The 72,089-nt window shown below is 44.5% G+C and overlaps 1 protein-coding gene across 1 annotated transcript; it reads left to right on the top strand.

Annotated features, from left to right (window-relative positions):
- Positions 1-36,076: 36,076 nt before the first annotated feature.
- Positions 36,077-53,645, top strand: LOC142257654 (high affinity immunoglobulin gamma Fc receptor I-like). Its single transcript, XM_075329790.1, has 7 exons — positions 36,077-36,157; positions 37,900-38,053; positions 45,500-45,757; positions 49,861-50,118; positions 50,890-51,039; positions 52,672-52,803; positions 53,629-53,645. Exons 1-7 carry the CDS (start codon positions 36,077-36,079, stop codon positions 53,643-53,645), a joined length of 1,050 nt encoding a protein of 349 aa, XP_075185905.1.
- The last annotated feature ends 18,444 nt before the right edge of the window (positions 53,646-72,089 follow it).

Here is a 72,089-nt window from a genome sequence, read left to right as displayed (position 1 = left end):
AACAGTTAATCCTGGCACACCATGAGGTAACCGGTCAGCTGCAGTATTGGAACCAACTGTGAGTAAAAACATCTTCACTGCAAGCCCTGTGTCATCTGCTTCTTCCTGCACCTCATCAACATCCACCATAGACTATTCTAACGGTTGCCCCCGGGTACCCGCTCCACCTTTGGGGAGCAAGAAACACCTCAGCTGCCACAACACCAGCACCGGAGGTCTTGTCCAGCAGCCACGGCTCCAAAGCCGCAATCCACAGGTGGCGTCACGAATTTTATATAAACGTTATTACCATCGTCCCCAATACCGCCACGTTAATTGCCTCTGCCAAGGTCATGGAGTCGGGCCCCGCCACTGCTGACTACCCCGGACTAGTCTGGCCCGATAAGGAGTCACTTAAGGCCCTGAGACGGGCAAGTCACACACGGGCACACGTATGCTCCACACGTACACACAGTCCATGGCAAAACACGCACGTGAGCGCAGACCCATTAATTTTTAATGGGTCTACGTGTGCCCTTGTCTCCGGCACGTCAGGAAACTGACCAAACATATACCGGAGACACGGACGTGTGAAGGAGGCCTTAAAGAGAATCTGTCACCAGGTTTTGCCCCCTAATCTGAGAGTAGCATAACATAGGGACAGAGATCCTGATTCCAGTGATGTGACACTTACTGGGCTGTTTAGTGTAGTTTTATTTATGTCCTTGGAATTTAATGTGAGCTCACATGACAAGCCTACATTATTCCCCAAAAACGTCTACTGATAAAATCACCAGAGCTGTGCAGCTCAAAGGCCTGTTAACCCCTTAAGGCCCAGTCACACACAACGACTTACCAGCGATCCCGAAAATGATGCGACCTGATAAGGATCGCAGGTAAGTCGCTGAGAGGTCGCAGGTGAGATGTCACACAGTCAGATCTTACCAGCGATGCAGGAACAATACAGGTCGCAGTAGCGACCTGTATAACGATCTCAGCAGTCACTGTGACCCTGTCACACAGTGTCAAACACAGCGATGCGTCCTGCCCAGCAGGACATCGCCTTTGAAGAAAATGGCCTGGACCATTCAGCAACGACCAGCGACCTCACAGCAGGGGCCTGAACACTGGTAAGTGTCACACATAACGAGATCGCTAACGGGATCGCTACTGCGTCACCAAAACGGTGACTCAGCTGCGATCTCGCTAGCGATCTCGTTATGTGTGACAGTACCTTTTAGATTGTGCTGTCAAACACTGACAGCACGATCTAACACGCCAGCAGGGATCGTGCTGTTCCCCACCACCATCAGCAGTCCCATAACTCAATCCCATGGTGCCAATGGGTTGCCTTGAGAGCGTGGGGTCAGATGATGACTTCTGTCACTGCCATGACTCACTTCCTGTGAATGCTGGCAGAACAGTGGCACTCACGGGAGATCAGCATTTCTGATGATGATGATGCTGAAGCACCGCTCTGATCAGCAGAAGCGATTGGATTGTACAGTCATAAAATCCCCTAGGGGGACTAGTAAAATCAATAAAAATGTTAAAAAAAAGTTTTAAAAAGATGAAAACACCTTAAAAGTTTAAATCACCCCCTTTTGTCCCATTAAAAATAAAATAATAAAATATACACATTTGGTATTACCGAGTTCTGAAATGCCCAATGTATCAAATATAGAATCAATTATTATGATCGATACACAGCGTAGCGAAAAAAAAATCAAAACACCATAATTGCGTTTTTTTGTCGCAGCAACATCGCATCAACATGCAATAACAAGAGATCAAAACATCACATTTACCAAAAAATTGTATAATTAAAAACTGCAGCTCAAGATGGAAAAAATAAGCCATCACTGAACGCCTGAACTCAAAAATTAGGACCGCTATGGGCCTCGCAAATCAACAAAATTGCTGTCCTTTTTTTTTTTTTTTTTTATTTTTTTTTTAATACAAACTTTAAAAAAAAAAAAATCACCACTTGGATAACATGTTTGGTATCTATGAACTCATACTGAACTGGGGAATCATATTCCTTGGTCAATTTTACTATATAGTTAATACAGTAAGTAAAAAAGACAAACAACCATGGTGGAATCGCACTTTTTTTGCAATTTCACCACAATTTGATTTTTTTCCCGTTTTCCAGTACATTATGGTGCAGAATAAATGATGTCATTCAAAAAAAGTACAATTAAGGCTAGGTTCGCACACTGCGTCTTTTTGACACTGCGTTTTTGTGTGTTTTTGACCGCTAAAAACGCACAAAAACGCACCTGCGTCGAAAAAACGCATCAAAAAACGCATGCGTTTTTGGCGCGATTTGGTGCGTTTTTGGCTGCGTTTTGCTGCGTTTTTGATCTCTGCGTTTTGCTGCGTTTTTCCAATGCATTGCATGGGGGGAAAACGCAGAAAAACGCCGGAAAGAACTGACATGTCCATTTTTTTTTTTTTAACTCAAAAACGCAGGTAAAAAAAACAGATGTGTGCGGACAGCAAAAATGAAAACTCATAGACTTTGCTGGGGAAGCAAAGTCCTGCAGTTTTGAGGCCAAAAACGCACCCGAAAAACGCGCAAAAACGCCGCGAAAAACGCACTGTGCGCACATAGCCTTATCTTGAAGAAAACCAGCTTTTGCATGGCTATCTTGATAAAAAAAAAATAAAGTTATTGCTCTTGGAAGAAGGGGAGGAAAAATTGAAAATGAAAAACTGAAAATTGCCCGTGGGTGAAGTAGTTAAGGCCTCCTGCTTTCCACCATGGTGCCACCACCTTATTTAGCCAGGGACCTATTTGCCCAGGCACGCAGATTTGTAATCGCGCATGGAGGTATTTACAGTTGGGTTCCCAATATAATGAGATTACCTTGTCGTGGTTAATCGAACTCACATATATTGGACAATACCGAAGCTAAACATCTTTTTGTCAATATTTTTAAAGCAGTAATGCAATGCCTATGTCTTTTTACTCAGTTTTTACATTATCTATGTATTTTTGTCCTTTCTCCAATATTCTTATAGCAGTAATGCAATGCCAATGTATCCTTATATTATTGAATGCCACTGGATATGCTTTTGTAGTACCTGGCTGGGGAGCTCATTCCAGAAAAGTTGACATGTTTTACCAACTATCATATATTAGGCATGATCCGGTAGAAAATTGCTGTGGAAGAGAGAGCCCAATAGGGTCTTACCCGGTAGGGATATGGGATATAAAGGGATCTCGGTATACTCACCTTTTCAGGTTGTGCAAGTCACAACTAGAGTTGAGCGCGGTTCACGGTTCGAGGTTCTCCAGTTCTAAGCTCGAGTGATTTTTGGGGCTGTTCGAGATCGAACTAGAACTCGAACTTTTTGCAAAAGCTCGATAGTTCTAGATACGTTCGAGAACGGTTCTAGCAGCAAAAAGCAGGGCTTTTTACAGCTACAGTGTGCAGGAGCCATCGCTGGCAGCCTGCCAGAAGCTGGTAACCAAGATAAACATCGGGTATCCAAGCAAAGCGCTTTGGTTAGTAACCCGATGTTTATCTTAGTTACGTGCAGGAAGCCCACACTTCCCCGCTCAGCTCGCTCCGCCCCCTCCTGCCCGCGGCATACACACACACACACACACACACACACACACACACACACACACATGGTCCCGCTCGGCTTACCTGCGGTGATGAAGTCCCGCCATCCCGACCTCAGCGCTGTCACTTTCCTCCATGGCCGCCGCTTGTCACATCACCTCTCGCTTCCGACCCGAGACTGACTAGCGGTGACGTCACGGGCCTCTCGCGATACTTGGTGTGAAGGCGCCGGTCATTGAACTCAGTGACAGGGGCTGTCAGTGTGCTGGAGATCAGCGCAGGTAATGTACCTCGCTGACAGCAGCACTTGTCATGCCCTGCAGTGACCTGGGCTGACTCATTGATGTTAGCTCAGGTCACTGCACTGCTCTCCCAGCCAATGGGGAACATCCTGCTCTTCATTGACTGGGACAGTGTGGATCGTCATGGCAACCCCTTGGATTACACCAGACCTGGATTTTTTTTTCATTCTAATAAATTGGTTAAAGAGGGAATGTTTTGGGGAGTGTTTTTTCAAATAAAAATGTGTTTGTCGTCTATTTTTTTTTATTACTGACTGGGTTGGTGATGTCGGGTATCTGATAGACGCCTGACCTCACCAACCCCAGGGCTTGATGCCAGGTGACATTACACATCTGGTATTAACCCCATATATTACCCCGTTTGCCACCGCACCAGGGCGCGGGATGAGCTGGGGCGAAGCACCAGGATTGGCGCATCTAATGGATGCGCCACTTCTGGGGCGGCTGCGGCCTGCTATTTTTAGGCTGGGGAGAGTCCAATAACCATGGACCTCCCTAGTCTGAGAATATCAGGCCCCAGCTGTCTGCTTTACCTTGGCTGGTGATCCAATTTTGGGGGACCCTTACGTCTTTTTTTTTTTAATTATTTATTTAATTTAAAATAACAGCGTGGGGTGCCCTCAGTTTTGGATTACCAGCCAAGGTGAGGTTGCCAGCTGTGGTCTGCAGGCTGCAGCCGTCTGCTTTACCCTAGCTGGCTACAAAACTAGGGGGAACCCTACTTCATTTTTTTTTTCTCATTTTTTTGGCTAAATACAAAGCTAAGCACCCCTTAGTGCCACATGAAAGGCACCAAAGGGTGCTCCACTTATTCTCCACTTATTCTCCACTTTTTCTCCACTTTTTCTCCACTTTTTCCTCCACTTTTTCCTCCACCTTTTCCTCCACTTTTTCCTCCACCTTTTCCTCCACTTTTTCCTCCACTTTTTCCTCCACTTTTTCCTCCACTTTTTCCTCCACTTTTTCCTCCACTTTTTTCTCCATTTTTTTCTCCACTTTTTCTCCGTTATTTTTCTATGGTCGGTCTACCCATTAGCTCTGCCATGCATACTGTAGCTCTACACCTACTGCACATGTTACTTTATGATTGACATCTCTTTCGTGCCAGAGCTGTCTAAGCCTACTCTGACCCCATATTTGTCATTACTATATTGTCCTTGTACTGTATTATGACATTTGTATCATGTGTTTCATTTCTTGCTGTGTTGCAATTTTTTTGCTGCATCCCAATTGTACCTCTACATTGTTCGAGTTTGTTATTGTTCTCTCACTCTTATGTGATACTGATTATTGTCATTTTTCATAATTACATGCATATAAGTCCAATCTGACGAAGGCTCAGGCCGAAACGTCATTTGTAACTTGTTTTGGACAAAAACATATATGCTATTGAAAATTTTTTTTTTTCTTAATACGGACCAATAAAGAGTGATTTTGCATTACTATCCATTGTGACTTACTGACTTAGTCTGGGAGATATAGAGTGCCGAGGTTACTTACTAATTTTATCTATTATTACCTCTGAGCACCTATATACCAGTGAGCAGAGCTTCCTCTACAGTAGTTCTCCTGATTAGGCATGCCCTTACCTCATGAGCAGGGCATTGCAGCTTTGGTAGCAACCATTACGACATGGACTCTGCTGCTGTTGACCCGAGAAGAGTGAGTGCAGATTCATTGCACCCACACTCCTCACATGAAGGGTCCGCACTCCTAGAAAATGGGGGATACGTTCCCTGAGTGTCTCCCCCCCCATATTCTAGACGGTCCAGAGTCGTCGTGGGACCCCTTTATTTTTTTCTTACAATAAATTGGTGAAATAGGAAATGTTTTGGGGACTGTTTTTTCAAATAAATTTCTTTTGTCGATTTTTTTTTTTTGTTTTTGTTAGTACTGACAGTTTATGATGTTGAGTATCTAATAGACGCCATGACATCACAAACTGCCTGGCTTGATCTCAGGTTACTTTACAGCTAGTTTCAACCCGATTTATTACCCCGTTTGCCACTGCACCAGGGCACGGGATGAGCTGGGGTGAAGCGCCAGGATTGGCACATCTAGTGGATGCGCCACGTCTGGGGTGCCTGCGGCCTGCTATTTTTAGGCTGTGAAGGCCCAATAACTATGGACCTTCCCACCCTGAGAATACCAGACCACAGCTATCCGCTTTACCTTGGCTGGTGATCCAATTTGGGGGGGACCCTACTTTTATTGTGTAATTATTAATATTTATAAAATAATTATAAAAAAGAGCCTGAGGGGACCTCCACATTGGATCCCCAACCACGGTAAAGCTGCCAGCTGTGGTTTTCAGGCTACAGCCGTCTGCTTTACCCTAGCTGGCTATCAAAAATGGGGGGACCCAACGTCATTTTTTTTTTTAACTATTTTTTAAATAGAAAAAATTAATGGGCTTCCCTGTATTTTGATTGCCAACCAAGGTAACGGAAGGCAGATGGGTGTGGCAACCCATAGCTGTCTGCTTTATCTGCGCTGAGAATCAAAAATACCGCGGAGCGCTACGTCATTTTTTTAAAGATTTATTTTTACAGCACTGTGATGTCCAGCAATCAAAATACAGGGAAGCCCATTTTATTTTTAGTTATTTAAATAAATAATTAAAAAAAATATATATGGGCTCCCGCTGCATTTTTTGTATTGCTAGCTAAGGGTAATCCTAGCAGCTACTGGCTGCTAACCCCCACTGCTTGGTGTTACCTTCACTGGCAATGGAAAATCCAGGGAAGCATTTTTTATTTTTTTTGCCAAAAAACTACAAAAAAAGGACGTGAGCTTCGCCATATTTTTGTATGCTAGCCAGGTATAGCAGGCAGGTGCTGGAAGAGTTGGATACAGCGCCAGAAGATGGTGCTTCTATGAAAATGCCATTTTCAGAGGCGGCTGCAGACTGCAATTCGCAGCAGTGGGGCCCAGAAAGCTCAGGCCAACCTGTGCTGCGGATTCCAATCCCCAGCTGCCTAGTTGTACCTGGCTGGACACAAAAATGGGGCGAAGCCTACGTCATTTGTTTTCTAATTATTTCATGAAATTCATGAAATAATAAAAAAAGGGCTTCCCTTTATTTTTGGTTCCCAGCCGGGTACAAATAGGCAACTGGGGGTTGGGGGCAGCCATAACCTGCCTGCTGTACCTGGCTAGCATACAAAAATATGGCGAAGCCCACATAATTTTTTCAGGGGGCAAAAAACTTCTGCATACAGTCCTGGATGGAGTATGCTGAGCCTTGTAGTTCTGCAGCTGCTGTCTATCTGTATGGAGAAGAGCAGACAGCAGCTGCAGAACTACAAGCCTCAGCATACTCCATCCAGGACTGTATGCAGAATTTTTTTGCCCACCAAAAAAATGACGTGGGCTTTGCCATATTTGTGTATGCTAGCCAGGTACAGCAGGCAGCCACGGGCTGCCTCCAACCCCCAGTTGCCTATTTGTACCCGGCTGGGAACCAAAAATATAGGGAAGCCCGTTTTTTTTTAATTATTTCACTTATTTCATGAAATAATTAAAAAACAAATGACGTGGGCTTCGCCCCATTTTTGTGTCCAGCCGGGTACAACTAGGCAGCTGGGGATTGGAATCCGCAGCACAGGTTAGTCTGAGGTTTCTGGGCGCCTCTGCTGCGGATTTCAGTCCGCAGCCGTCCCAGAAAATGGCGCTCTCATAGAAGCGCCATCATCTGGCGCTGTATCCAACTCTTCCAACAGCCCTAGAGCCGGGTGGCTTGTTGGGTAATCATGAGTTAATACTGGCTTTGTTTTACTAGCCAGTATTAAGCCAGAGATTCTTAATGTCAGGCATGTTTGACCCGGCCATTAAGAATCTCCAATAAGGGGTTAAAAAAAACCCCACACAGAGAAAAAATACTTTAATAGAAATAAATACACAGACACATTAGAGACTCCATCTTTATTACCCCCTGTCAGCCCTCCACGATCCTGCTCTTCTGTCTTCTTTCTTTCTAGTGTAGTAGTAGTGACGATTGTAGTGAGGATGAGGTGCACCAGCCCATCATGGGCTGGGGAACCTCATCCTCAGTACAATCCTCACTACAATCGTGAAGCAGCGTGCAGCCTTCACTCCGTGAGTGATCACTGCTGGCTGTCAGCGGTAACAGCGGTAACGCTGACAGACGCGTTACCATAGCAACGGTGCTCTCGGAGCCGCGGTTAGCGGTGACGTCACCGCTAACTGCGTTGCTATGGCAACGGTGATCTCCGTTAATGACCGGCTGTGTCAGCCGGTCCCTATCGGAACGGGGAGTCGACCGTGTGCTAGAGCATGTCGCCGGTACACGGCGATACACATATGTGCACCGTGTACCGGAGAGATGCACTCGCAGGTCCTACATGACGTGTCATAGTCATGTGACCAGTCTGTAGCCAATGAGATAATAGCCACGTGACTGGTCACATGGCTATTTTGACGTCACGATAGGTCCTGCATCTCTGCTGGCAGTGCAGGTCACCGGGACGATTCAGCGATCATCGGATGGAATAGCGGCAGGAGACAGAGTGCAGAAGGGATCGCGAGGACCGGTAAGTGTTATGGCAATGTTTATTAACTGTTTTTGAACATTTATAATGCATTTTTATGTGTTTGTGATTGCCTCCCATTATAGCCTATTGGTTCGAGTTCGGTTCGTCGAACGTTCGACGAACCGAACTCGAACGGGACCTCCGTTCGGCGAGCCGACCTCGAGCCGAACCGGGACCGGTTCGCTCATCTCTAGTCACAACCTCTATGTAGTACATTCAGTAGTGGTATCAGTTGCAGCCCCGAGGTGTATAGGATGTAGTAGGACGTAAGTAGAAATCGGGTATATACCGCGCTGATACTCAATGGTATATTAATATAATCTCTTTACTGTTCGTACAGGTCTACACGTTTCAGAGACATCCATCTCCTTCCTCAGGACATCAAAAGAGCAATCATTACCAAGAAGGAGCCTCTATATACACATGTGTAATGCCACGTCAGCAGATCTGCCCTCCACAATTCAATTCATGGCGGGACAATAGACTGTTACAATACCGGTCATACAAACAGTCACATTATACATGAAAAGGACTGCAAAAATTCACAGAGATATATTAATTTGAATTTGTGTATAAATTGTTTCCAAGCTATAAAAAAAACCCAGAAAAATGGCATGAACAAAAAACGTCATTATTTAAAAGTACAGGAAGACCAAAGGAAGCTGGGTCCAGAACTCTAAAGATTCGGTGGAGTATATTGTCAAAATCTTGTGAATTTATCTACAACCCTATTGCCGCGGGTAGAGGAGTGAGGTGAATGATATAGCATGATTAGAATTGTGTATATTTAGACCAATACATTTATTTGTATAAATAATTAATTTGGTATTTTCTTTAAAAATGTACAAGTGAAAAATTAAAACATCAAAAATGCTTCATATATAATTTATGTGTAGAAAAATTGGTGAGGACCACTGTTCTCAAGATGCGATATGTATAAAGGCCATTGGGCTGTTGTAAGCAGAGAATGGACATAAAGGAACTCAAGGGAAAGTAAAACTAGATAAACTAGAATGGTTGGTAATGATTGTTCTTTTCGTGTCCTGAGGAAGGAGACAGGAGTAGAGATGAGCGAACCGGTCGCGGTTCGGCTCGAGCTTGGTTCGTCGAACAGAGGTCGCGTTCGAGTTGGGTTCTGCGAACCGGTTCGACAAACCACTCAAACCCCATAGGAAACAATAGGAGGCAATCACAAACACATAAAAACACCTAGAAAACACCCTCAAAGGTGTCCAAAAGGTGACAAACAACTCACAACACAACACAAACACATGGGAAAGTGACAAGGACAAATTCTCATGCGAAAACAAAACAGCGTTACGAGGAAAAAGAGGACGAGACACAGATATAGGCATGGCATGCCCTTCTAAAATCATGTAAAACACCGCAAGATGACTCCAAGCGGAGTCTCCCTTTTTTCCAAAAATTGGGCCACACAGACACCTCCTTCAGTGGCAGCACTCGTGCCCCAGTTGTACACTTCACAGGTAGATTTGCATCAAGCACATTCCAAAATACGCCAGACTTAACCGTCCCCAGGATGACACCAGCGTAGGTAGCAAAGTCTTTGCTGATCCCAGATCTGTTCATGTTGGATCATTTTTAGAAACACTGCAAGCAAGGGTTACTCCAAGCAGAGTCTCCCTTTTTTTCCAAAAATTGGGCCACACAGACACTAACCCATTCAAACTTGTTGTAAACTTGACAGGTACATTAGCATCAAGCACATTCAAAATCCACAAGCCTTTATTCTCCACAGGATGACACAGGGGTAGTAAAGTCCTTGCAGATCCATGACTTGTTCATTTTGATGAACGTTAGTCTGTCCACATTGTCACTGGACAGACGCGTGCGCTTATCTGTCAGCACACACCCAGCAGCACTGAAGACACGTTCAGAGACAACGCTGGCAGCTGGACACGACAAAATCTCCAAGGCGTAAGTGGAGAGCTCTGGCCATTTTTCAAGATTTGAAGCCCAAAATGAGCAAGGCTCCATTTGCAAAGTCATAGCATCGATGTTCATTTGGAGATACTCCTGTATCATCCTCTCCAGCCGTTGACTATGTGTCAGACTTGTTGTCTCTGGTGGCCTTGCAAAGGATGGTCTAAAAAAATTATGAAACGATTCAATAAAATTGCTGTTACCAGCACCAGATACGGTGCTACTGGTACGGATAGACTGTTGAAGATGACGAGACCGTCCCATGTTTGTCAAGTTACAACTGGGAGATTCACTCCCTGCACCTGCACGGTTGTTTGGTGGAAAAGCCGAGCTAAGATCGAGTAACAGCTTCTGCTGATACTCCTGCATACGTGCGTCCCTTTCTATGGCTGGAATTATGTCACAAAATTTGGACTTGTACCGAGGATCTAATAATGTGGCAATCCAGTAGTCCTCATCACTTCTAATTTTGAGAATACGAGTGTCATGTTGTAAGTAGTGCAGATAGAAGGCCCTCATGTGTCTTGCGCAGCCATGCGGACCAAGTCCACGCTGTGTTTGTGGCATAGAGGTGCTAACCGTTCTTTCTTCCTCTGACATCTCCCCCCAACCTCTTTCAACTGAAATTTGACCAAGGTCTCCCTCATCCGCTGAGTCTTCCATGTCCATGGACAGTTCGTCCTCCATTTCTTCATGTTCTCCTGCACCTTCCTCAACATTTCCCTGTCCCCATGGTCCCATGCCTGCCGCCTTGGTGATGATGAACGTCAGGACCTTGGTAATGTTGTGTCCATTGCGCATATGAATCCTCCTGTAGTTCCTCCCCTTACTGTTGTCCCACCCCCTGACTCCGAATAGTGTTAGCGTGTGCTCCAGCATGTAAATGACTGGAATTGTCATGCTGATAATGGCATTGTCAGTGCTAAACATATTCGTCGCCATGTCGAAACTGTGCAGAAGGGTGCATAGGTTCTTCATCTGAGACCACTCCATGAGGGTGATCTGCCTCACCTCTGCATCTCGTTGGCCCAGGCTATACGTCATGACGTATTGCACCAGGGCTCTGCGGTGCTGCCACAGTCGCTGTAACATGTGGAGAGTCGAAATCCAGCGTGTCGGCAAATTGCATTTCAGGCGATGAACCGGCAGGCCGAAAGACTTCTGGAGTGATGCAAGTCTCGGCTGCGGCGTTGAATGGCGGAAGTGAGCAGACAGTTTTCGTGCCCTGTGCAGAAGGCCATCTAGGCCGGGATAGTGTGTTAAAAATTGCTGGACAACAAGGTTTAACACGTGAGCCATACAAGGCACGTGTGTCACCTTGCCCTGGCGAAGGGCCGCACCCAGGTTTTCAGCATTGTCGCAGACTGCCTTACCTGATTGCAGGTTGAGTGGAGACAACCATTTACCAAACTCAGTCTCCAGAGCTGCCCACAACTCAGCCTCTGTGTGACTCTTTTTTTTTTTTTTTCCAAGACATTTCAAGATAAAGACCGCCTGATGCCATTGCGCTCTGCTGCCAGCATAGTAATAAGGTGTGCGTGATTCCTTGTGCACAGTTACAACGCTGGTGGCCTGACCAGGCAGGTTTGGGGCGGAGGTGGTGGACCCAGACGAGGTTGAGGAGGCAGAAGCAGTGGAGGAACTTGGACAGACAGAGGATTGACGCACAAGTTGTGGGGACGGCAAGACTTCTGTAACAGACCCTTCATTATCTATCACCATAGTTACCCAGTGCCCAGTCAGCGACATGTAATGTCCCTGTCCATGCTTACTGGTCAAAGTATCGGTGGTGAAATGCACCCGTTCACACACAGAGTTTCTCAAGGAAGCGGTGATGTTGTGTGCAACATGCTGGTGTATTGCAGGCACAACTTTCTTAGAGAAGTAGTGGCGACTAGGCATCTGGTACTGGAGCACAGCGACAGACTTAAGGTCTCGAAAATCCTGTGTGTCCACTAGGCGGAAAGGCAGCATTTCGGTAGCCAAGAGCTTACACAGGGATAAAGTCAACCTCTTAGCTTTGTCATGGGTCGGAGGAAATGGCCTTTTTTTTGGTCACATCTGTGGGACAGAGATCTGGCTGCTGTGTGGAGACGGTGGTGAGTAGTGTGTCCCTGGAAAAATGCAGGTTTGTGAGGAAAGTGCAGTCGGAGACATGATGTTGCCTTCATCCAAAGTTGGTGCTGTCGATGTTTGATAGAGCTGTACACCCGCACTTGTTTCACCTTCCAAACCAACTGACGACCTACCAAGCAAACTGCCAGTTGCGGTTACAGTGGGGGAAGTTGTGCGTGGAAAACCAGGTGTGACAGCTGTCCCCACAGTCCTGGAAGAGGATGCACTGGAAGGGGCAGGCGGTGGATAGTCCGCTACGCTAGGCCGCATTGCAGCACGGGGAGCTTCCCACTGGGACATATGATATTTATTCATGTGACGATTCATGGAAGAAGTTGTCAAACTGCTGAGGTTTTTGCCTCTACTTAGATTCCCGACAAATTTTACAGATCACATGATTTGGGCGATCCTTTGCAAGGTTAAAAAAGGACCAGGCTAGTCAAGGCTTAGAGGACATGCGACCTGCTGAGCCACCCTGACTAGTGCTCAGAGGCAGAGTGGTGGCTGAGGATGCAGTTGTAGACGTGCTACCAGTACTCCTCCTCTGTCCAGGAAGGCGCAAGGTAACTTCAATGTCAGTTACATCCTCCTCCACCGGCTCTGTTGACCTTCTTGAGTGCCTGACTGTGGGTTGACAGTAGGTGGGATCTAGAACTTCCTGATCAAGCATTGTGTTTGCACTCCCCTCACCCTCAGACCTAGCCTCTTCCTGCCCTGATTGAATATTTAAGTTATCATCCCAATCTGGTATCTGCGTCTCATCATCACCAGTATGTTCCTCATTGTCTTTACCAACAGGTTTTACAGTTTGTGAATAAGGGTCAACATTATGCTCAGAAACTTGGTCATAATGGCCTGAATCTGAGTCACAAAGGTTCTGGGCATCATTGCAGACCATTTCCTGGTCTGTACTCACTGTAGCTTGGGAGCAGACCTCTGATTTTCAGGCTATAGTGTGACTGAACAGCTCGGCAGACTCAGCCATCTCAGTTCCACCATACTGTGCAGGGCGGGTGGAGACTTAAGAGCTGGGAGAAAGCAAGTGTGATTGGGATGACAACTCAGAGGACCGTTTTTTGTTTTTTTTTGGATGCGGCAGTTGAGGTGGAGAGGGCACTTGTTGGAGCACTTGAGATCCATTCAAGCATGTGCTTTTTTTGTGCATCATCTATTTTTGTTACAGTTATTCGGGTCCGTAAAAAAGGGAGCACATCAGATTGTCCACGGAAAGTAGTAGACATCTTACTTTTGCTGGAAGATGGTCTATCTTCAGCAGATGTTAATGTAGCTGTGCCACCTTCCCCACAGACAAAAACTTTTTTTCCTTTTCCAACACGCCTGTTCCCCTTTCCACCAGCATCTGTCATTTTGCCACTCATTTTGATAGCGACAAGATTGTCCACTTAAAATGTGGTAGTAAAAATTGATAGGTGGTGTAGATTGCAGAGGTGGTCTAGCTTTATTGACAGCAGAAGAAACAACACAGACTATCCCTGACAATGCAACTATGGCCCTTTAACTGGCAGCACAGTTTGCTATTATAATAGCTTAGTAAAAATGTGCAGGAGGGTGGAATGCAGAGGTGCTGGAAATTGCTTGGCACAAGTGGGACACTAATGGAGTATAGCAGCCCCTTTTTGGATGCCACTAAGTTTCAGCACTGTTTGCTATTATAATAGCTTAGTAAAAATGTGCAGGAGGGTAGAATGCAGAGGTGCTGGAAATTGCTTGGCACCAGAGGGACACTAATGGAGTACAGCAGCCACTTTTTGGATGCCACTAACTGGCAGCACTTTTTGCAATTAAAATGGCATGCAAAAATGTGCATGAGGGTACAATGCAGGCTTGGTGAAACTTCCTTGGCACAAATGGGACCCTAATGTAGTCTAGCAGACACTTTGTGGATGGCACTAGCTGGCAGCACTCTTTGCTAGTAAAATGGTTTTGCGAAAAAGGGCAGGAAAGTGCAGTGGCCGGGTTGTGGGTCAGTGTAGAGGAAAGGAAGCCTCACTTTCTATCCCTCCTAATGGTGAAATGCAGCTTGTGACATTCACAGCCTATGACACATGCCCTTGCTTGTCTGGCAAAAAGTCCACTTAGCTGTGTGTGTCCTGGATTGGCTGACATGCTGGCCCGCCCCACTACACGCGCGCTTAGAAAAAAAAAGAAAAATGGCGATCAGCATTTTCTCAGCACCACAGATCTAAAACCCGTCCCCCCCGCACACTATACGCTGAAATTTGATAATAGTGTGAATCACAGAGTGACTCACACTATTACAGTGAAAAGCCAGCTAGTAATTAGCTAGGCTTTTTGCTGATAGAACCGTTGTCGAACGTAACTCGAGCTGCCGAACTTTTAGCAAAAAGCTCGAGTTCTAGTTCAATCTAGAACACCCCCCAAAATCACTCGGACCGTGAACTGGAGAACCACGAACCGCGCTCAACTCTAGACAGGAGTCTCTGAAACGCGTAGACCTGTACGAACAATAAAGAGATTATATATTATGCATGGACACTTTAACATCAATTCCATTGTGTTCATCCTTGTGATCTTATTGTAAAACCGACTTCACTCTCATACAATATTTGTGACTATGGAGGATTTATGACTTAGACTGCTTCCTGTTCGTGGTCTATGCTTTCAAGTAGCAGCTACGTAGCACGCTCTCTATAGCTTCCTTCAAAGCCAAGCAAGGTCACAATCATTATCAAATTTAATGTCATTGCTAGCCATGAGTAGAGATGAGCAAAACTGAGGCTCGAAGTTTAGAAACTGAGCTCCAAAAATCCAAGGTTCGGGTTCGAGCAAGTGACAAGTACAAACCATTTAAGTGAGCAGCGGTGCACTTGGGTGTGATTGATGCTCAGTCCTGTGTGAGCCACGTGCAGTGTTTGATCAGCTCACATTTTGGGTAAAATCAGCATGATCAGATGTTGTGTGTACACACAAACCCCCCCCCCCGCAAAATATGAATTTATAAACACCGCCCACCCTGCCCTGGACCCTGGAAGTGTTTTGCTTATGGGCCATCAGTAAAACACTTCTGGGGCAAGGTGGATGGGGTTTATAATTTTTTTTTAATTAGAGCTTGTGTTTGTATGCTACATCTGATCACGCTGATTTTACCCCAAAAGTCAGCCGATCAAATACTGTACGTAGCTCACACAGGGCTGTGCATCACTCCTACCCAAGCACACTGCTGCTCGCTTGAGTGGTTCCTACTTGTCACTCTCTCAAACCCGAACCTTGTTTTTTGGAGCTCTGTTTCCAAACTCAAACCTCGAGCCTCAGGTTCTCTCATCTCTAGCGATGATGGAGCATTAAAGGCTCGAGTACTGAAATTGAGCAGGTCGGATGCTCAGAAGGGCTTGGCTTGAGTAACAAGTACTAAAGGTCAATGGTAAACTCAAGCATTTTCTGGAAAGAGGGCTAGAAAATCACTGAAAATGGATAGAAATAGGACTCAAATGGAATGGGAACAGCAGGGGGAAGATGTATGGACACATCTGGCTCCTCGGTCACTGCTAGGAACTAAATAAATCACTAACAAAAAAAAATGCCTTGGGAGTCCTCCCATTTTTTTTTGTATAGCTAAGAGCTAAGGTAAAGCAGATGGTTGGGGGCTGATATCATCAGGCGGGGAAGGTCTATTGTTATTTCACCCATTCCAGGCTAAAAGTATCAGGCTCTAGCTGCCCCAGAATTGGTGCATCACATTAGATGTACCAATTATTGTGGTTTGCTTGGCTCTTCCCAATTGCCCTAGTGTGTTGGCCATCTTGGTAATATTTTGGGGGATTGATGTCAACTGGTGTCAAGCCCTCGTGTTAGTAATGGAGACGTGTCTATCAGACACTACCATTAGTAACCCCCCACTAACCCTCAGTTAACTAATTTATAATCCAAAAACCTCACTGTCATATAGTCCTCTTTATATTTGGTCCACTAATTAAAAGTTTCTTGTCTACACTCCTGTTCCCACACTTCACAAAAACTTTCATACTCCCCAAACCTGAACCTTTAGAATTATGACTGATCATGGTCATTCAGTTCTTTTCCTCCTATCTGGTATGCGTTCATAGTGTTGTTTCTGTGTAGATCTCTAAATGAACTCACCATGCTGCCCAGAGATAACCTCTTCACACAGCCAAAATATATACCCACTTTCTCTTATGATTATGTAAGTTACACTACTGTCATGTCGTAACTTTCCATGAGTGTGACAAGTGGGTATTACCACAACCACTGCCCACCTATTTTCGTAGATACGGGCATGAAAATGTCAAAATTCACAATATGTTTTAGAGAAAATATTGCGACTTATTAGTGTGACGCCCTGGACCTCAGGGGTCACAGGTAATAACCTCTACCACATACATACACACCCCCCATCCCCTGTGAGGTCACACACATGTCACCCAAAAGGGAGACCTGATGCCTCCCTCAGGGCAAGTAGAGCACACCAGGTGGGCGGAGTTAGGTGGAAAGGCACGCCCACCAAGGAGACTACTGTCCTGGGGCAGGAAGTTCAAACAGAACAAGAACAGTTTTTGAGTTGACAGTGAGTGGTAGTGGAGCAGCTGTCAGGGACCTGTGTAGGAGCCTGGGCTCCTTGTAGAACGTCAGGCAGGCAGACGGTGGTGGCTGTCTGCAGGAGTACCGATACAGCAACCGGCGGAACCGTACGGACCGGGCTTGGGTTGGAGCCTGCCGGTCCCGAGCCGGGGACTCAACCATGTACTGGAGCACCAACAGGAGGGTACTCAGACCCCGTCCTAGCTTAGAAGCCACTGAGTATAGGCAAATTGACTGATTGCTGGCTGGACCTCACGGGTTTATCCACATTCAAAGTCCCGAAAGAAGGCAAAAGCCCACCGAGACCGGGTGAGCGCCACCGCCAAGGGCCAAACACCCGACGGGCCAGCGCCTGCGGGCAACCGAGGGCTCCTCCAGCAGCTCAACGCCGGGGAGCGGGCCACCACTGCTTAGGCAGGGGGGCCGAAACACAAACATCTAGGTGCATGGGAAAAGCCATCAACCCCACAGGGGACATCAGCAGCCGGCCGGGGGGACCGACCGCTACCGAACTTTGGTTTACCAGTGACTCTGAGTGTGAATCAATCGTGAGTACACCAGTGTCATCCGGGCATGACGCTACACCGCGGCACAGCGCCCTGCACCCCAACGACGACATCACCCCGCTTCCAGTCCCCCACCAGGGCCCCGAGACACACCGCCCCTACCCGTGGAGGGGCTAACATCTCAGCTGCGGCTGCAACACCGATCCCGGACGAGCCCGCCATCACTCCAGCCGCAGCGGTGGTGCATCCCCCGTCACCACGACCCGTGGGTGGCATCAAGACCCGTTACACGACCATCAAACCCCACACCGCCTCCGAAGAGCGACATGGCCCCCGGTCCGGAGGCGCTCGCACCACCAAGAACCCGAGCCCGGATCTCGAGTGGCTCGGCTCGAGCAAGCGGGGGAAGCGGCCGGGCCCCTCTCAGGGCGGTACATTAGGGTTTGCTAAATCAGAATTGTAGCGTAAACTCTTTATTGGCTCCAATGGGTTTGCCCCATATGACTACCTAACATTTCCTTCTTTACACAACAGCCATGAGAGTTGGTGCTGTGGGTGATTACTACAGTGCTAGCGTTGCGCACTAGTGGAACCTTTAGCCACTGAACTCTGTTCGGAATGAAAAAAAGAGGGAATGTACTAGGTAAGCCAAGAATTGACAGCCCAACCAAAAAAGTCGTGAAGGTGATCTTACTGTGCATTAGATGTTTTGTACAAAGGTCAAAACATGTAGTGGTAAACACCTTTACCTCTTTTACAATATATTTTTTATTAAATCTTCTATGCTTTGCAACACATACGATTGTTCTGTTTTTTTTTGTCTTGCAGTAAATGGACAGCTGTCTGACGGTCCTTTTGTGTGACCACATAACCACTGCTTCATCTTCACACATTTCTGACGTACGCAAGTTTCCTTTTTCCTGTAATGGCCAAAAGCACACAAGAAGATATTTGTTAGTTTAAAATGAACTTTCTTATGGTATTGTATGCCTCATCCACCATATTATCCCTGAAATAAAGAATTTAGCTGCTTTTGGTAAGTAGAGGGATCCAAACGAGGACTGGGGTCTTAGTCATAATCCTCCAGCATTGGATAGTCTGGAGCATTGAAAGATGAAGGCAATGTAGGTTGGTCATGTTGCATTTTTCTCACTACAGTCTTAAGTCTAATTCTTTGGTCCTACCTGGTAGTTGGGGGGAGGCGGGGAACCATGGCTATCAAATCTATGGGCTCTGTCTATAGGGAAGAAAAAAATGTACTCTCTTTGCTACAATATGACCTCTGCATCACTTCCTCAAATACCAACCAAGTATATATTTTGGGGTACAAAATGAGAAGTGACTTGGTTGAAGTGCCCAACTGTATGACAGAAAACCATATATATATTATACATTTACCTGCCAAGACATTTTATATCAATTTGTAGATCAATTAATCTTCAAAGTGTCCCCAAACACTTGCCTTTCCTTGTAAAGCAAATTTAGAAAGGTCCAGTTCACCGGACAATCCGGAAAAAAAGGAGTGTTGGAAACTATGTATACAGTGTCTTTGCATCTCTATAGTACCTTTTTGTAATGCTGGAATATATTTTGTGGCTAGTAGAAGGACCCAGCTTCACCAGCTAATCTAATTTTTCTGTCTTTGTTTTGTGTGTGGTTAAAAAATATTTTTTTGCTATTGAAATGAAGCCAATATATTGAAGTTGTCATGTGTAGAAACTGACCATGGTGAGTTACGTCTTGTCCTTAATAGATTTTTATTAATGTTTTTGCTTTTTTGCATATTTATAGAAAATGTTATGTTCTAAAGAACAAGTGTAAAACATTCTCACGCTCCTAACTATGTGACAAACATGGGGCAGATTGGTCCAATTATTTGGCCATATAATATTTCGTATTTTATCATGCTTTTGGCAAATATCTCAAGCCAATTATGTCCAAGATACCTAAAACCAAAATTCAACGTGGCACCTCATAACAAAAAATTATCTAATGGCCTGAAAAAAATAATTTTTGCTCTATTTAAACATCGCCTGGGTTATAAGAAAATTGCCGTCACACTGAAACAGAGCTGCAGCTCGGTGGCCAAGACTATACAGTGGTTTAACAAGACAGGTTGCAATCAGAACATTCCTTGCCATGGTCAACAAAAGAAGTTTCGTTCACATGCTTTGCGTCATATACAGAGGGTTTTTTCAAAATAGATGTATGAGTGCTGCCAGCATTGCGGCAGAGGTTACAGGGGTGGGAGGCCACCTTTCACTGCTCACACCATACACTCCCTGACAGAAGTTCTGTTGCTTATCTATGTTATGTAAATAAAAGCTTATAACCCAACTTTAAATTTATCCCCTGGTTTTATAAATTACTCTTTTGAAAGCTGAAACACTCCCAAATTTGGTTTAAGTTATAAAAATAAAGTTGCTGCAAAGCTGAAATATTTATCATTTAATGAACAAAGAAAGGTTAGATTTTGGCAAGACATAAGTTTTGTCGCCTTGTCATATAATGCACCCAATCCTAGTTTACATCCTCACCTGTGCTCACTAAATGATCGGGTAATTAGTGGGTGTGTATAAAAAGAAACCCAGCACCCCAGACCTTCACTCCAACTGCAACTTGACATCTGACAACATTCCAAACATCCATCCTGCAACCAAAGCCTTAATTATTAAGAGGCTGAAGACCAGATCCACTGTAGAGGTGGCTGGCACCTTTAATCTGTCTCAGCGTCAAGTATAAAGAATTAGAAAAAGATTTGAAGAGATTGGAAATGTTTTTGACAAGCCCAGGTCCGGCAGACCCGCACAAGACAACTGCTCAGGAGGAACGTTTATTGGTTAGAAAATCCAAAGCCAGTCCCTCTTCCACTGCAGCAGAGCTCCAACAGGCCTGGTCACCTCAAGTCCCTGTGTCAACTAGAACAGTTTGTAGGGGTCTGTCTCAAAATGGTCTCCATGGTCGAATCAGTGCCCAGAAGTCAGCACTAAACAAAAGGCAATTAAAAAAAGTGTGGCATTTTCCAAGTTCCACAGCATGCTAAACAGATGGACTCTGGAAAAGTGGCAGAAGGTGGATTTCTCTGATGAATCTTCACTTGAATTACACCACAGCTGCCACCCACCTAGCACTCTGCACACATTACCCCGCTAGGCTCCGCCCACCTGGTACTCTGCATGCATTACTCTGCTAGGCTCCGCCCACCTGGCACTCTGCACACATGGTCCCGCTAGGCTCTGCCCACCTGGCACTCTGCACACATGGTCCTGCTAGGCTCCACCCACCTGGCATTCTACACACATTACCCCACTAGGCTCCGCCCACCTGGCACTCTGCACACATGGTCCCGCTAGGCTCTGCCCACCTAGCACTCTGCACACATTACCCTACTAGGCTCCACCCACCTGGCACTCTGCACACATTACTCCGCTAGGCTCCGCCCTCCTGGCACTCTGCACACATGGTCCGCTAGGCTCCTCCCACTTGGCACTCTGCACACATGGTTCAGCTAGGCTCCGCCCACTTGGCACTCTGCACACATTACCCCGCTAGGCTCCGTCCACCTGGCACTATGCACACATGGTCCCGCAAGGCTCTGCCCACCTAGTACTCTGCACACATTACCCCGCTAGGCTCCGCCCATCTGGCACTCTGCACACATGGTCCCGCTTGGCTTACCTGCGGTGATGAAGTCCCGCCCTCCAGACCTCAGCGCTGTCACTGTCCTCCATGGCCGCCGCTTGTCACATCATCTTCTCTCGCTTCTGACCAGAGACTGACTAGCGGTGATGTCACGGGCTGCTCGCGATACTTGGCTGTGAAGGCGGCGGTCATTGAAGTCAGTGACAGGTGCTGTCAGCAGTAGAGATGAGCGAACTGGTCACAGTTCGGCTCGAGGTCGGTTCGCCGAACGGGGGTCCCGTTCGAGTTCGGTTCGTCAAACGTTCGACGAACCGAACTCGAACCAATAGGCTATAATGGGAGGCAATCACAAACACCTAAAAATGCATTATAAATGTACACAAACAGTTAATAAACATTGCCATAACACTTACCGGTCCCCGCGATCCCTTCTGCACTCTGTCTCCTGCCGCTATTCCATCCGATGATCGCTTAATCCTCCCGGTGACCTGCACTGCCAGCAGAGATGCAGGACCTATCGTGACGTCAAAATAGCCATGTGACCAGTCACGTGGCTATTATCTCATTGGCTACATACTGGTCACATGACTATGACGCGTCATGTAGGACCTGCGAGTGCATCTCTCCGGTACACGGTGCACATATGTGTATCGCCGTGTACCGGCGACATGCTCTAGCACACGGATGACTCCCCGTTCCGTTAGGGACCGGCTGACACAGCCAGTCATTAACGGAGATCACCGTTGCCATAGCAACGCAGTTAGCGGTGACGTCACCGCTAACCGCGGCTCCGAGAGCACCGTTGCTATGGTAACGCGTCTGTCAGCGTTACCGCTGTTACCGCTAGCAGCACTGATCACTCACGGAGTGAAGGCTGCACGCTGCTTCACGATTGTAGTGAGGATGAGGTTCCCCAGCCCCAAGTGATGAGCTGGTGAACCTCATCCTTCCTCACTACAGTCGTCACTACTACTACACTAGAAAGAAAGAAGACAGAAGAGCAGGATCGTGGAGGGCTGACAGGGGGTAATAAAGATGGAGTCTCTAATGTGTCTGTGTATTTATTTCTATTAAAGTATTTTTTCTCTGTGTGGTGTTTTTTTTTAACCCTTTATTGGAGATTCTTAATGGCGGGGTCAAACGTGCCTGACATTAAGAATCTCTGGCTTAATACTGGCTAGTAAAAAAAAGCCAGTATTAACTCATGATTACCCAACAAGCCACCCGGCTCCAGGGCTGTTGGAAGAGTTGGATACAGCGCCAGATGATGGCGCTTCTATGAGAGCGCCATTTTCTGGGACGGCTGCGGACTAAAATCCGCAGCAGAGGCGCCCACAAACCTCGGGCTAACCTGTGCTGCGGATTCCAATCCCCAGCTGCCTAGTTGTACCCGGCTGGACACAAAAATGGGGCGAAGCCCACGTCATTTGTTTTTTAATTATTTCATGAAATAAGTGAAATAATTAAAAAAAAACGGGCTTCCCTATATTTTTGATTCCCAGCCGGGTACAAATAGGCAACTGGGGGTTGGAGGCAGCCTGTGGCTGCCTGCTGTACCTGGCTAGCATACAAAAATATGGCAAAGCCCACGTCATTTTTTTGGTGGGCAAAAAAATTCTGCATACAGTCCTGAATGGAGTATGCTGAGCCTTGTAGTTCTGCAGCTGCTGTCTGCTCTTCTCCATACAGACAGACAGCAGCTGCAGAACTACAAGGCTCAGCATACTCCATCCAGGACTGTATGCAGAAGTTTTTTGCCCCCTGAAAAAATTATGTGGACTTCGCCATATTTTTGTATGCTAGCCAGGTACAGCAGGCAGGTACGGCTGCCCCCAACCCCCAGTTGCCTATTTGTACCTGGCTGGGAACCAAAAATAAAGGGAAGCCCTTTTTTATTATTTCATGAATTTCATGAAATAATTAGAAAACAAATGACGTAGGCTTCGCCCCATTTTTGTGTCCAGCCAGGTACAACTAGGCAGCTGGGGATTGGAATCCGCAGCACAGGTTGGCCTGAGCTTTCTGGGCCCCACTGCTGCGAATTGCAGTCTGCAGCCGCCTCAGAAAATGGCATTTTCATAGAAGCGCCATATTCTGGCGCTGTATCCAACTCTTCCAGCACCTGCCTGCTATACCTGGCTAGCATACAAAAATATGGCGAAGCGCACGTCCTTTTTTTGTAGTTTTTTGGCAAAAAAAATAAAAAATGCTTCCCTGGATTTTCCATTGCCAGTGAAGGTAACACCAAGCAGTGGGGGTTAGCAGCCAGTAGCTGCTAGGATTACCCTTAGCTAGCAATACAAAAAATGCAGCGGGAGCCCATATATATTTTTTTTAATTATTTATTTAAATAACTAAAAATAAAATGGGCTTCCCTGTATTTTGATTGCTGGACATCACAGTGCTGTAAAAATAAATCTTTAAAAAAATGACGTAGCTCTCCGCGGTATTTTTGATTCTTAGCGCAGATAAAGCAGACAGCTATGGGTTGCCACCCCCATCTGCCTGCCGTCACCTTGGTTGGCAATCAAAATACAGGGAAGCCCATTAATTTTTTCTATTTAAAAAATAGTTAAAAAAAAAAATGACGTTGGGTCCCCCCATTTTTGATAGCCAGCTAGGATAAAGCAGACGGCTGTAGCCTGAAAACCACAGCTGGCAGCTTTACCGTGGTTGGGGATCCAATGTGAAGGTCCCCTCAGGCTCTTTTTTATAATTATTTTATAAATATTAATAATTACACAATAAAAGTAGGGTCCCCCCCAAATTGGATCACCAGCCAAGGTAAAGCGGACAGCTGTGGTCTGATATTCTCAGGGTGGGAAGGTCCATAGTTATTAGGCCTTCACAGCCTAAAAATAGCAGGCTGCAGGCACCCCAGACGTGGCGCATCCACTAGATGCGCCAATCCTGGCGCTTCACCCCAGCTCATCCCGTGCCCTGGTGCAGTGGCAAACGGGGTAATAAATCGGGTTGATACTAGCTGTAAAGTCACCTGAGATCAAGCCCAGCAGTTTGTGATGTCATGGCGTCTATTAGATACTCAACATCATAAACTGTCAGTACTAACAAAAAAAAAAAATCGACAAAAGAAATTTATTTGAAAAAACAGTCCCCAAAACATTTCCTCTTTCACCAATTTATTGTAAGAAAAAAATAAAGGGGTCCCACGACGACTCTGGACCGTCTAGAATATGGGGGGGGAGACACTCAGGGAACGTATCCCCCATTTTCTAGGAGTGCGGACCCTTCATGTGAGGAGTGTGGGTGCAATGAATCTGCACTCACTCTCCCCGGGTCCACAGCAGCAGAGTCCATGTCGTAATGGTTGCTACCAAAGCTGCAATGCCCTGCTCATGAGGTAAGGGCATGCCTAATCAGGAGAACTACTGTAGAGGAAGCTCTGCTCACTGGTATATAGGTGCTCAGAGGTAATAATAGATAAAATTAGTGAGTAACCTCGGCACTCTAAATCTCCCAGACTAAGTCAGTAAGTCACAACGGATAGTAATGCAAAATCACTCTTTATTGGTCCGTATTAAGAAAAAAATTTTTTTCATAAGCATATGTTTTTGTCCAAAACAAGTTACAAATGACGTTTCGGCCTGAGCCTTCATAAGATTGGACTTATCTGCATGTAATCATGAAAAATGACAATAATCAGTATCACATAAGAGTGAGAGAACAATAACATAAACTCGAACAATGTAGAGGTACAATTGGTAAATGGTAGAATCTTCAGCTCACCTGTTGCCCGGACTGTTCAGCCTTGCGGGTGCTCGGAATCCAACGGTCTATCCCAACCGGTAACGAAGATGTGAAAGGAAAAGAGGGAACGATCCAGCACAAATCCTCCTTATGTTAAAATATTCGAGTCTTTATTTAAACATCGTTAAAATCATAGTGAAGGCCAAAAAATCGCTTAGGTGGTAAGGGTACAGTTCATGAAAGCTTTACGCGTTTCGGACTAATAATAAAACCAACAAGTCCTTAATCATAAGTGTCTCATGAAACCAAAAGAGCTACTGAAATAGACTGACTCATTAGAAGAGGAAAAGGGAGGGGTGAAAAAATGTTAATTACTTCAGGAGGAGGAAAACGAAAAAGAAGAAAAAAAAAAAAAAAAAAAGGAAGATAAAGGTGAGGGGAGGAAGCGAGTGAATATCTAGAAATTTTAACCTCCTATAATCAAAGCTGCGATTCAAAGTTATAATAAACGTATATAAATTGTACATGTTAAACGATGGTATGTACTGATCTAGAAGTAGAAATCCCAGAACCGCCAGAGAGGGGGGGGGGGAAGGAAATATAAGCTTATATATATATGTGTAAAAAACAAAATTAATTTGATTTGATTCCACATCTGTGCTAATACCGTTTATTATAATTACATTATTATTATCATCCGACATTAATCCTAATTATTATTATTTCCCAGGAGGTAAGGATATATACCATTTAATTATATGTCCGTATTTATTCTTGTTGATGTAATTCTCATAAATATTATATTCCCCAGCCATTCCCGAATTATTATAGTTATTATTAATATTATTCTTTCCTAACACCTAGCTATGAATTTTCATGTCAAAAGGTGAAGAAAGTTCATGAAAGATGTATAAAGTCAAAACATATACATAAACGGGATTATTCCCGGTTTAGGTATATGAACATGGGCCTGTATAATTATATTACAGTATTGGGTTATCGCAAAAAGCACAAAAGCGTGTTGATTCTTTAATGTGGTCTAATATCATGAATTCAATATGGGCTGGAGTGAGATAATTTATTAACTCCATAAATCATGGTGTTCAATAAAGTATAAGACATCTGTCTCATTTATGCCTGATTATGAATAATATGTCAAAGGGTGAATGAAACACTAGAAGGTATAAATGAGACAGATGTCTTATACTTTATTGAACACCATGATTTATGGAGTTAATAAATTATCTCACTCCAGCCCATATTGAATTCATGATATTAGACCACATTAAAGAATCAACACGCTTTTGTGCTTTTTGCGATAACCCAATACTGTAATATAATTATACAGGCCCATGTTCATATACCTAAACCGGGAATAATCCCGTTTATATATATGTTTTGACTTTATACATCTTTCATGAACTTTCTTCACCTTTTGACATGAAAATTCATAGCTAGGTGTTAGGAAAGAATAATATTAATAATAACTATAATAATTCGGGAATGGCTGGGGAATATAATATTTATGAGAATTACATCAACAAGAATAAATACGGACATATAATTAAATGGTATATATCCTTACCTCCTGGGAAATAATAATAATTAGGATTAATGTCGGATGATAATAATAATGTAATTATAATAAACGGTATTAGCACAGATGTGGAATCAAATCAAATTAATTTTGTTTTTTACACATATATATATAAGCTTATATTTCCTTCCCCCTCCCCCTCTCTGGCGGTTCTGGGATTTCTACTTCTAGATCAGTACATACCATCGTTTATCATGTACAATTTATATACGTTTATTATAACTTTGAATCGCAGCTTTGATTATAGGAGGTTAAAATTTCTAGATATTCACTCGCTTCCTCCCCTCACCTTTTTCTTCCTTTTTTTTTTTTTTTTTTTTTTTTCTTCTTTTTCGTTTTCCTCCTCCTGAAGTAATTAATATTTTTTCACCCCTCCCTTTTCCTCTTCTAATGAGTCAGTCTATTTCAGTAGCTCTTTTGGTTTCATGAGACACTTATGATTAAGGACTTGTTGGTTTTATTATTAGTCCGAAACGCGTAAAGCTTTCATGAACTGTACCCTTAAGCGATTTTTTTGGCCTTCACTATGATTTTAACGATGTTTAAATAAATACTCGAATATTTTAACATAAGGAGGATTTGTGCTGGATCGTTCCCTCTTTTCCTTTCACATCAGAGGTACAATTGGGATGCAGCAAAAAAATTGCAACACAGCAAGAAATGAAACACATGATACAAATGTCATAATACAGTACAAGTACAATATAGTAATGACAAATATGGGGTCAGAGTAGACTTAGACAGCTCTGGTACGAAAGAGATGTCAATCATAAAGTAACATGTGCAGTAGGTGTAGAGCTACAGTATGCATGGCAGAGCTAATGGGTAGACCGACTATAGAAAAAGAACGGAGAAAAAGTGGAGAAAAAAGTGGAGAAAAAAGTGGAGAAAAAAGTGGAGCACCCTTTGGTGCCTTTCATGTGGCACTAAGGGGTGCTTAGCTTTGTATTTAGCCAAAAAAATGAAAAAAAAATGACGTAGGGTTCCCCCTAGTTTTGTAGCCAGCTAGGGTAAAGCAGACGGCTGCAGCCTGCACACCACAGCTGGCAACCTCACCTTGGCTGGTAATCCAAAACTGAGGGCACCCCACGCTGTTATTTTAAATTAAATAAATAATTTAAAAAAAAAAACACGTAGGGGTCCCCCAAAATTGGATCACCAGCCAAGGTAAAGCAGACAGCTGGGGCCTGATATTCTCAGACTAGGGAGGTCCATGGTTATTGGACTCTCCCCAGCCTAAAAATAGCAGGCCGCAGCCGCCCCAGAAGTGGCGCATCCATTAGATGCGCCAATCCTGGTGCTTCGCCCCAGCTCATCCCGCGCCCTGGTGCGGTGGCAAACGGGGTAATATATGGGGTTAATACCAGATGTGTAATGTCACCTGGCATCAAGCCCTGGGGTTGGTGAGGTCAGGCGTCTATCAGATACCCGACATCACCAACCCAGTCAGGAATAAAAAAAAATAGACGACAAACACATTTTTATTTGAAAAAACACTCCCCAAAACATTCCCTCTTTAACCAATTTATTAGAATGAAAAACAAATCAAGGTCTGCTGTAATCCAAGGGGTTACCATGACGATCCACACTGTCCCAGTCAATGAAGAGCAGGATGTTCCCCATTGGCTGGGAGAGCAGTGCAGTGACCTGAGCTAACATCAATGGGTCAGCCCAGGTCACTGCAGGGGATGACAAGTGCTGCTGTCAGCGAGATACATTACCTGCGCTGATCTCCAGCACACTGACAGCCCCTGTCACTGAGTTCAATGACCGGTGCCTTCACAACAAGTATCGCGAGAGGCCCGTGACGTCACCGCTAGTCAGTCTCGGGTCGGAAGCGAGAGATGATGTGACAAGCGGCGGCCATGGAGGAAAGTGACAGTGCTGAGGTCGGGATGGCGGGACTTCATCACCGCAGCTAAGCCGAGCGGGACCGTGTGTGTGTGTGTGTGTGTGTGTGTGTGTGTGTGTGTGTACATGCCGCGGGCAGGAGGGGGCGGAGCGAGCTGAGCGGGGAAGTGTGGGCTTCCTGCACGTAACTAAGATAAACATCGGGTTACTAACCAAAGCGTTTTGCTTGGATACCCGATGTTTATCTTGGTTACCAGCTTCTGGCAGGCTGCCAGCGATGGCTCCTGCACACTGTAGCTGTAAAAAGCCCTGCTTTTTGCTGCTAGAACCGTTCTCGAACGTATCTAGAATTATCGAGCTTTTGCAAAAAGCTCGAGTTCTAGTTTGATCTCGAACAGCCCCCAAAATCACTCGAGCCTAGAACTGGAGAACCTCGAACCACGAAACGCGCTCAACTCTAGTCAGCAGTGCAGGAGATCAGCGCAGGTAATGTACCTCGCTGACAGCAGCACTTGTCATCCCCTGCAGTGACCTGGGCTGGCCCATTGATGTTAGCTCAGGTCATTGCACTGCTCTCCCAGCCAATGGGGAACATCCTGCTCTTCATTGATTGGGACAGTGTGGATCGTCATGGCAACCCCTTGGATTACAGCAGACCTGGATTTGTTTTTCATTCTAATAAATTGGTTAAAGAGGGAATGTATTGGGGAGTGTTTTTTCAAATAAAAATGTGTTTGTCTATTTTTTTTATTCCTGACTGGGTTGGTGATGTCGGGTATCTGATAGACGCCTGACCTCACCAACCCCAGGGCTTGATGCCAGGGGACATTACACATCTGGTATTAACCCCATATATTACCCCGTTTGCCACCGCACCAGGGCACGGGATGAGCTGGGGCGAAGCACCAGGATTGGCGCATCTAATGGATGCGCCACTTCTGGGGTGGCTGCGGCCTGCTATTTTTAGGCTGGGGAGAGTCCAATAACCATTTACCTCGCTAGTCTGAGAATATCAGACCCCAGCTGTCTGCTTTACCTTGGCTGGTGATCCAATTTTGGGGAGACTCCTACGTGTTTTTGTTTTTTTTAATTATTTATTTAATTTAAAATAACAGCGTGGGGTGCCCTCAGTTTTGGATTACCAGCCAAGGTGAAGCTGCGAGCTGTGGTCTGCAGGCTGCAGCCGTCTGCTTTACCCTAGCTGGCTACAAAAATAGGGGGAACCCCAAGTCATTTTTTTCATTTTTTATGGCTAAATACAAAGCTAAGCACCCCTTAGTGCCACATGAAAGGCACCAAAGGGTGCAAAATTACAAAATGCAAGAGAGTGGGACAGTAAGTGTCTTTCTGCCATTATAATGACAGAAAAGACTGATATGAAGTGTACAAGCACAAGAAAATCACCAGAGCGCTCTACATTGTTAAAAGCAGTAGAAAATGGCACTGGAGTGAACATGTGACCGCCTCATGTAGGATGAAGCTATGGATCCTGGGTACATTTATGTATTTTCCCTCCTTCAGTTTTTTTGCAGTACACAAAAAAAACGGAAGGCACATGGATGACAAACAGATGACATACGGACCGTCTACGGAACAGAAACGGATGCCACACGGATGCACCCGTGAAAAAAACGGACTGTTTTTTGCAGACCGCAAAAATGGATCGGTCGTGTTAATGGAGCCTTATTCTGATCTGCCGTTTATAAACAGCAGGCAGAAATAAGTGAATAGCGCCCCCCAGCATCAGAAAATCTCCGGGGGTAGCTGAGACCCTGGAGATCATGATTCAGGATGGTTTTTCCGGTCCCCGCTCACGTGATCACAGGTATACACCGTACATCGATGATCACGTTATAGTAAATGACAGCGCCGGTAAAAAATTATTTATCTCCCATCTGGCATGAACAAACATGATAAATTTCCTCCCCGATCCCCCAATGTCGCCAAAGTGCCCCCCCTAACCCCATCCCAGAAATCCAAGATGGCCGCGCGCACAGCAGCGTGCCGGCCGCATTCACCCTACTCCTCTGATTTCTGTCGCATATGCCACGACACATGCGACAGAAAACTCCTCCCCCGGTCCTGCCAGGTCACCCCCTATAACCCCACTAGTGTTCCACGGTACCTGTGCAGTGTTGATCCCCCACGGCCCTCTCCTTCACAATAGACGCTGCCGCATGCACAGATTGGCTGTCAGCTCAGCTTCCTGTGTTCAGACACAGTGAGTGGTGGTTATGCATGCTAAATGGGCGGCTCGGTGGCTCAGTGGTTAGCACTGCAGTCTTGCAGCGCTGGAGTCCTGAGTTCAATTCCCACCAAGGACACCATCTGCAAGGAGTTTGTATCTTCTCCCCGTGTTTGTGTGGGTTCCTCCGGGTTCTCTGGTTTCCTCCCACACTCCAAAGACATACAGATAGGGAATTTAGATTGTGAGCCCCAATGGGGACAGTGTTCCCAGTGTATGCAAAGCACTATGGAATTAATAACGCTATATAAATGAAAAAATTATTATTATTACTGCAATGCCCTGCTAATGAGGTAAGGAACATAGTTGATCAGGAGAGCTATACTACATTTACAAATGGAGGGATTTGCTATTTCTGTTGCCCTGCTGAATGACTACCAAACATGAGAGTCCGTTATACGCCACAAGAAAACATGTCTAAATAGTGAGCTCTGTTGTTACGTATTCATTCAGATGGATAACTGGACTTAAAGGGGTATTCCATCTCCAAGATCCAATCCCCAATATATAGTAGGTGGAATAGCAATAATATCAGCAAATACCAATATTTGGAAATGTAGAATAGTTCTCCTGATTAGGCATGCCCTTACCTCATGAGCAGGGCATTGCAGCTTTGGTAGCAACCGTTACGACATGGACTCTGCAGCTGTGGACCCGGGGAGAGTGAGTGCAGATTCATTGCACCCACACTCCTCACATGAAGGGTCTGCACTCCTAGAAAATGGGGGATACGTTCCCTGAGTGTCTCCCCCCCATATTCTAGACGGTCCAGAGTCGTCGTGGGACCCCTTTATTTTTTTTCTTACAATAAATTGGTGAAAGAGGGAATGTTTTGGGGACTGTTTTTTCAAATAAATTTTTTTTGTCAGTACTGACAGTTTATGACGTTGGGTATCTAATAGAAGCCATGACATCACAAACTGCTGGGCTTGATATCAGGTGACTTTACAGCTAGTATCAACCCGATTTATTACCCCATTTGCCACTGCTTTAGGGCACAGGATGAGCTGGGGTGAAGCGCCAGGATTGGCGCATCTAGTGGATGCGCCACGTCTGGGGTGCCTGCGGCCTGCTATTTTTAGGCTGTGAAGGCCCAATAACTATGGACCTTCCCACTCTGAGAATACCAGACCCCAGCTGTCTGCTTTACCTTGGCTGGTGATCCAATTTGGGGGGGACCCTACTTTTTTTTTGTAATTATTAATATTTATAAAAATTAATTATAAAAAAAGAGCCTGGGGTGACCTCCACATTGGATCCCCAACCACGGTAAAGCTGCCAGCTGTGGTTTTCAGGCTACAGCCGTCTGCTTTACCCTAGCTGGCTATCAAAAATGGGGGGACCCAACGTCATTTTTTTTTAAACTATTTTTTAAATAGAAAAAATTAATGGGCTTCCCTGTATTTTGATTGCCAGCCAAAATAACGCCAGGCAGATGGGGGTGGCAACCCATAGCTGTCTGCTTTATCTGCGCTGAGAATCAAAAATACCGCGGAGCGCTACGTCATTTTTTTAAAGATTTATTTTTACAGCACTGTGATGTCCAGCAATCAAAATACAGGGAAGCCCATTTTGTTTTTAGTTATTTAAATACATAATTAAAAAAAATATATATGGGCTCCCGCTGCATTTTTTATATTGCTAGCTAAGGGTACTCCAAGCAGCTACTGGCTGCTAACCCCCACTGCTTTGTGTTAGCTTCACTGGCAATGGAAAATCCAGGGAAGCATTTTTTATTTTTTTTGCCAAAAAACTACAAAAAAAAATTACGTGCGCTTTGCCATATTTTTGTATGCTAGCCAGGTACAGCAGACAGGTACGGCTGCCCCCAACCCCCAGCTGCCTATTTGTACCCGACTGGGAACTAAAAATATAGGGAAGCCCTTTTTTTAATTATTTAATGAATTTCATGAAATAATTAAAAAAAAAAACGATGTAGGCTTCGCCCCATTTTGTGTCTAGCCGGGAACAACTAGGCAGCTGGGGATTGGATCCGCAGCACAGGTTAGCCCGAGCTTTCTGGGCCCCTCTTCTGCGAATTGCAGTCCGCAGCCGCCCCAGAAAATGGCGCTCTCCTAGAAGCGTCATCATTTGGCGCTGTATCCAACTCTTCCAGCTGCCAGAACTAATCTTCTGGCTGGACACAAAAATATGGCGAAGCCTACGTCATTTGTTTTCTAATTATTTCATGAAATTCATGAAATAATAAAAAAAGGGCTTCCCTTTATTTTTGGTTTCCAGCCGGGTACAAATAGGCAACTTGGGGTTGGGGGCAGCCCATAGCTGCCTGCTGTACCTGGCTAGCATACAAAAATATGGCGAAGCCCACATAATTTTTTCAGGGGGCAAAAAAGTCCTGCATACAGTCCTGGATGGAGTATGCTGAGCCTTGTAGTTCTGCAGCTGCTGTCTGTCTGTATAGAGGAGAGCAGACAGCAGCTGCAGAATGACAAGACTCAGCATGCTCCATTCACTAGTGTATGCAGGAGAGCAAACAGCAGCTGCAGAACTACAAGGCTCAGCATACTCCATACAGGACTGTATGCAGGAGTTTTTTGCCCACCAAACAAATGACGTGGGCTTCGCCATATTTTTGTATTCTAGCCAGGTACAGCAGGCAGCTACGGCTGCCCCCAACCCCCAGCTGCCTATTTGTACCCGGCTGGGAACCAAAAATATAGGGAAGCCCGTTTTTTTTAATTATTTCACTTATTTCATGAAATAATTAAAAAACAAATGACGTGGGCTTCACCCCATTTTTGTGTCCAGCCGGGTACAACTAGGCAGCTGGGGATTGGAATCTTCAGAACAGGTTAGCCCGAGGTTTTTGGGCGCCTCTGCTGCGAATTGCAGTCCGCAGCCGCCCCAGAAAATGGCGCTTTCATTGAAGCGCCATCATCTGGCACTGTATTCAACTCTTCCAACAGCCCTGAAGCCGGGTGGCTTGCTGGGTAATAATGAGTTAATACTAGCTTTGTTTTACTAGCTAGTATTAAGCCAGAGATTCTTAATGTCAGACACGTTTGACCCGGCCATTAAGAATCTCCAATAACGGGTTAAAAAAGACACCACACAGAGAAAAAATACTTTAATAGAAATAAATAATTAGACACATTAGATACTCCATGTTTATTACTGTCAGCCCTCCACGATCTATGGTCTTCTGCCTTTCTCGTTCAACAAATGCAGCTCTGCTCCATCACTGCTGCATGGGGGAAGCTGCTGCTTCCCGTGCAGCCTTCACTCCGTGAGTGATCAGTGCTGCTGGCTGTTAGCGGTAACGCTGACAGACGCGTTACCATAGCAACGGTGCTCCGGTCATGTGATTCCCGGAGCCGCGGTTAGTGGTGACGTCACCGCTAACTGCGTTTCTATGGCAACGGTGATCTCCGTTAATGACCGGGTGTGTCAGCCGGTCCCTAACGTAATGGGGAATCAGAACGGGGAGTCGACCGTGTGCTAGAGCATGTCGCCGGTACACGGCGATAAACAAACATGCACCGTGTACCGGAGAGTGCAATGACAAGACCTAGGACAGGACATGACGGCAAAGCCATGTGACCAGTCTGTAGCCAATGAGATAATAGCTACGTGACTGGTCACATGTCTATTTTGACGACGTCACGGAAGGTCCTGTCAGTGCTGGTTATCGGGAGGACGCAGCGATCATCGGAAGGAATAGTGACAGGAGACAGAGTGCAGGATGCATTGCGGGCACCGGCAAGTGTTATGGCAATGTTTATTAACTGTGTGTGTACATTTATAATGTGTTTTTATGTGTTTGTGATTGCCTCCCGTTTCCTATTGGTTCGAGTGGTTCGCCGAACCGAAGTCTAACGAGACCTCGGTTCGGCGAACTGAGCTCGAGCCGAACCGTGGCTGGTTCGCTCATCTCTAGAGACCACTGCAAAATTGTCAGTTTTTCTGATTTTTCTCTTTATATTTTTGAGTACAATGTAAATTGCTTTTTTATTCTATAAACTACTGACAACATGTCATTGAATTTCCAAGCAATACATTTTGTATTTATTTTCTGAAAATACTAGTTTATAGAATAAAAGAGCAATTTACATTTTACTCAAAAATATAAAGAGAAAAATCAGAAAACTGAAAATGTTGCAGTGGTCTCTTAATTATGGCCAGAGCTGTGTGTGTGTGTGTGTGTGTGTGTGTGTGTGTGTGTGTGTGTGGCTCAGCTAAAGCAGACGGCTAAGGGCTGCTACCCCCATTTGCCTCGCTTTACCTTGGCTGGCAATCAAAATACAGGGAAGTCCAATAGTTTTTTTTTATTTAAAAAAAAAATAATGAAAAAAAATGTGTGGTCTCCCACCGTATTTAGATCGCCAGTCAGGTAAAGCCAGGAAGGTGGAGGCTGGGATTCTCAGCAGCCCGCAGCCACCCCTAGAAATGGCGCATTGTTTCTTAGCGCCATTTCTAGGCGCTATACCCGGCTCGTACAGCGGCCCTGGAGCCAGGTGGCACGCTGGGTAATAAAGAGGTTAATACCAGTTTTGTTTTCAGATGGTACTAAGCCCGAAATTCATGGTGTCACGCCAAATTGCACATGGCCACCATGAATTTCTAGTAAACAGTAAAAGAAAAACACAACACAGAGAATTTTTTTTTTATTAGAAATAAAACAAAAAAAATTTAGAAACTCCATCTTTATTATAAAAACTCCTTAGTCTGATGCAATCCATAGGGAGAGTAATGTCAACTCTGCTTCATCACTCTGTGCAGCAGTGGCGACGTCGCTGTGACCGGTGAACCACCTCCTTTCTAAGGGGGCAGTTCATTTAGCGTCACAGCGACGTCACGGCAGCGTCACTGAACCGCCGCCCAATAGAAGCAGAGGGGCGGCGATGAGCGAGACGTAACATCCCGCCCACTTCCTTCCTTCGCATTGCAGCCAGGAGGCAGGTAAGGAGAGCTTCCTCGTTCCTGCGGCGTCACACGGAGTGATGTGTGCTGCTGCAGGAACGAGGAACAACTTTGTTACTGCTGTAGTAACGATAATTGAGAATGGACCCCATGTCACCGATGAGCGATTTTGCACGTTTTTGCAACAATGTAAAATCGCTCATAGGTGTCACATGCAACGGCATCGCTAATGCGGTCGGATGTGCGTCACAAATTCTGTGACCCCCAACGACTTCGCATTAGCGATATCATAGCATGTAAAGCCCCCTTTAGGCCATTAGTGGAATGAAGGGAATTGGTAGGGTGATAGACAGAGATGAGGGAGGATTTGAAGGGTGGTGCAGAACTGTGGAGCGCTTTGTGTGTGAGAGTGATAAGTTTATATTGGACTCTATAGCGGATAGGCAACCAGTGCAATGACTGGCAGAGGGTGGAGGCATCGTTGAAGCAGTTGGAGAGGAAAATAATCCTAGCTGCTGCATTCAGGATGGATTGGAGAGGGGAGAATGTAGTAATGGGATGACAGATTCGTAGAGAATTGCAGTAATCCTGGCGAGAATGAATGCGAGCGACAGTAAGAGTTTTTGCAGAGTCAATCGTAAGAAAAGGTTGACTCTTAGAGATATTTTTGAGGTGGAGGTGACATGAGCGAGCGAGTGATCAAATGTGGGGAGTGAAGGAGAGATCTAACTCAAATATAACCCAAGACAGCGGGTGTCCTGCTGGGGCGTAATGGTAGAACTACACACAAAAATGGTAATATTGGGTTTAGGAAGGTTATTTGATGGAGGAGACATGAGAAGTTCAGTTTTTGACAGATTCAGTTTTAGATAGCGGGAGTACATGATGTTGGAGACAGCAGTCATACAATTTCTCGTATTTTGTAGTAATGCAGGGGTAATGTCAGGAGAAGGTATATAATTCGGAGACATCAGCATATAGATGGTACTGGAAACAAATCTACTGTTGATTTGTCCAATAGGGGCAGTGTATAGAGAGAAGAAAAGGGGGTCTAGGACTGAACCCCCGACCATAAAGGGAAAAGGAGAGGAAGAGGAACCAGCAAAAAATACAGTGAATGAGCGGTCATAGAGATAAGAGGAGAACCAAGAAAGAATGGTGTCCTTGAACCCAATAGATTGGAGCATAGTTAGGAGGAGATGATGATCCACACCATGAAATGCAGCAGAGAAATCTGAGAGAACACACCTGAAAAAACAGAAAAAATCTGAGAATCCTCCTGCTTCCTCTTCTGCTGTGGTCTTGGCCTCTTCCTCCCCCTCCCAGGAAGTGGTGTCACATGGCTCCATGCAAAAAGACAGGATGTGATTGCACCACCAGATGCGGTGTCACCGAGCATCTCCACACCATCCCATGTAAGCATTCAGATTCCATCACATCACCCAAACATTGGAGAGAAAGCAGTAGCACCACCCAATCTACCCACGAGCCCTAGACCTGAATGGTAGTATTTCCAAATGATCATAGGTAGTTGAGATAGATAGAGCAATAGTGTAGAATAGGGATATGCAGTCTAGGGAAAGGTGTTTGCCACAAATCGGCATTTCATGGTATAAATAGGGATTGCTACTTGTAAATGCCTACTAAAGAGTTGCCAGTGAAGGATCTATATACAGTAGGTATTGCTACTTTTTAGTTGCTGCTAAAAATTTACCAGTGAACCATCTCAATAGGTATTGGTACTTTCTAGTGGCTACTAAAAATTTGCCAGTTAGTCATCTCACTAAGTATTGGTACTTCTGTGAGCTATCCCAATATTGCCATCTCAGCCAAGAAATACAGACTTTTACTTTTGTGTCAAGTGTCTAACAGGTGTGGTCCTAGGGTTGCAAAAAATCTGATTCAAAGGGGAAAAATACATCAAACAGGAGAAGTAAATCAGAACGTTATGGTGGAAGAGAGAATAGGTAGGGTGTTCAAGGTGTATGTGGGGGATGTTCTAATAGTAGCCCATGCTCTACTGAGCAAACACTCGCTCATTCTATCACAAGAGAACTGAAAACAACTTCCATTACTGGACAGTTTACTCCACTCCATTTCTTTGGCAGCTGCACATCGCTTCAACTTGTAAATGAGGCCAGAAACAGTATGTGCTAGAGTGGATGGCAATTGTTGCATCAAGTGCCCTCTCCTACACTTTCTACAACTCGACATCACACACAGTTCATTCCTCAGAGGAATGAACTTATTTACTCTTGTCACAACTCTCTAAATGCCCAACTGACTGTGGGGAACCACACATGAGCGAGTCTGCTGAATTGTTCACACATTCTATACCATGGGCAACAGAGGTCTGCTCCAAGGATTCATAGACTGAAGAAAAGGAAAGCATCTGCACCGATGCCCAAATTCTTTGTCAGTTGCGTCCAGGCCTGGACGAAGTCGTGTCCAAGCAGAACCCAGACCCTCATCAACAGATGTTAGCCCCTGGCGGTAGAGGTCATGATGATGAGACTGAGACATCTGAGGCGAATGCGTACTGTACTGTGAAGTCCGTTCAGGAAGAAGAGAAGAGTGACTGTCGGAGGCGAGGAGTAGGACAACAGAGAGGATGACAATGAAGTTGTGGATCCCACTTGGTGTGAACCCAGCTACTCAGCTGCGTGTCTCTGGGTTCACTTTCTCCTTCTTCAAAAACAAATATTTTTTTCCTTAAGAAAGAGAAAGTGTTCTCTGAAACATGTTAAAAAATAATTCACATATACTTCATTTGGATTCATCTATATCACACCGCAGCATTTCACCCATTCTCTACTGATTCTCTAATCTTTTCACGTGGGGTTGCTGCAGTCATACGTTACATGTTTTTGAGTGGTTGTTGTGACTCTTCACTAGAGTTGAGCGCAGTTCGCGGCTCGAGTGAATTTGGGGGCTGTTCTAGAGCGAACTAGAACTCGAGCTTTTTTGCTAAAGCTCGATAGTTCTAGATACGTTCAAAAACGGTTCTAGCAGCAAAAAAAACAGCTAATTCCTAGCTGGCTTTCCGCTGTAATAGTGTAAGTCACTCTGTGACTCACACTATTATGAAATTTCATTGCATAGTGTGCGGGAACAGCGCATTCAGATCACTGCTGTATGTATAATTTTTTTTTTTTTTCCTTGTCTTCCTTCCCTAAGCGCACGCGTGTAGTGGGGCGGGCCAGCATGTCAGCCAATCCCAGACACACACACAGCTAAGTGGACTTTTAGCCAGAGAAGCAAGGGCATGTGTGATAGGATGTCCATGTCACATGTCCCTGCATTATAAAACCGGACATTTTCCTCCAGCACGCCATTATCTGCCTTCTGCGTCCTTGGTGGGAGAAAAACACTGTGGAAAGAAAGCGCAATAGGGTCTTACCCCAGACAATTGGGGAAAATCAAGGAGGGTGGTCTTACTCACCTATAGGGGTTGTGAAAGTGGCGCGGTTTAACATCCCTATCTACTACTTTCTGTTTTCTGCGTCCTTGGTGTCAGACATCACTGGCGAAGCTCCTATCGCCAATACTGCTGTATACGCTCCATACACAGCGCTGGACAGCTTAGGGATAGCACTTTCTATCAGTCCTTTTAAGGGCTCATACCGGCAGGGTCAGAGCCATAGGTGACAGGTCCGTGAAAACAGAGTTTAACAGCTACACAAGATGACAGCGTCTGTGTAGCTAAGGTCAGGGATTTCCTCTCTGAATTTCCCCATTAGGAGGGATAGAAAGGCAGGCTTCCTTTCCTCTACCCAGAGACCCACAACCCTGCCACTGTACCCTCCTGTCCTCTGCACACTCCAACTCATTGTTACTAAGCCATTATACTAGCAAACACTGAGTAAACTTAGTGGCATGCTAAACGTGGCTGTTGGACTGCTGTATTGCCCCAGTAGTGCAAAGATATTTGCAGAACGTCTGCCTGCATTGCACACTCCAACTCATTGTTACTAATCCATTATACTAGCAAACACTGAGTGAACTTAGTGGCATCCTAAATGTGGCTATTGGACTTCTGTATCGTCCCACTAGTGCAAAGATATTTGCAGCACGTCTGCCTGCATTGCACACTCCAACTCATTGTTACTAAGCCATTATACTAGCAATTTATGCTGCCAGTTTAAGGGCCGTAGTTGCATTGTCAGGGATAATTATTCTTTATTATTCTGCTGTTAATAAAGCTAGACCACCACTGCAATCTACACCACCTCTCAATTTTTACTACCACATTTTCAGTGCACAATCTTGTCGCAATCAACATGAGTGGCAAAATGACAGATGCTGGTGGAAAGGGGAAGAGGCGTGTTGGAAAAGGGGAAAAAAGGGTTTGTCCGTGGGGAAGGTGGCAAAGCTCCATTAACATCTGCTGAAGATAGACCATCTACCAGCAAAAGTAAGATGTCTACTACTTACCGTGATCAATCCGATGTGCTCCCTTTTTTACGGACACGAACAACAGGAACAAAGGTAGATGATGGCCAAAAAAGTAAAATGCTTGAATGGATCTCAAGTGGTCCAACAAGTGCCCTCTCAGCCACCTCAACTACCGCATCTAAAAAACACCAGTCCTCTGAGTTGTCATCCCAATCAAACTTGCTTTCTCCCAGCTCTGAAGTCTCCATCAGCCCTGCACAGTATGGTGGAAGAGAGATGGCTGAGTCTGCAGAACTTTTTAGTCACACTATAGCCTGGGAATCAGAGGTCTGCTCCCAAACTACAGTGAGTACAGACCAGGAAATGGTCTGCAGTGATGCCCAGAACCTTTGTGACTTTGATTCAGGCCATGAGGACCAAGTTTCTGAGCATAACGTTGACCCTTTGTCACAAACTGTAACACATGTGGTTATAGACAATGAGGAACATACTGATGACGATGAGACGCAGATACCAGATTGGGATGAGAACTTAAATATTCGGTCAGGGCAAGAAGAGGCTCGGTCTGAGGGTGAGGGGAGTGCAAACACAACAATTGATGAGGAAATTCTAGATCCCACCTACTGTCAACCCACAGTCAGGCACTCAAGGAGTTTAACAGAGGCGGTGGAGGAGGATGCAACCGACGACGAAGTTACCTTGCGCCTTCCTGGACAGAGTCGGAGCACTGGTAGCACGTCTAAAACTGCATCATCAGCCACCACTCTGCCTCTGAGCACTAGTCGGGGGGGCTCAGCAGGTCGCATGCCCTCTAAGCCTTGCCTAGCCTGGTCCTTTTTTGACATAGAAAAAGATCGCCCAAATTATGTGATGTGTAAAATTTGTCGTGATTCTGTTAGTAGAGGTCAAAACCTCAGCAGTTTGACAACTTTTTCCATGAATCGTCACATGAATAAATATCATAGGTCCCAGTGGGAAGCTCACCGTGCTGCAATGCGGCCTAGCGGAGCGAACCATCCACTGCCTGCCCCTTCCAGTGCATCCACGCGCTCTTCATCTTCTAGGACTGTGGGGACAGCTGTCACACCTGGTTTTCCACGCACAACTTCCACCACTGTAACCGCAACAGGCAGTTTGCTTGGTAGGTCGTCAGTTGGTTTGGAAGGGGAAACAAGTGAGTGTGTACAGCTCTCTCAGACATCGATAGCACCAACGTTGGATGAAGGCAACATCATGTCTCCGACTGCACTTTCCTCACAAACCTGCATTTTTCCAGGGACACCCTACTCAACACCGTCTACACACAGCAGCCAGATCTCTGTCCCTCAGATGTGGACAAATAAAAGGCCATTTCCTGCGACCAATGACAAAGCTAAGAGGATGACTTTATCCCTCTGTAAGCTCTTGGCTACCGAAATGCTGCCTTTCCGCCTGGTGGACACACAGGATTTTGGAGACCTTATGTCTGTCGCTGTGCCCCAGTATCAGATGCCCAGTCGCCATTACTTCTTTAAGAAAGGTGTGCCCGCGCTACACCAGCATGTTGCACACAACATCACCGACTCCTTGAGAAACTCTGTGTGTGAACGGGAGCATTTTAACACCGATACTTGGACCAGTAAGCATGGACAGGGACGTTACATGTCGCTGACTGGGCACTGGGTAACTATGGTGATAGATGGTGAAGGGTCTGCTGCACAAGTCTTGCCGTCCCCACAACTTGTGTGTCAATCCTCTGTCTGTCCAAGTTCCACCACTGCTTCTGCCTCCTCCACCTCATCTGGGTCCTCCACCTCCACCCCAAGCCTGCCTGGTCAGGCCACCAGCGTTCTCACTGCGCAGAAGGAATCACGCACCCCTCATTACTGTGCTGGCAGCAGAGCGCAACGTCATCAGGCGGTCTTTAGCTTGACATGTCTTGGGAATAAGAGTCACACAGCTGAGGAGTTGTGGTCAGCTCTGCGGTCCGAGTTTAATAAATGGTTGTCTCCACTCAACCTGCAGCCTGGTAAGGCCGTGTGTGACAATGCTGCAAACCTGGGTGCGACCCTTCGCCTGGGCAAGGTGACACACGTACCTTGTATGGCTCACGTGTTGAACCTTGTTGTCAAGCAATTTTTAACACACTATCCCGGCCTAGATGGCCTTCTGACCAGGGCACGAAAACTGTCTGCTCACTTCCACCGTTCAGAGAACAATAGAGGAAAATAGGGTTTATTTGAGCCGCGCCAATGATCACTTCTCAGGTATTCAGATTAATGGATCTTTATTTTGCACAGGTCTACGCGTTTCTGGAGTCTCAGCTCCCTTCCTCAGGACCATCAGGCATAAGAACACATCAAAAAGTGATTTGATGTGTTCTTATGCCTGATGGTCCTGAGGAAGGGAGCTGAGACTCCAGAAACGCGTAGACCTGTGCAAAATAAAGATCCATTAATCTGAATACCTGAGAAGTGATCATTGGCGCGGCTCAAATAAACCCTATTTTCCTCTATTGTTCTCTGTTATCTGCCGTCTGGGTTGCTGCTGCCTTGATCAAAACTTTCCATGCCTGCATAGTAGTTGTGACTTTCACAACTTCACTTGGTGAGTATTACTGCTCCCTGTCTCTACCCCGTGTATTATTGGGGTAAAACCCTATTGCGCTTCTTCTCCACAGCTTTTTACTCATCCACTTCCACCGTTCAAGCGCCGCAGCTGAGCGACTTGCATCGCTCCAGAAGTCTTTTGGCCTGCCGGTTCATCGCCTGAAATGCGATGTGCCGACACGCTGGAATTCGACTCTCCACATGTTACAGCGACTGTGGCAGCACCGCCGAGCCCTGATGCAATACGTCATGACGTATAGCCTGGGCCAACGAGATGCAGAGGTGGGGCAGATCACCCTGATGGAGTGGTCTCAGATCAAGGACCTATGCACCCTTCTGCACAGTTTCGACATGGCGACGAATATGTTTAGCGCTGGCAATGCCATTATCAGCATGACAATTCCAGTCATTTACATGCTGGAGCACACGCTAAACACTATTCGGAGTCTGGGGGTGGGACAACAGGAAGGGGAGGAACTACAGGAGGATTCATATGCGCAAGACATAACAACATCTCCAAGGTCCAGTTGTTCATCATCACCAACGCGACAAGCCTTGAACCATGGGGGACAGGGATCAACAAGGGCGCATGGTAGCAGGCGAAATGTTGAGGAAGGTGCAGGAGAACATGAAGAAATGGATGACGAACTGTCCATGGACATGGAAGACTCAGCGGATGAGGGAGACCTTGGTCAAATTTCAGTTGAAAGAGGTTGGGGGGAGATGTCAGAGGAAGAAATAACGGTTAGCACCTCTATGCCACAAACACAGCGTGGACTTGGTCCGCATGGCTGCGCAAGACACATGAGTGCTTTCTTGCTGCACTACCTCCAACATGACCCTCGTATTGTCAAAATTAGAAGTGATGATGACTACTGGCTTGCCACACTATTAGATCCCCGGTACAAGTCCAAATTTTGTGACATAATTCCAGCCATAGAAAGGGACGCACGTATGCAGGAGTATCAGCAGAAGCTGTTACTCGATCTTAGATCCGCTTTTCCACCAAACAACCTTGCAGGTGCAGGGAGTGAATCTCCCAGTTGTAACTTGACAAACATGGGACGGTCTCGTCATCTTCAACAGTCTAACCTTACCAGTAGGACTGTATCTGGTGCTGGTAACAGCAATTTTATGGAATCTTTTCATAATTTTTTTTAGACCCTCCTTTGCAAGGCCAACAGAGACAACAAGTCTGACACATAGTCAACGGCTGGAGAGGATGATACAGGAGTATCTCCAAATAAACATCGATGCCATGACTTTGCAAATGGAGCCTTGCTCATTTTGGGCTTCAAATCTTGAAAAATGGCCAGAGCTCTCTAGTTACACCTTGGAGATTTTGTCGTGTCCAGCTGCCAGTGTTGTCTCTGAACGTGTCTTCAGTGCTGCTGGGTGTGTGCTGATAGATAAGCGCACGCGTCTGTCCAGTCACAATGTGGACAGACTAACGTTCATCAAAATGAACAAGTCATGGATCCACAAGGAATTTACTACCCCTGTGTCATCCTGGGGAGAGTAAATGCTTGTGGATTTGGAATGTGCTTGATGCAAATCAAAACATCCTGTTTGCAACTAGGGCACAAGTGCTGCCACTGATGGGGTGTCTGTGTGGCCCAATTTTTTGAAAAAAAGGGATACTCCGCTTGGAGTAACCCTTGCTTGCTGTGTTTTTTAAAATGATCCAAGATTAACAGATCTGGGATCAGGAAAGACTTTGCTACCTACCCCGGTGTCATACTGGGGACGGTTAAGTATGGCGTATTTTTTAATGTGCTTGATGCAAATCTATCTGTAAAGTGTAAAACTAGGGCACAAGTGCTGCCACTGAATGGGTGGGTGTGTGTGGGGCCCAGTTTTTGGAAAAAAGGGAGACTCCGCTTGGAGTCACCTTGCGGTGTTTTACATGATTTTAGAAGGGCGTGCCATGCCTATATCTGTGTCTCGTCCTCTTTTTCCTCGTTACGCTCTTTTGTTTTCGCATGAGAATTTGTTCTTGTCACTTTCCTATGTGTTTGTGTTGTGAGTTGTTTGTCACCTTTTGGACACCTTTGTGGGTGTTTTCTAGGTGTTTTTATGTGTTTGTGAATGCCTGCCATTGTTTCCTATGCGGTTCGAGTTCGGTTTGTCGAACGTTCGACGAACCGAACTCGAACGGGACCTACTCTTCACAACTCTGCAAGGTGAGCCTTTCCTCTGATTATACCATTAATTTATCTCAAGATTAGACCCTATTGCGCTCCCTCTTGTCGTTCCTCTCTGCTAGTGTTTGGCTCATTAGAGAAGCGTAGCAACCACATCAGCCATTGTAATACTCCACGGCAGTTTGTTCATTCTATTTGCCATTCCCAATGTTTGGGCCCCCCCATATAAAATTTAAAAAACAAAATAATGTTGGCTACTTCCTCTGCCTTTTCCACCTACACCACCATAATCCACTTACGCCTCCTCCTCAACCTTCTCTTTCACTTTCACTTCTGCCTCATGGTTATTAAATTATTTTTTCTATTCTGTTATTTTAAAAGGATATTCTGTTCTCTGTGGGGGAACTTTGAAAATGGGCTCTGTGGCGGAATTCTTCAAATTTGGCTCTGTGGGAAAGAAATTAAAATATGCTCTGTAGTGGCACTTTTAAAATTCTAATTTTATTTATTTACTTCCTATTTAACCCTGATTACTAATGTGACGGAACCCTTTTAAGTTTTTTCTCTATCCACATTTGTTTGCAGGGCAATTGCCCTGCTCTACTCCCTTTTTATTTCCTTTTTTGTAGCCCGCTAGCTTATACTATAACTATTTTACAGCAATTTCCCACCACCAAAGTTTGCGACCATATTGACCTCTATGGGGTCCTGGGTCAAGTTCAGGTCAAGTTTGAATACCGAACCAAACTTTTAACTACAGTGCGGCCAAACCCGGTGAACTTAAACATCCACGGGTCTGGTCATCCCTATTTGCTTTCATATTAATTTGTTTTATGAAATTCTGGAGAATATTAATTTTGTAAGACTGTTTCTTATATTTATTTTTTTTTTAGGATTCGTAATTAGACCAGAAGTGGCCTTCACTCCAAACTTGGGCAAAATATTTACTGGACAGTCTGTAATCATCACATGTGTTGTGGAGCCTGCAGTGGAAACTTCCATATTTTTGTGGTACAAGGACAGTACCCATCTGGATATTGGAGAACAAAGCTTTACAATTAGGCACACACAAATATATGATTCTGGAACTTTTCAGTGCCGGATCCCAACCGGTAATATCAGTGAAGGTGTTAGCCTGGAAGTTATTTCTGGTGAGTACCATGCTTAGCTGTAAAACATTCAAACTAGGTATCAAAAACGTTAAAATCGGGGGGAAAATCCACTCCAACAACCTAGAATGGAGCAATGGGTTGTGAATGTTTTTAATGGTTTTCTTCCAATATGCCCACTGCCCCCCATGGTTGGAGCCTCGGATAAAGCGTCTGAAGTAAAATTCAGATTTTTAGGCATTACCAAAAACTTTTGCCTTCTTTTTTTTAATTTCCATGAGGTTTGGACCAACTCTCTTATATTTTAATGTAGTAGTCCATAAAGATGAAAGTCATTCACAGATTATTAGCAACCAGTAAAAAAGAATTGAACCAACCAAAATCTTAAATCTGTTATGTCAAAATTCTGTAACAGAGTTCCCAATTTACTATAAGGCCTTATTTAATGCTGGTGTATTATAATATGTCAGAGGACCTTTACACTGTGTGCAGAATTATTAGGCAAATGAGTATTTTGATCACATGATACTTTTTATACATGTTGTCCTACTCCAAGCTGTATAGGCTTGAGAGACAACTACCCATTAAGTAAATCCGGTGATGTGCATCTCTGTAATGAGGAGGGGTGCGGTGTAATGACATCAACACCCTATATAAGGTGTGCTTAATTATTAGGCAACTTCCTTTCCTTTGGCAAAATGAGTCAGAAAAGAGATTTGACGGGCTCTGAAAAGTCAAAAATGGTGAGATGTCTTGCAGAGTGATGCAGCAGTCTTGAAATTGACAAACATTTGAAGCATGATCCCCGAACAATCAAGCATTTCATGCCAAATAGCCAACAGGGTCGCAAGAAGTGTGTTGGGCAAAAAAGGCGCAAAATAACTGCCCATGAATTGAGGAAAATCGAGCGTGAAGCTACCAAGATGCCATTTGCCACCAGTTTGGCCATATTTCAGAGCTTCAATGTTACTGGAGTATCAAAAAGCACAAGGTGGGCCATACTCAGGGACATGGCAAAGGTAAGGAAGGCTGAAAAAGACCACCTTTGAACAAGAAACATACGATAAAATGTCAAGAATGGGCCAAAAAATATCTTAAGACTCATTTTTCAAAGGTTTTATGGACTGTTGAAATGAGAGTGACTCTTGATGGGCCAGAGGCTGGATCAGTAAAGGGCAGAGAGCTCCACTCCGACTCAAACGCCAGCAATGTGGAGGTGGGGTACTGGTATGGCCTGGCATCATCAAAGATGAACTTGTGGGACCTTTTCGGGTTGAGGGTGAAGTGAAGCTCAACTCCCAGACATACTGCCAATTTCTGGAAGACAACTTCTACAAGCAGTGGTACAGGAAGAAGTCGGCATCGTTCAATAAAAACATGATTTTCATGCAGGACAATGCTCCATCACATGGATCCAACTACTCCACAGAGTGGCTGGCCAGTAAAGGTCTAAAAGAAGAAAAAATAATGACATGGCCCCCTTGTTCACCTGATCTGAACCCCATAGAGAACCTGTGGTCCCTCATAAAATGTAAGATATACAGGGAGGGAAAACAGTCCACCTCTTGGAGCAGTGTCTGGAGGCTGTGGTGGCTGCTGCACGCAAAGTTGATTGTAAACAGACAAGCAATGACAGAATCTATGGATGGTAGGCTGTTGAGTGTCATCAGAAAGAAAGGTGGCTATATTGGTCACTAATTTTTTGGGGGGTTTTGTTTTTGCATGTCAGAAATATTTATTTCTAAATTTTGTGCAGTTATATTGGTTTACCTGGTGAAAATAAACAAGTGAGATGGGAATATATTTGATTTGTTATTAAGTTGCCTAATAATTCTGCACAGTAATAGTTACCTGCACAAACAGATATCCTCCTAAGATAGCCAAATCTAAAAAAAAAAACCACTCCAACTTCCAAAAATATTAAGCTTTGATATTTGAGTCTTTTGGGTTGATTGAGAACATAGTTGTTGATCAATAATAAAAAAAATCCTCTAAAATACAACTTGCCTAATAATTCTGCACACATTGTAGTGCTATGGCCCTTGTCCACTTATTATATCTTATTCCTCTTACAGAAATTGACTAGAAACCCCCTATGACTTTGCCCTCTAAAAAATATCATAAAGCAAACACCTGCTGTGTATGGAGCTAAAGGGAACCTGTCAGGTCCAATATGCACCCAGGACCACGAGCAGTTCTGTGTATATTGCTAATCCCTACCTATCAGTCCCTGTATCTAGTAGCATAGATAAAAAGATCTTTAGAAAAAGTATTTTTAAAGATCCTTTCTAATATGCTAATGAGCGCGGGGACTAGTTGCGCTCATTATTTTCCTTGACAAGTTGACCCTGTGAACGTGCTAACATGCTAATGAATGTGAAGCGTCAGAGGCACGGTCACTTGGTAGATAATAAAATGTATGGTCTCCTTCCCGGTATGATGTAATTTGTCATGTGATAGGGGGTTCATGTTCAAAATAAATCCAGATGTTTTCCCACATGAAATATACACTCTTTTTCTAAGTTCATGTGGGAATGAAGTTGTTTATAATAGAAGCGGGAGGCTGGGAACAAGACTCACCAGATAGGGGATGCAACGGGGGCAAAACCCCTCTTTACATGAATATAGTGGACAGGAGGAAACATCGCCACGCCCACTAACCAAACTGGTAGCGTCCACTAACCTGAATGGAGTCCGTACATTCAAGGCTCAACCTTGGTCGCTCTCACATTGGTTGAGCTTAGAATGTACAAGCTCCTTCCAGGTTAGTGGATGTGGCTAGCTTGGTTGGTGGGTGTGTTAATTTGTCCACTATAATCATTTCCCCAGACCACCACTCTATTATAAACAACTCTATGCCCACGTGGACTTAGATGAAGAGTGTTTATTTCATCTGGAAAACATCCAGCTACATTTTGAGCATGACCCCCTTATCACGTGACAAATTACGTAATACATGGAAGGAAAATCTACCCTCTCCTCTGCTGCCGCTGCTGGTTTTTGGCTTAGTGTGCATGATCAGAATGTACCTGGATTTCCGGTCATACATACTACACCAGTTTGAAGCTGGGACACGTGCTTACATGAAAAGGTGGCCGACTAACCAAGGGAAGTAACACCCTTCCGACTACTCCCTGGCCTCATTAGCAGATATTGAAGGATCTTTAGAAATACTTATTCTAATGATCTCTTTATGTATGCTAATAAATACAGGGATGGTTAGGCAGGGATTATCAATATGCACCTGACAGGTTCACTTTAAAGGAAACCTGTCACCAGATTTGGCGACTATAATTTGCGGCCACCACCAGTAAGCTCTTATATACAACATTCTAACATGCTGTATATAAGAGCTCAGGTCGCTGTGTAGAACGTAAAAATCACTTTATAATACTCAAAGGGCGGTGCGGTGCATACCGGTCGAATGGCTCCATTCTTCGTACCAGCGCCGCCTCTTTTGGCTGCACAGGACCTTAATGCCAGTCTGTGTGCATGATGTAGTACGTGTCATGCACCCAGCCTTCAGAAGAAGGACGACATAGATGGCCGAAAGAGGAGGAGCTGCACCCAGAGAACAGAGCCACCTATTTGACCAGTCTTCACCAAACCGACCGTTTAGGTGAGTATTATAAATTGATTTTTACATTCTACACAGCGGCCTTGGCTCTTATATACGGCATGTTAGAGTGCTGTATATAGGAGCCCACTGATGGTGGCTGCAGCTTATAGTCGAAAAATCTGATGTCAGGTTCCCTTTAAATATGAATAATGATAATAAAGAGCCTCTCTGAATACCCTTCCAAGAAAAGTTATTTTTCAATATTTGATCCCGATGCTTATAAAGAGGGATGAGGAAATAGCACCAATTGGGCAAAGCTTAAACAAACTTCTTCCTTGAAATTGACATTTACTGGTTGAAAGGGACTTATTAATTTTGATCCCAATGCAAATATTGAGGGTGTTTGTCAAACTGCCTCTAGCAATCAGATTGTCAAACTTTGACATTAGAAAAGAGTAATGGCAGCTTAGCAAGGGACAAGTAACATTAATCTTTATCTTTGGCTTCACCATCACTATGCAATGATACGGTAAGGTTTAATATGGCAACCCCTAAGTAGGTCTCTGAATGCATCTTTTGGCTTCAGGTTACCTCATCTTACAAGTTCCCGCCTCTGTGTATGAAGGGGATGACGTGTTTCTAAGATGCCACAGCTGGCCGGGCTACTCAGTGCGACGCACAATGTTTTACAAGGACCAATTGGAATTGAATCCTTCAGTTGGGGACTCTGGACTGCTCTTTAAAAATGTTAAAAGAGACATGGCTGGAAAATACAGATGTGTGAAGAAAGCAGAGCAATCGCGTGTCGCAACTTACTCTGATGAGTCCTTTATTCATGTCAGAGGTAATGGCTAAGTAATATCTACATTGTATGAATCCGTTTTAGACTAAAGTAATTCCCACTAAAGACAGTTTTGAGGGCTTAATTCCCTCCTTTTATGCTTCCTCCAGATGTCAGTCAGTGTGGGGGTGCAGTTACATCTGCCCCTCACCATACACAGAACATTGAATGAACCTGCGCCAGTGCTGCTTCCATGACTTAAACCAGAATGCTGCCAGGAGGATTAAAGTTAATTTCCTCCCGGCAGTGGGGTTTAATATGCAGGCATTGGGCAGGTTCAGAATGCTATTAACCTACAGTTAACACAACATCTGCAGGTTCCCTTTAAATGCCGCTGTATGAGATCCCCCTGTGACTGTGTGAGCCCACATCAAAGGCAGAGAGACAGCCAATTATGTACATTTACGTCATCGGTTGTGAAGGGTTTTGCTAGAATCTCCACAATTTGAAAAGTCCTAAACCAAGTTCACTCATTTATAATTTGCCTAGTCACCATATTATGAACATATCCTCATCAAGGCTCCTTGTCAAGGTAGGAGCTCAGAACTATAGATGAGCGCATTAATCTTCAGGACTACGGTCCATCAGTCAGGTCACTAGTGTCTGACTGCTGGATAGGAGCCTCACCTAGCTTTTAACATGTCTTTTGATTAATCAGTCTAGCATGACATCATCTGTCAAATATTGTCCTTTCTCCTGTGATTTGGCCATGTATTACATTTTAAGACACAAGCCAGTATGATGGTATGCTAATGGTATTTTAATGATTTTCAGAACTGTTCTCAATCCCAAAAATAAGAGTTACCCCAAATCCTGTGATGGAAGGTGACAGGATGACCCTGACTTGCTACACAGATCTTAATCCTCTCCGACAGAATACGAGACTGCTGTTTACCTTTTATAGGGATGGACTAAATGTTCAGAGTTTTAGTCCATCTAACAAATATGGAATTCGGTCCATTCATTTAGAGGACTCTGCAAAATACTCCAGTGCGGTAAACGCCATACCCAGCGGCTTGAGAAAGAAGAGTCCTGAGTCATATATTCAAGTACAAGGTGAGCACCAAGTTATTGAGTGACTTCAATTTCTGAATGATACAAAGTAAATAAAGAACAAATATTCTTATAAATATTAGTGATGAGTGAAGCTTTGAAATTTGAATCTTCCAGTTTTACTAAATTTCTAAGGGAGATTTTATTTGCGGCTAGTTGATTTGCTGCAAATCAAAAGTACACTGAAGCCTCTAATTCCTCTAAAAACATGTATGACTCCCTTCGATAAGGAATTTATGACTTTCTTTCTCCAACATTGCTTAGCTATGAGCTGTGGCATTCTCTCACTATCCAGGCTTACCACACATGGCTGCTCCATTCCCTGTCTTTGCTTTTATACATTATATTAGTATGCATTTTCTGTCTGAGAACCCTGCCCCATCCATAGCCATGTCTCATTTCACATATATAGCTTGGTCCTTTGCTTCCCATACAGAGCACGTTTTTTAACTGCAGGTGAGGTTACACATAGGTTAGGGACCCCAAAAATAGAGATTACCTTGGCGTTTGGTTTTGGGGCTCCTTTGCATTGATCAATACAATGGCTGAACATCTCTCATTCCTATTATTCATAGCAGTTATGCACATTCCATTTTCATGTTTTTCACTTTTTTCAGATAGTCCATTGTATTTTTCAGTCTAGTATTCCTATAGCAGTTATGCTTTTCATTATTCCCCTATAAATTGTGACTGGTGTGCGACTCTTTATCCTATTATTTATTTGCTTTTATGCAGGCTTATAGTTCATTCTGATTTCCTGTGCTATAGCATGTAATCTGATAGCAGCAAGGCATTATCAGGAAGCATGTCTAGGGTTGTGGGGCTGATGCAATGTATAAAATGGCAGAATTTTAGCAGAATTGAGAAGGGAATAACAAATTGTTAACATTCCTAAAAAATGTACACATTTGATTCACATCTAATTTCCTCATCTCAAATAAATAATCGACAGTGACAAAGATTCTGTATGTGTCCCTCTTCTGATTTGGCCATTTTCAGCCAAAGACATTGCTAAAAAAATACAAATAATTTAGAAAAATGCACATGACTTCCACAATATAATAACTTAACTAGACTATAATAACTTTCTAGAAAATCTGTTCACGGAGTCCTTGCTCCATTTCTGTCCCCAGATCAGTGGTCATTCTGACCAAAGCTGATGATCCATGCAGTCATAGGTAGAATGGTTATTTAGAGCATGCTGCATGACCATCCCATTGAAAACATTGTGGGTGTTAGACAGTTTGTCCCTAACAATCAAACTTTTAGTCTTAATTTTTCAACTTATAAGCAAGTTAGCATTGTGTTGGCGCTCAAGAAGTTGGACCATAATTGCTTTTTTTTATTCCATAGAATTATTCTCAAATCCACTTATAAATGTGAGTGCAACTCAATTGACAGAGGGGGATCAGATGACCCTAACGTGTCTCACGAGTCTCAACCGGCACAGACAGAATGAAGACCTGCTGTTTGCTTTCTACATGCATGAATGGAGAGTTCAAGGATTCAATTTATCCAATAAATATAAAATTTTATCTATCCAGCTGGAAAATTCTGGAAATTACTCTTGTGAAGTTAAAACCTCAACTAACAATGTGCGGAAAAAGAGTAAGGAGATTCATATCCAAGTGCAAGGTAAGTATCTACTCATTTTTTAGCTTCACACATGAAGTATCTTCAGTTTTGGATAATGATGGTCTTTTATGACTTAATGGGCATCAATAGTCTGAATGCCAGGTAGATACAAAAAAACTTAGTGTTCAGACTTCCCCAAACATATACAGCTGCACACTAAAATGCTAAAACTGAAAAAGTGAACTCTGGCATTGCATTACTGCTATAGGAATATTTGAAAAAATATATTTAGCTTATATATTGGCCAATGCATGTGAGCCCGATAACCAATGGCAAGATAATCTCTGTATATCGGGAACCTAACTTGAAATTGGCCTTTCAGGTTAGGTTCCCAATATACAGAGATTACCTTGCTGTTGGTTGTTGGGCTCATGAGCATTGGCCAATACATAAGTACATAAGTTAAACATCTCTTTTTTTCAAATATTCCTATAGCAGTAATGCAATGCCAGAGTTCCCTTAAACATTGTTAGCACTTTAGTGTGCAGCCATAAATGTTTCGTAGTTATAATGTGTTTTTCCGCTAGCACCTGTTGCCACCTATTGGATGTGCAGGTCAGTCTTTTTGTATAAATGTTCCCCAAACAAGTGGCACTCAAAATCATAACTTAAAGTCATAAATTAATAACATTAAAGAGAAGTCCTGCCTTAGTAGTACTTAATACTAGGAATAGTAGTACTCCTTTTTGTGTTGGGTTCACCAGCGAGAAAAATTGTAGGATGACCATGGTATTGTCTAATTATGGTGGCTCATGGTAGATGAGCTTCAAGTTAGTAAACATTCTATGAGTTGAAATAGTAATTCATTCATTTTCTGTTCTTCAGGTTGTGTTCTTGCCTAGGAATGCATAAAAAAAGAAGGGAAGTACCTTATTAGTAATATTCCTTTCAGTTATGCATGCATGGACTAGATCAACTAAGATGACAATTAGTGATTAGCAAATAGTAACTACTCGTGTTTGATAATAGTTATTGACTACCGAGTACTATTCCAGAATTCGTCATGACAAAAAGAATGCTCAGGTTCCCCTTTGACTTGCATTAGGTTTGATATTCGTGGTGAATAGCGGAATGGTAAGTTGGGATTCATTTCGAATAATCAGAACACAAATAGTTACTATTCGCTCATCACTAATGACTATTGATTCTCTCCTGGAGTTGGATCCACCAGATAGAACAATACTATGATGACTTTGGTGGGTAGACACTACTAACATCATCGTAGATTTTATGTACTTAAATTGCCACCATTGTCCAACTAGGTCGCTAACGTGGACTTGTTCCTTGGTAGCAAATAGTTATTTTTTTTTTAGGAGCCACCAAGTGACCACTACAATTAGTCCCAACTACCATCAAAGTGGCAAATCTAACTAATCTGCAGGAGCTACTGTGTTGATTTATTTAACTCTTTAACAATAAGGGAATCTTTACATTTTAGCGCTTTTGGTTTTCTCCTAGTCTTGTTGTATAAGCCTTACCTTTTTCAATATTTTGTGGTCCACATATGAGGACTTGTTTTTTTTCCTTGAATTCCTTTTACTATCCAATGTTGCGAAAAATGAGAAAATAGATTGCAGTGAAATTGCAAATTGGGAAAATGACTTTTCAGCTTAATTCTCCTGGTCAATACAATTAGGGCGACGCCAAACTTGTCTTTTTTTATTTAATTTTTTTAATGTTAAAAAAACGTTTTAAAATTAGTTAAGAAAAAAAGAAACAATTTTGTATGTCGGTATTTTCTACAATTCCTAAATTTTATATTTTTTTCTTTCATATAGCCAGGTGAGTGTGTTTTAACCCATTGAGTTAATGTTTCTATAGTTATCATTTCGGAGTACATGTGTTTAGATATATTTTTATTGGATTTTTTTAGGGAGGCAGACATTTATATTATGTTTTTTAAAAAAATATGTTTTGATAGCTTGGACTTTTTTGGACACAACAATACCAAATATTTTTTTAATGGGTTAAAAAGAAAGGCAATATAAAATGTAACGTTTTTATTTATTTTTTAATTTTATTTTTACTTTATTTTTTAGTCTCCCTAGAATTTTTGAACCTGCAATCACTGATTTCTTGTACTGTGTACTGTAGTATCTAGGGAAGTTGTGATGGCCCTATCTCAGACCTCCTTCAGTAGGCCCCCAGATGTCATGATAATCCAAAAATTCTCCTCAAACATGAAATGGAGGGGGACAATGGAATCTGGCAAGCACTGATTTCATTTAAATGCCTGTAACAAATATACAGCTGTACCCTGAGGCACTAAATTATGCAAACATTGAAAATACTAACTTGGACATGCATTACTGCAAAGGAAATACATTTAAAAATTGAGATACTTAGTGCTTTAAAAAGGTCATTTTTATTTCAGTCCAGCAGCCAGCGTCAAGGCGTATATCTCTTTGCTGGGTCCCTTCTGAAATTCCTCCACTAGCTTAAGACAACTTGAATTTTCCATTACCAGGTTCCTGGCCACCCATAACATTTTTAGCTGTTCAGCCAGGGTAGAGGCATTTAGGTAGAGAACCAGCAAAGAGAGATACGCCTTGACACTGGCTGTTGGGCTCACATAACAATGGCCTTTTTCATGTGCTAAGTGTCTCAATTTTTCAATGTATTTCCTTAGCAGTAATGCATGTCAAAATTCCAATGTTTGCATACCTTATCGCCCCCAGTGCAGCTGTTTATTTGTTAGAGTATATTTCATGCTCAATATGCACCTGTTCACACTTGTCTGTTAGGAAGTGTCATCAGTTTTCATAATTTGAATGCCGCTGTTATTGTCATGTAATAGTTTAATTTAAAGCTATTAACACACAGCTTCCATCTTTCTAGTCACAGGCAGATGTCGGCCATATGAAGCAGCTGCTATCTGCCTGACATGATTCAGGTTCAGCTCCTGAGCCAGCTTCATACATTCCTTATCAACCGATGATGAAAACGTATGTCACAGATGGTTGATAAGGGATTAACTACTATTGGGCTTTTGTGAAAATATTTTTTGTATTCTTCTGAGCTTTGTAGTCCTGATATTGAAACTGTACTATATATTTTGGGTAGCAAAACCTAAAAAGCTTTGTTTTATATAATCTTACATTTATTTATTCATTTTTTTAAGGCACAAAGTCTACTGCAAGTTTTGAACTAGAGAACATATTCAGACTGGCAATATCTTCACTTATATTTACTATCTGTTGTGCCATTATCATTATATGTTGCTGATATTTCTAGGCAACCATTGAACATTCAATATTACTCGAAAGCTGATGAAGTAGGAAATCAATCATAAGAAGACTTATCATGACATCTTACAGTGCACTTCTAAGTACAGGTGACTTTTCAGCTGCTGTGTGTGTAATATAACCGTGGCCAAACATTTCTGTGCTCCAGGAAAATTGTCATATTAAAAGGCAACTTCAGATCACAGAGCCATTGCAGGGTCTGGGAATACAAATTCATCACAATGTTTAACTCTGTGGACACAGGACTCAACATGTCAGGAGGATTTATGACCCATTACAAAATCTGAGAGGTCAGCTCCAGAGACTGAGGGCACCATGCCTCTGATCCTACATGGATATTGGGACAATAAAACTCTCACACCACTAATCAAAGCTAATTAAGGGTTCACTCTCTAAGCTTAGTGTTTGTTTATTTAAATGTCCTTTTACTATGCATCCCTCTACCCTTTTTTGTGTATATATTTGTGTTTCTTCAGATATTTTGTCATACCATTCCTGAGGAAGAGACCTCAGATGTCTCGAAAGCTTGCTTTTTAACATCATTTTATTTTAGTTAGCCATTAAAAGGTATCACAACTACAAAATTTTAATTTTGTTTCTCTCACTGAGAGCAATCAATAATTTTTCAACTGGTTTACATGGTACTAAAACCTTTTTCTTTTAACTGTAATATTAGGAATAACACTATTTCTGGCCATTAAAAGACTTGTATCCTACAGTTTTTAAAAACATTTTTTGATCTACAGGTGCTTTCTCTAGTTTTCATTTGTCTCTAAGCTAGTGAGTGGTGACAAGTTTTATGATTCGGGATGATCAAATACCCTAATATTCGCTTCACCGAATATCCGATGAATACATCTCTCTCCTCTCCTCCTCTCCTCCTCTCTCTCCTCTCTACTCTCTCCATTCTCCTCTCTTTTGTCTCTCTCTCCTCTCTCCACTCTCCTCTCTTTTGTCTCTCTCTCCTCTCTCTCCTCTTTCTGTCTCTCTCTCCTCCCTCCACTCTCCTCTCTTTTGTCTCTCTCTCCTCTTTCTGTCTGTCTCTCTCTCCTCTGTCTCTCTCTCCTCTCTTCTCTCTCTCCCCTCTCTCTCTCTCCTCTCTCTCTCCTCTCTTCCTCCCCTCTCTCTCTCCTCTCTCTCCTTCTCTCCTCCTCTCCTCTCCTCCTCCTCCTCTCCTCTCTCCTCCTTTCCACTCCCCTCCTCTTCTCTCCCCTCCTCTCCTCTCTCCTCCTCTCCTCCCCTCCTCCTCTCCTCCTCTCCTCTTTCCTCCTCTCCTCCTCTCCTCTCTCCTCTCTCCTCCTCTCCTCTCTCCTCCTCTCCTCTCTCCTCCTCTCCTCTCTCTTACTCCCCTCTCCTCTCCTCCCTTCTCTCCTCTCCTCCCTTCTCTCCTCTCCTCCCTTCTCTCCTCTCCTTTCTTCTCTCCTCTCCTTTCTTCTCTCCTCTCCTTTCTTCTCTCCTCTCCTCTCTCCTCCTCTCCTCTCCTCTCCTTTCTCATTACGCCGGACCCGGAGGCCTGGAAAACAAGTGCCAGTAAGTCAGAAATGAAACTGAAAGTATCCAGGCGGATGTAGTTTTATTAGTTGGATACCGTATAGTGGCAAATACATTCTCTCATCCCTATTTATGATGTCTCCCATACACAGCGCACAGAGAAATCATGGATTCCTGTTTGCTTGTTTCTATGTACATAATATCCAAAAGCACCAGCAGCATTGAGAGTATTGTACAATAGTACTGAGTAGTGTAGCTACGAATACAGCTCTAGTATGAGACTGCATATTTGAAAGCAGCAGCAGCACTGGACTATCTGTTACTATGCCTCTCTCATACTCTGTTCTTTTTTCCTGCTTTCCTCTTCCATAGTTTTCAACATTACAATACAATACAATATTACCCAGAGGAGCATTGCAGCTATAAGACTTCTCCCCACTGACAGCCAGATTGGTTTGTCAGTCTCCGCAAGTAGAAAAGTTTTCCCCTTAGACCCCACTATAGCTTGTCATACAGCCAGATCAGATCTCATACTTTGCACTGACGAGGGACAATCATCCCAAAACACCGTGTCTGCAAATTGAGGTTCTGATCTGGCATAAATCCTAGGTCATATGAAAAGGCTTGTTAAAGGGCCACTTTTGACCTATTAATAGTACTGGAAAAAAAATAGAGGATAGTTTCACCTGGTAAGATCATTTCTCAAAGCCCTAGAACCCCATGAGTCGTCTCTGTGCAGCATGGACAGATGACATTGGTGCTGCAGGTGGTTCACATGGAATGACTCATTATAGAGAGACTGATGAAGCAGAGTTGACAAAACGAGACACAGAAAATGAGACTTGAGGCGATGCACAATAAAGTACAATATGTCTAAGAGTTCTTTATGTGGAGACCTGACAAACCAATCTGGCTGCCAGTGAGGAGTCTTATACCTGTAGCTGCAATGCTTCTCTGGGAAATATTCTAATTGTCTCTTCAGGAAGTAAGGAGACAAACTCTAGCTCCACCTATTGGAAGTAGCGATCCTAAAAGTCAAAAGTGGCCCTTTAATGATCCTTTTCATATGACTTCGGATTTATGCCAGATCAGAAACTCAGTTTGCAGACATGGAGTTTTGGGGTGATAAATCCTAAGTTATATGAAAGGCTCGTTAAAGGGCCACTTTTGACTTTTAGCATTGCTTCTCCCAATAGGTGGCACTAGAGGTTTGTCTTCTTCCTCCCTGAAGAGACAATTTGAATATTTCCCAGAGGAGCATTGCAGCTATAAGACTCCTCACTAGAGATGAGCGAACCGGTCCCGGTTCGGCTCGAGGTCGGTTTGCCGAACGGAGGTCCCGTTCGAGTTCGGTTCGTCGAACGTTCGATGAACCGAACTCGAACCGCATAGGAAACAAGGGCAGGCATTCACAAACACAGAAAAACACACACCTAGATAACACCCTCAAAGGTGTCCAAAAGGTGACAAACAACTCACAACACAACACAAACACATGGGAAAGTGACAAGGACATATACTCATGCGAAAACAAAAGAGCTGGACAAGGAAAAAGAGGAGGAGACACAGATATATGAGTATATGCAAGGAAACATCGATTCCATTATTGTGCAACTTGAGCCCTGCTCATTTTAGGCTTCCAATCTGGATAAATTGCCTGAGCTCGACACGTACGCCTTTTGGATCTTGTCATGTCCTGCAGCCAGCGTTCTCTCGGAACCTGTCTTCAGTTCTGCTGGGGGTCTGCTGGCAGATAAGCACACGTGTCTGTCCACTGACAATGTGGACATGGCTCTCAGAGGACTTTTCTTCCCCTGGGTCAGCCAGGGGAGGTGAAAGGCACGAGTATTTTTGAGAGTGCTTCATGCAAAGCATCTTTTTCATTTTGAAAAGGGGGGTCAACTGATGCTAGTCAAGTGGGGTGTGTGTGGCCCAATTAGTGGCAACGAGGGAGACTGTGGTTGGAGTCCCCTCACTGTGTTTCTAAAAGAACCAAGATGAACAAGTCATGGCTCTCAGAGGACTTTTCTTCCCCTGGCTCAGCCAGGGGACGGGAAAGGCACGCGTATTTTTGAGTGCTTCATGCAAAGCATCTTTTTTTTTTTCAAAAGGGGGGGTCAACTGATGCCAGTCAAGTGGGGTGTGTGTGGCCCAATTAGTGGCAACGAGGGAGACTGTGGTTGGAGTCCCCTCACTGTGTTTCTAAAAGAATCAAGATGAACAAGTCATGGCTCTCAGAGGACTTTTCTTCCCCTGGCTCAGCCAGGGGACGGGAAAGGCACGCATATTTTTGAGAGTGCTTCATGCAAAGCATCTTTTTCTTATTCAAAAGGGGGGTCAACTGATGCCAGTCAAGTGGGGTGTGTGTGGCCGAATTAGTGGCAACGAGGGAGACTGTGGTTGGAGTCCCCTCGCTGTGTTTTACATGATTTTCGAAGGGGATGACATGCCTAAGAGGTTGAGTTTAATCATCTGCATCTTGTTGGCAACAGAAAGGCTGCCTTTACACCCTTTTGAGTCCGAGGATTTTCGAGACCTCATGCCCATTGCAGTGCCCCAAGAGCCGATGGCCAGTCGTCACTCCTTCCCCAAGAAAGACGTGCCCGCGCAACCACAGTAGGTCACACACAATCTCACCAACTCCTTGAGAAACTCTGTGTGTGACAGGGTGCATTTCACCACAGATACTTGGACCAGTAAGCATGGACAAGGGAGTTACATGTTGCTGACTGGGCACTGGGTAACTATGGTGAGAGATGGAGAAGGGTTTGCTGTACAAGTCTTGCCGTCCCCACGACTTGTGTGTCAATCCTTCCTCTGTATGTACAAGTTCCTCCACTGCTTCTGCCTCCTCAACCTTGTGTGGCTCATCCATCTCGGCCCAAACCCTGTGTGGTCAGTCCACCCTTCCTTGTAACTGCGCCCAAGGAATCCCACACACCTCCTTACTATGCTGGCAGCACAGCTCAAGGCCATCAGGCGGTCAAATGTTTACTTTGAAATGTAGGGGAAATGTGAGACACCGCTGAGGAATTGTGGACGGTTAGCTCTGGAGAGTGAGACCGAGTTTCATCAATGGTTGTCTCCACTCAACCAGCAGCCAGGGAAGGTCGGGTGCGACAATGATGCAAACCAGTCTGCGTCCCATCTTCAGGGCAATGTGGAACACGTGCCTTGTATGGCTCACGTGTTGAACCTGGTTGTCCAGCAATTTTTAAAACATTATCCCGGCCTACATGGCCTTCTGACTAGGGCACGGTGTAACGCCTGCCTGGATCGACACACTCAGATGGGCTGTAAAGGATAGGCTAGAGGCAAGCCACTCACCAAGCTGGACACCCAGAACCCTGAAACCCTTTAACCCCTATACAGTGATATGGAATTACACAGGGCCCAAGTTGATCAATACCTGTGGAAGGCTGCAGTTCCAGAGAATAGTAGTCATGCAGGGTCAAAAACATTAATTGAGGAAGAGGAACAGAATGGGATGGCCAGGACTTAATCAGAAAACAAGCAGAGGTGAAATGCGGATCGGCCAGCGAGGTACATAAACAGCAAGCAGGAAAAGTAGTCGGGTAACAAGCACACAAAATCCTAAAACTGAACTGGGGGTAAAAGTAACCAGAGGTTCATAGCTATGTCTGGCAGTGGTCTGCAGACAGGATGGGCATACAAAAGGGTGTGGTATCTTCCCATTGGTTGTAGCTGAATGATGGTACTTCATCTGTGAGATACCCACCAGCTACATTCAGCCAGAGATTCTGCATCTGTCAAGGTAATGCAGCCTAGTGGGTGAGCATAACCTGCATCCACCTGCGCCGCTGGCATCGACTCCTCTCCCATAATCCGCACTATGCATGAAAGGAACACGTTGTCACCTGGCGACCGGAGTACAAATTGACGGAGCGGACTTCGTTGGTGACTTAACAGCCGTGTGCGGCAATGATGCAAACCTGGCTGCGGGCCATCGTCAGGGCAATGTGACACACGTGCCTTGTATGGCTCACGTGTTGAACCTAATTCTCCAGCAATTTTTAAAACACCATCCCGGCCTACATGGCCTTGTGCAGCGGGCACGCTCGCTATGTGCTCACTTCCAACGTGCGCACACAGCAGCTCAACAACTTTCGTCGTTACAGAAGTCTTTAGGTCTGGTGGTTAAACGCCTGAAATGCGATGTGCCGACACGCAGGAATTTGAATCTGCACATGTTGCAGCGTTTGTGGCAGCACCGCCGAACCCTGCTGAAATACGGTATGACGTATACCCTGGGCTAACATGATCCAGAGGTGGTGCAGATCACGCTGCTGGAGTGGTGTCAGATCAAGGACCTATGCACCCTTCTACACAGTTTACAAATGTCGACGAAGATGTTTAGCACTGGCAATGCCATTCTCAGCGTGACAATTCTGGTCATCTACAAGATGGAGCACACTGTAATTATTATTCGGAGTCAGGTGTTGGGACAAGAGGAAGGGGAGGAAGTACAGGAGGAGTCATATGTGGAAGGGATAACAAGATCTACGAGGTCCAGATGGTCAGCGGCACCTAGGCGGCAGTCATGGTGAGGGAGAGGGATTAACAAGGGTGCATAGTATCAGCAAAAAGTGTTGAGGAAAGTGCAGGAGCCCATGAAGAAATGGAGGCCGAACTGGCGATGGGCATGGAAGACTCAGCAGATGAGTGAGAGCTTGCTCACATTTCGATTGTGCGAGGTTGTGGGGAGAGGGCAGAGGAAGGAGGCACGATTCTCACCTCTCTGCCACCAACACACCAAGGACTTGGTCCTCCTGGATGCACAAGACACATGAGCGGCTTCTTGCTGCACTACCTACAACATGACCCTCGGATTGTACGAATTCAAAGTAATCCAGAATACTGGGTTGCCACACTGTTAGATTCCAGGTACAAGACAAAATGTGGCGAAATAATTCCTGCCATAGAAATGGACGCACGTATACAGGAGTATCTGCAGAAGGTGGTATGCAATCTTAGATCTGCTTTTCCACTAAACACCAGTGCTGCACAGAGTGAATCTCAACGCTTTGTCATGGATAGGAGGAAATGGTCTTTTACTTGTCCACATCTGAGGGACCGAGGGCTGGCTGTTGTGCTGAGATGGCGTTGAGTACGGTGTCCCTGCAGAGTTGCACTTTTGGTCATATACCAAAATGAGTTGAAAAAGGACAGATGCTGGTGGAAAGGGGAACAGGTGTGTTGGAAAGGGGAAAAAAGTTTTGGTCCGTGGATTTGGTGGTTAAGCAACAGTAACATTTGCTGAAGAAACACCATCTGTTACGGTGGGACTGGCAGATTTGGATAAGGTGGTATATACTATGTTACCGCTATATAACGAAAATTAATAAGAAAAGAAAGAGAAAGGTATATATCCCCATCAGCAGTCAGTGTCCACCGTGCTCCCAGATGGAAAAGGAGAGGTTGGCAACTGGAAGGTTTGGTGGAGGATACAGAGCTGTGTGGCTATGAAACTAATAGTAGCCTGAACCGAGTTAGACGCCATTCAGATCTTGAGACTGGGAGCCCTGTTAGCGTCACAGGGTCCACATGCCCACCCAGCCCAGGAACTCCCTGTTAACAACACAGGAGCTATTGAGTACGCTGACCGTGTGCGTAGGGGCCACACCTGTGGACAGCAGGCGCATCAGCAGCAACAGGCCTGTTAATGCCACTGGGCTGCACAAGCAGGACTTGTAGGACAGGAGCTGGTCTTAACCGTTCTGCGTTACCAACTGTGGTGGTGGCCTGCATCGACACCCTATCCCTGCCTACCTCTGGCCTAAAGCCGCAATGGGTTCAACACATGGAGGTGTGCTCTTTCGGAGCATAATAGAAGACTGCGCACCTCCTTGTTGGCTCCAGCCCCTTTTATAACCTGGGTCCGCCCCAAACCAGGGTGAACCACAATGCACCTCCTGGAGACAAAAGCAGAGTGACACGTCATGAGTGGCATAACTAGCGTCCTATTTGGAACCGCAACTTCAATGATGACCTCATGGCTGCCATGACCCAAACACCTCACCAGTCATCGTCTGACCATCAATACTGCGGTGACAAGTCATAGGGGCGGGCCTCTGCAAGCCATTTGGGAGTGGCCTGGCCACATCGTCAGGACACCTGATGCCCTGTGGTCTATATGGGACCCCCACATCAGGGGCAGGGCCAAAGAGTTCATTACCGGACCTAGTCTCTGATGCAGTAAGTGCCTGAGCATGCTCAGTAGCATGAAATACAGTCTCTGAAAAAAGACTATCAGCTTTAGAATGGTGTCTAGGCACAAAACAGGACTTAGACCCGGCACGGAATGCAAGTACCTGTGCAAAGAGGCTTTTCGCACTAAGTGTGGGAGCATGCGCTGTATCCCGAAATGAAGACTTAGCCTCAGCAATGGCACAGTCAGGCAGAGCATACTCACTAGGCGAAACACTGTAGTTAGGCTGCGGCTGGGGTAAATCGGCACACGCATGCGCACTAGCTGCCTCTCCACACTTAGACGTGGAGGAGAAAGTAGCCAGCTGGACAACCCAAGGCACAGCCCTAAATGGCAGCTGACGCCTGAGCGCAAATGAAACCGCAGCAGGCTTCAGGTTACAGGTTTTGTAACAACAAATACCATCCAAAAGAACAGGTGTACTTCTTCCCATGGATAATCTGATATGATCCTTTTTTTCACGGACACCACCATCGCTAACAAATGTAGATGAGGCCAAAACAGCAGCTGCTTCAATGGATCTCAAGTGCTCCATAAAGTGGCCTCTCCTCCACCCCAATTTCAAGATCCCAAATACTCCATTCCTCTGTGGTGTCAATCCAATCGCACTTGCTTCCTAACAGCTCTCAAGTTTCCACCAGCCCTGCTGAGTATGGGTTACAGAGATGGTTGAGTTTGCATAGCTGTTCAGTCACACTATAGCCTGGGAATCAGAGGTCTGCTCCAAAGCTGCAATGAGTACAGACAAGGAAGTTATTATTATTTTTATTATTATTGATTTATAGAGCACCATTGATTCCATTGTGCTGTACATGAGAAGGGGGTTACATACAGAATACATATACAAGTAACTATAGACAGACTGGTACAGAGGGAAGAGGGCCCTGCCCTTGCGGGATTACATTCTAAAGGATTTTTGGGAGGAGACAGTAGGAGTGGTGTAGGTTGAGCGTCAAGTACGTATGGTGGTGGTGTCATTGAAGGTTATAGTCATTTCTGAACAGATGAGTTTTCAGATTCAGTTTGAAGCTTGCGGGTGTAGCAGACAATCTGACGTGTTGAGGTAGCGAGTTCCATGAGACAGGGGAAATGATCTGTGCAGATGGCCAGAAGCTTTGTGAGTGGGATCCAGGCCCCGATGAAGAAGGTGCTGAGCCTAATCTACACCCTCATTTCCAAAAAGTAAATCCTCCTGGTGGAGACAATGGGGAACATGATGAGGAGCACAGATACCTGATTGGAATGACAACTTTACTATTCGGTCAGGGCAGGAAGAGGTTGTCTCGGAGGACTCAGGACGAGGGGAATGAAAACACACAGGGTTATTGATGAGGTTGGAGACCACACTTACTGTCAAACCAAAGTCAGCCAGTCGATGAGGTCAGCAGAGGAGGTGGAGGAAGATGCTACTGACGACGAGGTTACGTTGCGTCTTCCTGGCCAGAGACAAAGTACTGGAAGCACGTCAACAACTGAATCCTGGACCACAACTTTGACTCTGAGCAGAAGTCGTGTTGGCTATGCAGGCCGCATGGGCTGGAAGCCTTGCCTAGCCTGTGAATTTTTGGACATCGCAAAGGATCACCCAAGTCATGGAATCTGTAAGATTTGTCAACAATCTGTAAGTAGAAGGCAAAAACTCACACCTTTGAGTAGTTCCTCCATGAAGTGTCACATGGATATGAATTGATAGCGTGAAGGTGTATTGCTCAGCTTTAGCGACTTTCAATGCAACATGCTTATTTGCCATTGCATGCATTGTTGCAGACTACACACAAGGGGCTGCTGTTATTTTGGATCTGCCTTTGTTTGGTCACTATAGCAATATCAAATTGCTCTTCGGGTGTGGACTTGGAGATGCTGTCTATGAACAGAAGGAAAAGCTAAAGGTGTGTGTTACAGCAAGGAGCCACCGCGGAAACACTTCGTTCAATTGGGAGGGGAGTCATGTTGTACTTTGATGATGAGCCCCGTAATGCCAGTGAGCAGCATCCTGTGCCACAGACCAACATTCTTACAGTGCTGTCTATACTGTTTACCGTGAGAGGAGCGTAAAGTCTGTATTTCTGGCAACTGGACATCAGAGTACCCGGGTACGGTAGGCTGTGCCCAGACAATAATGCGGGCACGCAACACTTTGTTTTATTAGCAAAACACATATCTGTTTTGGGTAGGCCGACTATATAGAAAATAAGACTTGCTGCCTCTGCACTGTCAAATTGTCACGTACAGTTTAAATCATAGAGGGACAGCAACACATGTTTGCATTGACTGTTGCTTTTCAAGATTTCCATGACTGTGTTGCAGAGCTGTGTGATTTGCATTCACACTGTTATCATCTGCATTATCTGTGAGGCTTCAACTAACAATGGTATTCAGGGGGGTAATGTGTTTTGTCTATGTTTAGGTAGATAACTTGGAAGCTCTTGTGATGCGCCACTGGTAAGTAGTGTTCGCGCGCACACACACACACACACACACACACACACACACACACACACACACACACACACACACAATTACTGCTGCACAGAGGGATTAGCAGGTAGTAGGCAACAGAATAGATTGTTCAATTATTTTAATTGTATGCATGGTTCTTATTGTTTGTTTTGGTAAAGTTAAACAATCATTTATCAACCCAACTGCCTAGAGTCCTTTTCCTGTTGCCTGGTTTTGCTGCATACTGGGGAGCCCACCCTGTACACGACTTAAAATGAAGCATAAGTCGCAATGTGAATTTCACTGTGCTACAATGCGGCCTAGCGTGCCTGTGCAACCACCGCCTGCCCCATCAAGTGCATCTGCGTGTGCTTCATCCTCTGTGACTGTGGGGACAGCAGTCACACGTGGTTTTTCACACTGAACTTCCACTCCTTTGCCCGCAACAGGGAGTGTGATTGGCAGGTCATCACTTGTTTTGGAAGTGGAAACAGAAGGTATTGTTGAGCTGTCAGACATCGAGAGAACCATCATTGGATGCAGGCTACATTATATCCACGCCTGCACCTTCGTCACAGATTGGCTGGACTACCTGCAGTTAATAATTGCATTCCAGAAATGGAAAGGAGTGTAGAATGCACATGTGTTGTACCTTGCTTGGCAGCTTGGCAGCAAAAGAACACTAACTTAGTATTCCAGACAATTTTAGGAAGGCAGAAAAAGAGTCAGCTCTTTGGGCAAATTAAATAGCATGGCAAAAGTGGACAGATGGGTACAGTGGCCGTGTTCTGTGGGTACCAGGACAGTAAAGGAAGCCTCACTTTCTATCCCTCCTAATGATCAAAAGCAGCAAGGAATTCCCTGAGTTTGCTATAAAATTAGCATAGCAAAATGTGCATGAGGGTAGAATGCAGAGGTGCTTGAGATTGCTTGGCACAAGTGGCACAATAAAGGAGTGCAACAGCCACTTTTTGTATGCCACTAAGTTGCAGTATTTTTTGCTATCATTATAGCTTATTAAAAACAGAGCAGGAGGGTGTCCTGCACAGGTGCTAGAAATAGCTTGGCACCAGTGGAGCAATAATGGAATACAACAGCCCCTTCTTGTATGCCACTAAGTTTACTCAATTTTTGGTATTATAACGTCTTAGTAAGTAACAATGAGTTTGAGTGTGCAATGCAGGCAGACGTGCTGGAAATATCTTTGCACTAGTGGGACTATACAGAAGTCCAATAGCCACGTTTAGGATGCCCCTAGGTTCACTCAGTGTTTGCTAGTATAATGGCTTAGTAACAATGAGTTGGAGTGTGCAGAGGACAGGAGGGTACAGTGCCAGGGTTGTGGTCTGGGTAGAGGAATGGAAGCCTGCCTTTCTATCCCTCCTAATGGGGAAATGCAGCGAGGAAATCCCTGACCTTAGCTACACAGACGCTGTCATCTTGTGTAGCTGTTAAACTCTGTTTTCAGGACCTGTCACCTATGGCTCTGACCCTGCCGGTATGAGCCCTTAAAAGGACTGATAGAAAGTGCTATCCCTATGCTGTACAGCGCTGTGTATGGAGCGTATACAGCAGTATCGGCGATAGGAGCTGCGCCAGTGATGGCTGACACCAAGGACGCATAAGTAAGAAGATAATGGCGTGCTGGAGGAAAATGTCCGGTTTTATAATGCAGGGACATGGGACATGGACATCCTATTACACATGCCGTTGCTTCTCTGGCTAAAAGTACACTTAGCTGTGTGTGTGTCTAGGATTGGCTGACATGCTGGCCCGCCCCACTACACGCGCGCGCTTGGAGAAGGAAGACAAGGAAAAAAAAAATGGCGATCTCCATTATCCATACAGCAGTGATCGGAATGCGCTGTTCCCGCACACTATACACTGAAATTTCATAATAGTGACTTACACTATTACAGCGGAAATCCAGCTATGAATTAGCTGTTTTTTTTGCTGCTAGAACCGTTCTCGAACGTATCTAGAACTATCAAGCTTTTGCAAAAAGCTCGAGTTTTAGTTCGATCTAGAACAGCCCCCAAAATCACTCGAGCCTAGAACTGGAGAACCACGAACTGCGAACCGCGCTCAACTCTACTCCTCACCACTGACAGCCAGATTAGTTTGTCAGTCTCCACAAGGAGAAATGTTTCCCCTTAGACCCCAATAGATTTCAACAGGCAGCTAATTAACCCCTTCACGACCCATGGCGGATCTATCCGTCATGGATCATGTGAGGTTAATCCCCGCCTCCCTGCTTTGGGCAGGTCGCTGCGATCCGTGCACATATCAGCTGTTTTTAACAGCTGACATGTGTGCCTGCAAGTTACAAGTGGAATTGCTTCCACTTGCAACTTTTAACCCCTTACATCTCGCTGCCAAAATCTGGCAGCGAGATGTATATGCGCGCAGCCATTACTTTCACTTTCTGCCGCCCCCACCGGAAGTCACGTGCGTGATCACGTGACGTTTGGTGGTTGCCATGGTAGCACAGGGTCATGTGATGACGCCTGTAGGTAACATGAGTCACTTTCGGTTTCACTCGGCCCGGAGCCGAATGGATCAGAAAGTGATCATATCTGCTGTTTACAGCTGTATATTAAATTAATTTTAAGAAATTTACTAATGGATCATTTGGAACAGGCATGTCTGATTGAGAATGGTGAGGATCACTTCACAGAAAAGTCCCCTTGTGGTGGGCACACACAAAGTGGCCAAACTGTGTGCTAAGTACCTTCATTTTATAAGTATATTCTATACAGCAGTAGTCATATTTCCCATATTCATTCTTTGCAAATATCCTATCACAGTGCCTGTTTCACAATGTGCAAACTAGAGTCCAATATGTCACCTATCCAGCTAGAATTTGTGCAATCGGAAGTCTGAATATGGATTATTCAAAAAACACTTTCAAAGCTAACATGCAGGTCTGGAGGGTATTTCATCACACGCGCCCTTCATTTCCTGAACATAAAACAGGAAAAGCTTCTCCTTACGCAAGACGCATCCACTGAACTGTATTGCTTTGTTGACCAGTTGGGTAACGGTTTACTAGATACCTTGCATAAAACTCTTAAATGCAATCTGTCACACTCAAAATGCAATTCAACTACCTACATATTTATATAGAGGACTTGGCCCCAATAAAAAAAAAATATAGCAGTTACATACATATTAATGACAAAGTTGCAGAAAAATATATTATAAAAGTATAGCATTGTGTCCTCCAATTTGCATGTCTAGCACTATTCCTGATTTATTTGACAGTGCTGGCTTTCACAAAGGGACCAATCTTATCTAAAAAATGTTTTCCTGTGCTCGGACACTAGAGAAAACCAGCATCAGTGCAAGTGTGGCACTGTCTGATCTCCAAAACCCCTCTGGAGCTGCTCTCGTGCCACCATTCTGGGCGTAGCAAGCAGTGGCTGGTGACTAAATACCGGAGATCAGAGTGTCCACCTCCCCACTGAGCGTGCTGTCATCATGAGAACGGGAATGGGCTCCAACTCTGCGTAGGGACAGGAATGTTAATTTGAGCTTTTTGAGAATGCCAGTACTGTCATTCAAGCTCAATAACAGTGCTGGTGTCACTAGTATCTCTTACTGGTTTTGCGATATGTGATGGTTAACTTCACTCATTCTTGTGTTGATCAGCATATAAAATGTATTTGCTTTCAGCTGGCACCTCAGGAGTTAATGTCAGTAACTCCTAGCTAATCATCTCAGGTGCAGCCGGTTTTTGACCCCCCCCTCCTATCTCCTGTAAGTATTCTCCGCATCCTTCAGTTTTTGCCAGAAATAGAACCTTCTGTTCCCGACCATCCAGGTGACTGCACGTCTCTAAGAGTTGCTGATATCTTTTGGTTATATTGAGTTGTTGGAGCTGTGTTGTTGCAGTTTTCAAGTTTGTGTTGAGACATTGTTCCCCTGTCTGTCTATTTACCCCTTTTTGTATTATTTGAAGTGGTGGGACCAGTGTTCTCGCCGGCCTGCCTACTAGCCAGGGCGAGTGCAGAGCTAGCTAGGGTATGAGGTATTGTGTTCGGCGGCAGGTTAAAAGAACCTGTAGAGGGACATTGGGAGTGTAGGGTACAGCCTCAGGTGAATTTAGGAGGTGTCCCCATTTCCCTCTCCCTAGAGTTATTGCTCACCATTGTAATTGTGTCCCCGGTGTTCCTTGTGTGTTGTGTAGTGCACCAGACATCCATAGGTATGAGCACAACTGTCAAATGGTGAATTTGGACACTAGTAACTCCGAGCGTGACAGCTGGTTATGTAAATTAGAGGGCGTAACAGTGCACCGAGTCAGGAGTTGTGCCAAGGGGTTACTAAAGTGCCAAACGTTGCATATGGATTAAAAGTGATTTTTTTTTTTGCAAATAAAACACTGAAATGTATGTAACTAATGTGACTTTGGTAGGGCCTAAGTGTTGAATATATAAATGTTTATGTAGCTATATTTTGTGGGTGACAGACTCCTTTTAAGTTCAACCTGCACAAATCTAGTAATTAATTGTCTTTTTTACGCTTCATAACATATTTATTACAGAGAACATTTGTAATTATTTTATTTGAGAACTGAGCTGGTTGTGTTGCAGTGTGCGTGTGTTAGGTGCATGGGCTGGCGGAGGTCACCTATGCAGGAGGTCATCACATGCTGCTGCACAAGATTGCATTCTGAGTATAAAGCAGTGGAGATGTGGAGTCATTTTGGCTAGAGATGAGCGAATCGGAGGTTTTGGTGTTCATTGTTCGTACCAAAGACATACTTTTTCAAAAACATACAAAAAAAGGGTTTGGAGTTCTGGACCTTGTATGTATACAAACCACTTATGCGAGAATCACTGTGCTTGGGTACGTTCGGTGCTTGGCCCAATGCAAGCCGCTTGCAGTGTTTGATTGGCTCTCTTTGGGGGCAACAGCAGTGTGATTGGATGTAGTGTGTACAAAAATAAAATTGAAAAACTGTGCCCACCCTCCTCTGGAAGTGTTCTGGCTGGCTGTATGTAGGTGGAGACCAAAATGCCCAATCAGTGACTTCCGTTGCGGTTTAAGGTCAAGTCCAAAACTAAACTTTATCTAAAGTCCGGATGAACACTCCAAACCAAACTTCCACAGGTTTGCTAATGTCTAGTCTCAGGCTAGATGCACTTGATGAGCATTAGGAGGCCAAGAGGAGAGTAAAGTATAATCTGGGCATGTGTTCCCAGACTGCTGTTACTCACTGAGATGCAGCCCACCTCCACCAGTGTAGTTCCCTTCTCAGTTGGTCTGATTTTGGTCTGCAGATAGAGTGATCAAAGATACAACAACAATAAATGTACTGTATTTCCGACCCTCCCAGAGATCAGCTTACAGGAGCAGAGTAGATAGCATAAGTATGTTAGGAAAACATTCATTAGGAAGAGTTAGGACAAAAGAAGGGGGATCACATTAGTGGTGACAAACTAATTTAAGTCTTTACTCTCAATCAAAGGCTGTGAACTATAACATATGCATACGACATATGACATATGCAGCACAAAGTATTTTTGCTGGTGAACTTTTCTGCACGTTACATGTATAAACTTAAATATTGGGATTATATGTGTTCTGCCATCACTAAGTAGCAAGTATCTGTAAAGTATAAAAAAAATTTTACATGTTTTTTTAAACTATAAAAATTTAAATCTGTACATTAAAATTGTACATTTGTATTAACCCCCCCCCATGTAGTTTGATACTTGGTAGGACAACGTTTTTTGGAATTACTGCTGCTTGTCTTTTGAGGGATGTCTATCAGCTTTCCACATCTAGAGGCCGGGATTTTTGCCCATTTTTCTTTGTTCACAAGCTCTAGCTCAGTTAGATTCAATGGAGGCATCTGTGAACAGCAAATTTCAAGT

The sequence above is a fragment of the Anomaloglossus baeobatrachus genome, chromosome 12, assembly GCF_048569485.1.
Source record: "Anomaloglossus baeobatrachus isolate aAnoBae1 chromosome 12, aAnoBae1.hap1, whole genome shotgun sequence".
Classification (NCBI taxonomy): domain Eukaryota; kingdom Metazoa; phylum Chordata; class Amphibia; order Anura; family Aromobatidae; genus Anomaloglossus; species Anomaloglossus baeobatrachus.
The sequence above is the reverse complement of the archived record's forward strand: the minus strand, read 5'-3'. Positions and strand labels throughout refer to the sequence as shown.

Bases quoted from the DNA above. Each gene is read 5' to 3' on its own strand.
- LOC142257654 (XM_075329790.1), top strand. From the start codon at position 36,077: ATGAATGCGAGCGACAGTAAGAGTTTTTGCAGAGTCAATCGTAAGAAA. The intron at 36,158-37,899 runs GTGACATGAGCG...ATTCTTTGTCAG, and splicing joins GAGATATTTTTGAGGTGGAG to TTGCGTCCAGGCCTGGACGA. The intron at 50,119-50,889 runs GTAATGGCTAAG...AATGATTTTCAG, and splicing joins GTCCTTTATTCATGTCAGAG to AACTGTTCTCAATCCCAAAA.